General features: G+C 39.6%; 1 protein-coding gene across 3 annotated transcripts; it reads left to right on the forward strand.

Annotated features, from left to right (window-relative positions):
• The first annotated feature begins 2,124 nt into the window (after positions 1-2,124).
• On the forward strand, positions 2,125-51,292 carry TRANK1 (tetratricopeptide repeat and ankyrin repeat containing 1). Of its 3 annotated transcripts, none has more exons than XM_071561444.1 (24): positions 2,125-2,196; positions 10,564-10,698; positions 12,266-12,389; positions 13,774-13,924; positions 15,442-15,560; positions 16,789-16,872; positions 20,641-20,779; positions 21,214-21,345; positions 22,894-23,061; positions 24,845-25,000; positions 25,376-25,627; positions 26,457-26,633; positions 28,093-30,963; positions 31,555-31,754; positions 32,207-32,344; positions 36,024-36,164; positions 36,777-36,933; positions 38,047-38,135; positions 40,855-40,958; positions 42,509-42,641; positions 43,443-43,588; positions 45,007-48,083; positions 49,127-49,228; positions 50,431-51,292. In XM_071561444.1, the coding sequence occupies exons 2-24, from the start codon at positions 10,565-10,567 to the stop codon at positions 50,541-50,543; spliced, it is 8,907 nt and encodes a 2,968-aa protein (XP_071417545.1). In that variant the 5' UTR covers positions 2,125-2,196; position 10,564; the 3' UTR covers positions 50,544-51,292. The 3 variants fall into 3 exon arrangements, with proteins under 3 accessions (XP_071417545.1, XP_071417546.1, XP_071417547.1); XM_071561445.1 differs by lacking the exon at positions 2,125-2,196 and adding an exon at positions 3,871-3,911; XM_071561446.1 differs by lacking the exons at positions 2,125-2,196; positions 10,564-10,698 and adding an exon at positions 11,995-12,073.
• Positions 51,293-72,089: the final 20,797 nt, after the last annotated feature.

Consider the following 72,089-nt stretch of genomic DNA (forward strand, 5'->3'; position numbering starts at 1 on the left):
CTAGCTGTTGGGCTTTCTTACCTTTCAACTGCTAATGGTTGGCCCCATTATCTCAGCATTGGAAACAGGCAGGCAGAAATCGATTCACCTGCCGGGCTGCTGTAATATTTCTGCATATCTTGAAGTCCTGATGACATCAGGAACCAGGTAGTTTCTGTTTCCTTTCTGAATTCTCTCACTCGTTTTTCCAGTCCGGTTTCTTGATTAGACCTTCACTCTTCTTTCTCCTTCCCCCTTACTAATTGACAATATGGATCCATTGTTTTCTTGGTCACTATTTTTATTTGGTACTGGAAGAATTGCTGTAGTTGTTGTTGTTTGGGTGCCTGTCTCAACCACAGTCCTCTGAGAGTACTGGATTGTGGCTTCATAGGCACAGGCCAGGCCCCAGTTCAGTGCTAGAAGCTGCTGGTTTCCACTGGGGTAGGCAAGGCACCCTTCTATCAGTGTGTGGTACATCGGTTTGCCAGAGTCACTTGCCTCTTCAGGTGTGAATTACCAGGCTATGGGAGGTGATAACCACCCTAGGAACCTGTCCAAATCCTTCCACACACTCTGCCACCCTGGGATCAGCTGCCTCAGGACACATTTCAGTATCACCTCATCCAGAAGTTTTCTTCTCTTACACCAGCATGACAATGGACTCCACAAACCACATAATATGCTAACAGTGTTAATTAGTAGTATTAAACAGCTCATGTAAGGATCAACAAGGAGCTCAGGAGCCTGCATAATAAAACCATTCACATTATCCTTGAGTACAGAGAGGGATATCTATTACCTCATGCTCTCCACAAGATACCTCCCCTTGCCAGGGCAAAGCACAGCACCATTATTTTTAGTAACATGTTCTCAAGCTCAATAAAGTAAAGAGATAAGCAGTGTTGCCAACAACCTCTGTGACCCGTACAGGAGCACGACACTTAATAACCACTGTTGCTATAGCACGCTTAATACGAAACTGTTGTTATCTCATGCCCCATCCTACGTGTCAAAAGGACTGTGGTGGGTTGACCTTGGCTGGAAATCAAGTGCCCACCAAGCTCCTCTGTCACTCCCCTCCTCAACAGGATGGAGGGGGAAGGAACCAAGATGAAAAGAAACCTCATGGGTCAAGATAAAGGCAGTTTAATGAAGCCAAAATGGTGCATGCTCAAGCAAAGATAAAAACTCCAAAATTATTCTCTGCTTCCCATCAGCAAGGGATGTCCAGCCATGTCCTGGGCAGCAGGGCTTCAGTGTGTGTAGCAGTTGCTCTGGAAGGCAAACACTGTAAATCACGAATGCCCCCTACCCCCTTTCCTACTCCTTTCTCTTAACTTTTATATCCGAGTAGGCATCATACAGTCTGGAATACCCCTTTAGTCAGCTTGGACCAGCTGTCCTGGCTGTGTCCCCTCCCAAGATCTTGCCCACTCCCAGCCCACTTGTGAGGGAAGAATATGGGAGAGAGGAGCAGCGAAAGCGCTAGTGTGTTATCAGCACCTTTCCAGCATAGCACGGTGGGTGCTGCTTTTGGGGAAACTAACTCCATTCCAGCCAGCCCCGACAAAGAGGTAGACAATAATACTTAATGACAAAAACCCGATTAGAAACCTGGTTCACAGAAAAATGAGTTACTGAATGCTCTCCTGTGAAATATTCATCTTCGGCTTATTGATCTCTCTTCCCAGTGTGAAAAGACCATGAGAAACGACGACTTAGGGAACAATTGCATTTACAGGAGAAGCCTTCGCTCCCCAGGTGATCCTTACACCGCGGAAGAACAAAGCAGCAGCATCAGCATCTGTCTCTGGCCGGGGGCTGTCATGAGAAACTAGGGGGACAGTACGGCGCCTGGGGACGCAGCGTTGACTTTCCACGTATCCTAAAGACACCGCTACTTCATTTTTAAAAATGGCATTTCCTACACTCCCGCTGCGGCGGGAGCCCAGAGCCATCCCGCCGCTCCCTGAACGCGCTGGCAGGAGACGGATGCTTGGGTACCACCCACACCCTCCGCGCTGCGGGACACGGGTGAGGGCGCGGGGAAAGGCGCCTCGGAGGCGGGACAGCCCCGGTTTCGATTCCCCGAGTGCGCCCCCCGCTCCGCCGTGACGCGACGCTGGGGGCGGGACGCGGGGCGGAGTATTAAGGGGCGAGGGCCGGAGCGTGTCCTGGGGTCTTCGGCGCACGGCGGCGGCGGAAGGCAGGCAGGTACGCACGCAGATACATGGATAGATGGATGCGCGCCCGCAGCGACTCCTGGTACCCTCCCCGATAGCGGGGAATCGGCCGCCCTGCGCCTGCCGCTCCGTGCGGGATGCGGGACTGCGGCGGGTCTAGGCGCCGCTGGGGTGCCCGCGCTGCTCCATCCCGCACCCATCGGTGCCGCGGGGCTTCCTACTCCGCAGGGCTCGGCCTGCCCCGCGGGGCGAGCAGCGGCCCCCGGGGGTGGCTCCCCACCTCGGCGGAGCTGGTGTGAGCTTCCTGTGTGCTGGAGCAGTTCCGGAGAGGGTGGTGCTGCCCTGATGGGGAGCGCGGGTGCGGGTTTGGCTTGCGGGCAGCGAGGGGGCTGTGGTGTTTGGGAAGCTTGCCAGGGAATGTGTGGGGTGGTTGGAGGAAAAGGAGAAGAGTGCATTCCTGCTCCTGCCAGGCATCTGGGAGGGTGTGTTGACCTAGTACCGTTTGCGCGGAGGAGCTGGGGGAGTTGTGTCTCTGTTCCCGAGCTTGAACAGGGACAAAACCTTGGCATAGGCCGGAGCGAAGCATTGTCTGCACTGGGTTTGGATCCTTTCCTTTAAAAGCGAAACTATTGTACGAGGTCGTCACTTCGTTCAGTCGTGACTTAACAGACTGTTTTCAGCCGGAAAGGAGTTTAGGCACGGTGTGTGATCCAGAAGAGCACAGCAAAAAGATCTCACAGGTTTTTGTATTCCCCCTCCACCCTCCAGTTTGCAGATATTTAACTTCAGGTTGATAAGTGTGTTTACTGAGAATGAGAAGAGGCTTTGATTTCCCACGGAAACATGCAAGAGGGAGTGTTTCCTGCCGGTGTGTTTACCAACATGCAATTAAACTTGTCAAGCACTGGCTGTGAACTGTATAAGCTTGAAAACCTTGATGTTAGGGCAATCTTGGTGTATTTTGTTTGTTGTTGTTGCGGTTTTGCCCCGTCATTAGGATGTCGAAGACTGCAATTAGTTGTCCCCTCAGTCTTCTGCAGGCTGAATAGACCAGGTGACCTCAGTGGCTCCTCATCATAAGGCTTCCCCTCCAGACCCTTCAACATCCTCGTGGCCCTCCTTTGGATGGTCTCTAATAGCTCAATATCTTTTTTATATTGTGGTGCCCGAAACTGCCCAGTATTCAAGGTGAGGCTGCACCAGTGCAGAGTAGAGCAGCACAATCATGACAGGAACATTGCTAGGCTGAGCAAACAACTGCAGCAGTGTAAACATCTCCCTCTTGGGCGAAGTTAAGTCTTGTGTGGCTGAGCAAGACTAGGGATTTCAAGATCATTTTTGCTTCAGAGAGAAACTGGAGGGTTAACTTTTCCCACTGTTGTGAGGTTTTGAGGGTTTTTTTTGTCTTATAAAACAGTAATGAACATGCTTCTGCATCAGTTTTTTTGTATATAAAATGGGAGATGCAAGTCGCTGTTATGGGCTCACCTAGGTGGGCCTAAATTTGGGCTCTGAAGTTTGGATTAGGCTGAAGCTGTCAGCTGACTTGAGCTGGGCTGAGCTAACACCTGACCTCTTCTAGCCAGTAATTTTGTATTCCATACCACATTAGGACATCATCTCCAGGGAAGCAGGAACCAGTGTGGGAGTGGTTAAGGCAGTCGCTTCTCAGCCCTCCTCTTGGGAGGATGCACGATGCTGTCCCAGGGGGGATGGAGAGGACCAGGCCCACCACTGGCTCACAGGGTACCTCAGGAAAGTAAATTGTGTTGTTCTGGGTCTCTCCTTTCTGCTTGAGTTTGTCTCCCTGGGAAATAAGTATTTTCTTAAGTAATGTGTAGTTAGGACAGTAGAATTTGTTTGTTCGTTAAGAAGTTGAGGTGGGGAACTTGTTGTTGCAGACTTGTGTGAGTGTATATTTGTACTTTCTTCTAATTGTCTCTTTCTTTCTGTGAAAAATATATGTAGTTTTAGCATAAATGCCATTTGAAGTGGTTTTTTTCTTTCCCCTCTCTTTTCCTCCGTTTCCCTGGTGTTAGGAGGGAGGCTTTTCTCTCTGTGCTTGGGGGGGGTTGGCAGTTGCTTATCTCAAACCAAGACAGTCGTTTATTAGTTTACTGGAAATCATAGATATTTATATGTATAAACAGATGTATTTCTTAAAAATACAGCTCCAAACATGGCTCAACTGTATGTTCTCTTAGGTATAGCTTGTTACTGTTAGGCTACACAAAGGGAAGAATCATTTGAAGCTGAAAGTAAAGAATTCTGTTTTGTTTCACTTAGCAAAACAAGATGTGCTGGGGAGCAAGGCCAGACCTGCCACTCTGGAAGCTGTGAAGCAGTCTTCAAGGAAAGCTAGTCATGTGCTTGGCCTGAGTTCAGCTTGCCAGGAAACGAGGAAGGATGTTCCAGGATGCCACCTGTTCTGGTTTTGGCTGGGATAGAGTTAGTTTTCTTCCTACTAGGTGGTACGGTGCTATACTTTAGATTTAGGATGAGCATAATGTTGATAAAACACTGCTGTTTTAGTTGTCGCTAAGCAGTGCTTACCCTTAGTCAAGCATTTTCCACCAGTGGGGAGTCTGTGGGAGGGCACAGGAAACTGAAAGGGAGCACAGGTGGGACAGCTGAGCTGAACTGGCCAAAGAAATATTCCATACCAATGACTTTGTGATCCGTGTATAAATTAGGGGGAAAGCTGGCCAGCAGCTACTGATCAGGAACTGGCTGGGCATTGGTTGGTGGATGGTGGGCATTTGCATTGTGCATCGCTTGTTTTGAATATTCTAATTTTGGTTTTGTTCTTGTTGTCATTATTTTCCCCTTCCATTTTTTTGTCCTATTAAACTGTCTTTACCTCAACCCATAAATTTTACTTTTTTTTTTTCCTGACTTTCTCCCCCATCCTGCATGAGGTGAGAGGAAGGGTGGGGAATAAGCGAACAGCTGTGTGGTGTTTAGCTACCTGTCAGGTGAAACCATGACACCACTTTAAATCCAGGATGATGTGTCATGGCCTTATGTGAAGACCTTTGTCACCAAATTAGTCAGCAATGCATTGAGGTCTTGCCTATGAACAGAGAGGCATCTGAGATTTTTTTTATCCTTTGGTAGTATTGTTTTTCCTTGTAATTTTTCTAAGGACCTTGCTAAGATAGATGTCATTTCAGTGATGGTGAAAACGCCTTATGGACAGGCCCCTGACATACCAAGTGGTCTGTTGGAGGTGGTCTGACAGGCTTGTCCTGTTCTTGGGTATACAACTCTGCTTTCCCAGAAAGCACACAGGTTCTAAAGCAGGTACAGAGCTGATGTCCTGGGGTGTTTGCACCTTATCTCTTTTTTTTGGAAGGGGTTGTCCCGTTCCTGGCAATGTGCTTCTGATTTTCATTTCCTTGCTATAGTGCTTCCTTGTCTAGTACTTTTTTTGTATGCAAGTCAAACATAAATCCCTGCTCTAAAGATTTGTAACATTTCAGTGTCCATCCTGTTTCTGTGGCTTTGTTTCCTGGCCATACATCTGAAGAAGAACTGAGCCTCCAAGCTTCTCATTTATCGGGTCTGCCCTGACATTTACATAGGACTTTGTCAGGTCATAATGAAAGTGCTGTTTGGAAGATCTATATGCAATATCCTTTTGCTGGGTGACTCCAGGAGTGCCTGGACAGATGGTGCCAGTTGTGGGCATGTGGCTGTGGAGGGGTCCCTCTGATGTAGCAGGCAGGGTGACGAGGCAATTTCTTCTTGGTGCCACCACCTCTCAAAGCCAGCTTGCTGTTGTTGAGCAAGAGCTGAGAGCCCTGAGGTTTCCTGTTGAGAAAACATGAATTATTCGAGTGCTGGTGGAATGTATTTAGTGGTCATTCAACCACAGTTCAGATGCATTGTTGGGTTTTTTCTCTCCTCTACCTATTGCCAGTTTCTAATGCCTGCCTTTTAGGTTAAGGAGGAAGGAGTGATTGCTCTGCTTAATAGGATTGAGGAAAGCAGTCTTTAAAAATGAAATTTACTGAATATAGGCGATTCTCATTTGTAATACTGTTTTAATGCAGATGCAGAGCTCCTTAAGTTGTTGTACTTCATTTGTTGCTTGCATTATGGAAATCTGCTGTACCTTGAGAATAAAAACATTATTCTACTACTGAGTAGTGCCAAAGGGTTGAATCCTTAAAGCTTAACTTTCAGGATCAACAATAATTAAAAGTATGGTTGTGTAGACCTTCTGCTTTATCTCTGTAAATGAAACAGTATCACACAGTTTCTCTTTTATGCAGACAGAAAAAGCAACTGCTTACATTCGCTCTCAGATTTATAAAGTTTTTAGTCTTGCCAGTGTCAGATGTTCAGAAAGCACAAGCTGGCCTCTCGAGGCTGATAGCTGGCGTAAGGAACACAACATTTTTCAATAATGAGAAATGAGTTTTCTGGGCGGTCTCTGTGTTTTCAGGCTTGTCTTCTGAAGTGAGAGGAATCAAAACTTTGGCTTGTAACCCCCCTAAAGCTGCCCTGCTTCTGACAGCAGACTGACTGAAGCAGTGCAGTGGGACAATGACCATCACAACAACATAGGAGTTGGTGACATGTGAAGTAAATGGAAGTTTTGACCACTGGCAACAGTAGGGTTTGAAGCCTTTTGTTTCTGACTAAACTGTATAATCTTTCATTTTAATGGTTTGAGTAAAAACTGATGTGATTCTTGTTGCTGTCGTGGGTGGTCTCAGAAGCCATAAAAGAAGTAAATAGAGTAGACCATGTTGTCTGTTTGGTTGTTTGTTTTGGGTTTGTTTTATTTCTGTGAATGATAAGGTCTCAAGAATGCACTGAGCAGGGTCTCCCAGACCTTAGGGTGTTTCATGGAGTCCATGGTTTAGGAGAAATCCCTGCTTTATGAGGGGAACCTGCATCTGACTGGGGTGGAGTTAATTTTCTTTGTAATAGGTGGTATGGTGCTGATAAACAATAACAGTGCTGATAAAACAATAACGTTTCAGCTGTCACTGAGTAGTGTTTGCACAGCATTGAGGCCATCCCTGTTCCTCAGTCTGCCTGCAATGAATAGATTAGGGACGCACAAGTGGTTGGGAAGGGACACAGCTGGACAGGTGACTCAAACTGACTGAAGGGATAGTCCGTGCCATGTAGCATCATGGTCTGCAGTGAAAAGGGAGAGAGGAGGGAGCTTAGGGAGTTTAACCATCTCTAGGTTGGAAACTGGGTGGGCACTGGTCTGTGTGTGGGAGGTAGTAAATGCCTGCCTTTGCATCACTTGTTTTGTTATCATTCTCTCTTCTTCCACGTCTCTTTTGCTTACGGAACAATTTTTATCTTGACCACTACTTTTTTTGGTTTTACTCTTCCTTTCCGCATTCCCCATCCCACTGGGGACTTAGTTGCCTGCTGGGGTTGACCCACAGCACTTACCCCAACAAACTCACTCTTTAGTTCTGCTCAGATACATCTGTGACCTTTACCTGTGCCAGTTAAGGCAGAGGAATAGACAACATTTTTGTTTAATGCTCCTCACACTCAATAGACTTTACATAACAGATCTTCAGTTAGTCCATTGGTTTGCTTTAAAGTTGTTTATGCTTCAGGAGGATGTTAGGCAATAGCAAGACATGCGGTGCTAGTCAGCATGGCGATTATTTTGGATCATTAACTTAGATGTCAGATTTGCATGCCAGTGTATCCCTTGGGTCTGCAAACTTGAGTGTAGTTGCAAAAGCCCATAGCAGACATCCCAGTTATTTAAATGATCTACAGTCTGAAGTTTTGGCTGGGAAACACCAGTGCTGGAAAAGGATGAGAATTTGTGTTCTGCTGGAAATCCTACTTGCCTGGATAGGGAGGGGGGATGACATTCTGCCTCCTGGTCTGAAATAGGGAGTTTGGTTCCAAAATTTCTCAGCACAGGACACATTTGAAAGTCCTTTTAAAATACATGTTGCAATTGATGTCTTTTGTACTTTGGGAAAGATAATCCTTTAAACATCTTGTAAATAACCTTATTTATACTTGTACTTTTAATAGATTCTAAGGAAAAATAAGACAAAAATGTAATTCTGGGAAAGAAAATCACCTCAGTAGAAGCATAGCTTTCTTAGAAAAAAAAAGGAAAAAACTTGAAACTCACCTGTAAATTAGAAAACCATTGGTTCATGTGTACTCCTACATGAAGAAAATCCTGTGTAGTTGAACTATTTTAGTATTCTTGAGGAAAATAATTTTGCAAATCTTCCAATGCCAAAAAGTTGAAATGTGATACTCTTACAAAAAAATGTGAGGTAGAACCATCTTTTAGCACTTGATTTTTATTCTTTGTTCTGTTGCTCTATTTTTTTCATTTTTACCTTAATAGTGTTCATATTGTGCAGTGAAAAAGAAGTCCTACTTATGGTATGAGTACACTTGATTTACTGTCTAGATAACAGTATTTTTAAACTATATACTGTATTCACATTGCTCAATGAACTGATGATTTCATTTTCTTGGGATAAATGTCAAAATTATTCCTCTTGCATGACGGGTTGCTGTACCTCCCCCTTGTAGATAGGGCCTCTTTTTCTGCAGTTTAGTTTCTATCCAGGATTTCATCTGTTCTTGATGCTTCCCTGGAATTATGGAGGTGATGTTTGGATTGCAGACATCATCACAGAGTGTTTATTTGTGTAATTTAATGACACATAACTTCCAACAGGGCTTATCCCAGTCAGTCTGAAGCAGTTTGAATCTGAGCTTTGCGTTTGCACTTGGTTCTTCTGCTGTTTTCTCTTCAGAGCTGTGGGCTGTTCTCCTCTGTAATTGCCAGCCTGCTGACATGCTTTTTGTGCATGGCTAAATGTGAATGCACAGTGCCACCCGAATCTCATCACACCTCTGTTCACAGTACAGTACTGATTCTCGATGTCTCAGGGTCATAGAGAGAGCACCCTGGAGAAAATATGTTGGTAGTGTTTCTTGGTTTGTCTGTAAATGTTATACCTAAAAATACTTAGTTTGCTTTGTTGTGAAGATACCTTGAAGATGTCTCAGTCCTGCTTTCAGCTGGGATAATTTTTTTCTCAGTAGCTGGTGCAGTGCTGTGTTTTGAGTTTAGTATGAAGACAATGTTGATAACACACTGATGTTACAGCTGTTGCTAAGATGTTTACCCTAAGTGAAGGAATTTTCAGCTTCTTATACTGCCTCTCATACTTGTTTTGTATATTCTAATTTTATTAATAGTGGTAGAATTAGTATTTTCCTTTTCTGTCCTGTTCAGTTGTCTTTATCTCAGCACAAATTTTACTCTCTTCCTCGATTATCTCCCCTACCCCACTCAGGGAGGTGGGGAGCAAGCAAGGTCTGTGTGTGTTTAGCTGCTTGCCAGGTTAAACCATGACATTATGTTAGCAGGTTGTGAAAGGTTACACATTTTATGGGCTTTGTTTCAGGCCTGCTAATATCTGGATAATAAGTAAGTATGTGCATTCCCATTTGTTGAATTTGTTATTTAACAGCAGTGAGATTTGTGAGAGTCATACAGGTTTTTGCAGGTAGTGGAAACAGCTTTTAATCATAAAATCAGTCTGTGAAGAATGATTCTATACAAGGCTTTAACACTGGATATTTCTCATCTGTTTTTAATGTGCTGTTTCTCAGCATACACAGAACTGTTTTTCCTCTTGTGTTTGTTTCTTTTGTCTAGCTTCTTGACTGTGTGATTAGCTTTATGTAATGAGCTTGATTTTAGAATTTTAATGATGAAGTATTTTTTCAATAAGTTGCAGTTGATGCTAGTTTCAACCTTCGTTTTCTTGACCACTTTCTATATTCATTTTAATAACTGTTTTGAGTCTGAATCAAGGTCCTCATGCATTATTAATATGCTATGTTAATGTCCTTTCACACAGTAATTAAGTTTCTAAGTATACATTGGATTATTGAATGTCCTAATGGAGAAGCTGGACAAAAAAGTCAAAAAGAAAGAGCAAGTCAATCACTTTTGTGTTTAATTAATTGAAATGTCTAGTTTCATGAATCTCTTAAGCATATGAGTGATGTTTGTTCTCTGATGTTTCCTTCTGCATTTAGTGTGTGCACATACATTGAAATAATTTTGAATCCATTTAAAGGTAGTATAAGACCTGAGAAGAAACACTGAAAAAAATGCATACCAATGGTAGATCTGGTAAGCTGAGACTGATTAAAAAGCAGATGGGAAGTTGAGGAGGCATCAAGAGTCTATCACCTGAGCTATATTTTACTATTCTAACTGCAGCAAACAAAGATGTGCTCTTTGTCCCGCTTTTCAAATATGCAAAAGCTAAGATGAAAATTTAAGTTGATTTTAGGGACAAAAGTGTCCCATAAGTCAATGCTTTGGTTTGATTAATTTTTTTTTACCCTTCATTAGCATGGATCCCATGGAATATGTGCAGAATATGAAGAAAGCTGGGAACCATGATTTTAAAAATGGAAATTACTCTTTGGCCATCATAAAGTATGATCAAGCTCTACGTACTCTTCATTATTTAGGTCAATGGGTCCTGTAAGTATTCTTGAATTATGAGATGTAAACCATAAGACAAACCTGAAATATCTAGTTGTACAATTAATTCAAAACTGTATTTCTTGGCCTGACACCTGATTTTTTTGTATCTTTTGTCACTGTTTAGTGTACCAGTTTTACAGTTAAAGAAGAATTGCTGTTCCTTACATATATGTGAGAGATTAATTAGTGACTTTAATCTGAATACTTTTATGTAAACATCAGTTATAAATAAGTGTAATTAAAGCTCAAATTGATTTTCCATAAACTGCTTTGATTTCTGTTAAATTACTTCTGTTTCTTGGATGACATATTGTGGATTAATCTTGCTATGATTTTGCCATGACCTGGTTGTGTTTATGACCTCTTGTTATGTGGGGTCATCTGATTATCTGTAAAATGATTCATGCAGGTTACTTTATTCTTGTTATTTGGTCTTTCTTAGTACTCTCAGTTTTTTTAAAAGATAATTTTTCAGAAGATTTCTTTGGGTATTTCTTTCCAGATGTTAAATGCTGTTCATCAGTTAACATCAATTGCTAATGTTACCAATGATTAAATAGTTGAGTAATATGTTAACTATTAAATATTCCTTGCTACCATATATTAACACTGCTGTTAACCTAATTGAATACCAGCCATTCATTTACTGTGAACCAGACTAGTAAAGTAAGCCTGGAGCATATGCAGGGAGTAGGATGGAGCAAGAACAGAGCTGAGCAGGCTCCCTTCAGCACTTGCCCCTCACTGTCATCAGTGTGGCTTCATCACATCATAGGGATCTGTCCCAGGCATCTCTGTTCCCCTTGCCGCAGGAGTGCATCAGGATTTGCTTGCATGCAAGTGTGTGCTGTGAACACATTCAGTGTAGTTAAACAACTTACTTGAGTGTAAATTAGTAGACAGTAAGAAGGTGAAGGATGTTCTGTGGCATGTGCTGTTTGAGTGCAGGCAAGACAGGCATTCCTGGCTCACGAGTACCCTGTGCCCTGTAGTTTGTGTGCCTCTTTTTCCAAAAACACTCTTGTATCCAGCAGATGCTTTATATACTTTAGTTTATCCTCTTCTGTTAAATATATTTCTTTATTTCTGAGCTGATATAAATGTGGATTCTTCTGTTGTCTTACTCAATTGGTGATAAAGTAGAACGCTTTGAGGGTTTTTTTGTGACCAAAATGTGTTTAGCTTTCTTTCCATCTTGCAGCTTCCATTCATATGTCTGTTTTCTCCCATTCTTAGCTGCTGGCTTTCACTGAACCGTATGGAGGTGTATTGAGATGTTCTGAACTCTTTCTAATTCCCTATACTGTGTTATTTTAATGGATTGGCTTTCTGCTTCAGAAGAGTCCAGGTTATCACTAAGGGTACCACTAAGGTATAATTTAGAATGTCTCTAAGAGATTTTATAGCTGATGTTCAAATGATCTTTTATTTTCTACAACTGCCTTTTTTACCTCTAATTCTTTTAAGTGGGTGATACTTTTTTTTATTTTTTTTCATATGACTAGCTATATAGTGCAATCCTTTTTCAAGCAAATAAACAGTAATGCTAAAAATATATTTTTAGGTGTGCCCGAGACACAGCTGTGTTGTTGTGCAACAAATCAACTGCCTTGTACTGTCTGGGTAAATGGAATGAAGCAGCGTTTATAGCCTGCCAGAGCTTACATTTGGATCCACATTATGTTAAGGTATTCAGATGTTTAAGCTGACAGTGTTTGCATGCCTTCCTTACGTTTTTAATTTAAACAAATGTCATTATCTTCTTTTTATTGTCTTTTGGCTTTGAAGTATGATGGGCAAATACAGCATAAAATTCCAGAATTGATGTTTGAAACTATACATAAGCATCAGATTTACTGCTGTGATGGGACTTCTAATATAGTGAAGCAGATCTCTTTTGCACCGGGAGTTGCTGGTTCTCCCAACGACTGAAGCACCAATGCTATTCAAGAAATAGAACTGTTTCATTAGTATCCCAAACAAGGTGATAGGGAGTGATAAAAGATAGAAATCTTACATGGTGCTGTGATGCTTGAAACCTGGGGATGGCACAGCACAAACTGTGTCTCTGGTCAGGCCGTGGCACACTGTGCATGTTCTGTCTGTGGTGAGGTTTGCCAGCTTTGTGTTCACCTGTAGTCTAACAAAGCCTGGCTCAGAGTACAGATGCATCAGTCACTGAGAGCACTCAGCTCTGGGATGGGCACTTAGTTTGGAAGGCTCCCTTGGGTGCTGTGTGCTAATATTCTTTATGTGTTAATAAGTCTCAGTTCCTGGGAACAGTACATGGTGATCAAGGTCATGTTGTATTTCCAGTGGACAGAACAATACACTGTTTTAGCTTGTGATTAAGTACATGCTGATTAAGTACACATTGACTCAAATAGTCATCTGTTAGGAATAAGTAGCAGTTGGACAGTATTTATGATATGGAGGCGTACTCTTGGATTGGCTTTTATGTACAATAAATAGCCTTTGGGTCTAACCCCTACAGACTCCAAGAGACTTTAGTAGAAGGTATTTGATTTAGATACAATAAAATTCCTCAAATACCTATTTAATTTGGGCTGTGTTGCAGCATGCCAGTTATCTAATTTGAACAAATTAACTCCACTGTGACTGAGCTGGTACAGCCTAATTCAGTGGTGAATATAAATATTTTCAAGTGCTATTGGCTGAAAATATATGCATTCTGGTAAATACTGTAAAATGCAGTGATGTGGAGACATAAATACACATTCTGGACCTTGTGACAAAAAAAAAAGTCTTATCCGGAGCAGGTTAAAATATAGTTGCTGAAAATGTATGTTTCATCTTGTAGTTGTTTTCCAAGTTTTGTATTTCAGGATTTTTTGCTCTTAGTATCTGTCATGACATCTGTAGCATATTGTGAACTTCAAGGGATTAGAATATTTTATTGCACTTTTTTTTTGGACTTGTGTGCTACATAACATTTTTATAACATAATTAGAGAATTTAGAAAAAAATTACAATATTGTTACAAAATTGTTTTGTAATGAGTATCTCTGTGTATTTTCCCAACAACTGTCTTTTTGTTCTCCTTTTTTTCAGGCTTATTATAGAGCTGGCCACTCATTCATCATGTTATCACAGTCTCATGAGGCAGTTTCTATGTTTCATAGAGGTTTGGTTCTCCTGAGTTCTTCTGGAGATCAAACTCAAATTGCTGATTTTATAGCAGGAATCTTCATAAGTGTCAATGGTAAGTTCAAATTAAGAGCTTAAGTTTTCTAAGAGCATTTCACAAGAGATGACAACACAAGTCCTTGGTAGGATGTCCTTCATGAGATCATTCCTTTGGTCCTTCAGTGCCTCAGGTCTGTTTGAGGATTATGAATACATTGAGGATGTGGTTGAGTTGGCCCAGTTTGTGTACAGCAGATGCCAACAATCACAAAACTGTGCAGAGTGTCATGTTCTCTCACAGGTGTTGCCTAAAATCAGCTCTTAAAAGAAACTTCTAAGACTCATTTGGTGAGTTCTAGAAGCCAGGCATTCTCATTGCATGATCACAGCATGCTGGGTGCCCTGAGAATCCATTTGCCAAAGTACACACAGAGGTATCTTTTCTACAGCTTATATGTTAGCATTATATGATTATTCACTTCTTGTTCCCCTGCATTCCTGTTACATATGCATGACATACCCCAGCACTTATTGGTATATTTACATATCCCCATAAAAGGTCTCTGAGGGGCGTCTCTGATGGTCTCTAGTGGTTGTCTGTGTCTTGAGCCCTGAGCCCCCAGAGTTCTTAGTGACTGCCTTATGACCTTCTTTAAGACAATACCCCTAGTTATACATCAACCCTGCATTGCCTGTTTGGCTGCTTTAGTTCTCTTCATTGTTTCCTCACCTTGCTTGGTTGGTCCTTCTAAATCACTTGGCTCAGCTATATGTAGTTTATATGGTACATTCTACCACAAGAACTATTAGTTCTTGTTACATCTCAAAACTCAGATATCACTGGAACATGTAAATTGTGGATTAGTAAGAAAATGACAAAATTCAGAATGAGGGAGACAAAGCTGGAGATTTGGAGCTCCAGAGCCCAGAGGCTGTAGTGGTTTTGTCCAGACCACTCTGCTTTTATTTTAGGTGTATTCGAAAATAGAAGATACGCAGTTTAAACTTGAGTTTACAGAGCAGTGTAATCCAGTGTGGGGGACTTTCCCTCAGCTAGTAAAGGACAGCAATGAAAAGAGGGAGTGTGGCCTTCCTGTGGCATTGTGTGGGTTTTTTGAGCTCTGTCCATCCCTGCCCTCTCCTCAGTCTCTCTTCCTCTGCTGGCTCTTTCATCTATTTAACAGGCTTTGTCTAATGGGCCTGCAAGCATGCCAGGAGATTTTGGTTGTGCCTCCACTGCCTTTTCTTGAGCCGTAGCCATGTGTAAACGTTGTTGATAAGTTTTAGCAACATGAGTAGCTCATCTACCCCCAAGTAGAAGAACTGCCATGAGTTTGACATTGTCTTGGGGCTTCAAGGTGTTTCTTGAGCATAGGGATTAATTTTTTCCCTCTTGTTTAATGAAATCTGGCCACTTATAACAGGATACTATTTCAGTTGGGTGATCAGGGTCATTTAATCTCCCATTTGGCATTCCCTTGGGTATTAATCAGTGCTAAAATCATCACTGTGCAATGACATAATTTGGTAGGAAACTCCCACTTTTGAAGTTCTCTGTATACCAAGTAGTTTTCTAATTGCTTATTCTTGCAGATGAACGAACCTTTCCACAAACTTTTCACCCTGCGCATGAGTATATTTTCAGTGCAAGGTTCAATGCACTGATTTGGCAACTGGTGATAGAAAAGCTGGCCCAGAAGGGGAAGTGGCGGGTAAGTGTCACTGTGTCGCCTCCTGCTGCGTGGTGGGCAATCCTCTCTTACCTGTTCAGCATAACCTTGTGTTACCTTTGAAAGCCAAGACAATGAATATATGTTGCTGACTGGTTCATATATCTTGATTTTTAAGACTTGAAAAATGCTTGTAGTGATAAATAATTTCTGATATCCATTTCTGGAAGGCTTACAATGGGCTTGAAGTCTGGCTGTTGTCTCTCATATAGTTATGGTGCCATCTAGAGTCATTATTCTTGAAAGATGTTAGAGGGGGAAAAAAACAAGTTTATTTGTGGTCCCCTTTACTTTTCCTTCTGTATGACAAGCTGGATTTTGGAAACTGTCTGTGACAGACCCACAATTAAAGGAACATCTCTATGGAAGTACATGGTTGTTAAACATACCTAGATAATTTAGAAAACTTATAAGGTAAATCACCTGAAATTGTTTTAATCCTCTTTTCTCAAGTGGCACTGGAGAAAGTTGATCCTTGTCACAACTGACCTGTATTGGATGGTGGTGGTGAGGTGCTGGCAGCAGGGGCTGCAGAGTCCCTGTGTGGAGTGACCAGGGCTGCCCCACTTCCATCTGCCTCAGAAGCCCTACTCCAGGTCATGGCTGAGCCCTGTAGCCAAGATGGTGATGCCTTGGGGAAAGTGTGTTTTAAAAAGGGCAAATACCTGACTGGAAGAGTGAGGGCGAAGAGTGAGAGAAACAGCCCTGTGAGCACCAGGGGTGGAGAGAGTCAGGAGGTGCTCCAAACCCAGAGTAGGGGCTCCTTTGCAGCCTGTCCCAGGCAGAATGGAAGCCTCAGTTGAGGTCTATCAGGGAAATCCTTCCGTGGAGTCATGATGTTCAGAAAGGACCTACTTGCTTTCTAAACTCCTCAGAGAGGTATCTAGATGCAGCTGGATCCAATCCTAGTCCCAGACTTGGTGAATGTTTTATATCTGAAGGATTATATAGGTGTAATTGAGCCTTTATACAACTTTATCCTTCAGGATTAAGGATGGCAAACCCAACATATTTATATGAATAAAATAAATAGCTTATTTAAATTGATAATGATCAGGCTAAAAGACTTCAATCAGAATTATTTACCAGACAGTAGAGATAGTTAGAACAATTAGTATAGTGTACTACTTATTGAAGCAGTATTGAAACAATGGCATTAAGTTTCTAAGTGTGCTTGTAAGATCACTAATGTGTGGGGTTTTTTTTTCAGTCTTGTCTATTGTTGCTGTCTGAGAAGAAACAGTTGCCTAGTAATCTCAGAGTCAACCAGATATCTCTGAAGAATCTCTTTGAGGTAAAGTAATATTCTTTCTTTTTTCCTTGTGTCTGTATCTGTTCTTCCTGTTCGCTTTAGTGAGAGAATTTCCATCTTGTGTACAAGAAAAATAAAATGAAAAATAATATATGGATGTTGTATTATTATGATAAATCATCTATTTTATTCCTTTTCATTTGAAAATTTTAAAAGTCTCTAATTTTGTATTTCCTTTAATCTGATCAAAAGAAGACATTTTTCGCTTGAGTACAGTAAGCTATCTGTGTCACACTTGTTACCTGACAATTTAATCCTGAAAGATGTTTGATACCATTGAAGTTGTGTATGCTTTCCAAATAGAGGAACTTAGGCTATACATGGGATAGGTTATACTTTGCCAGCCTGTCTGTGGACTGCTTCATGGTGTGATCACACGGAGCTGAACTGGGTACAGTGTTGGAGTTTTCCTTTCCTTCAACACACAGTATTTTTGGTTGGATGCTTTATACCTAGGCAGTAACTGCTAAACTTTCTCCCTTAAAGGTTTGGCACTTTTCAAATTAGAGAATTTTGGCAAGATGGGAGCATATAGTCATAGACCAAGTAGCCACAATTCCTAATACCTCTCACAAAGATGATGGCATCTGTGGACAGCAGAACTTGATCTTGGCTTTGCTGAAACTCTCTTTTCTCGTGATTCCTCATGTTCTGCAGCATTTGAAAACCTTCCTTCAATGCTGACAGAACAAAATAAAATCTTCCAGCTGTCACAAACTGCCATGCTTACACAAACTTGCGTTGGATGCCTGTAACTGCATGGTGTCTGCCCACTGATACACCCCAGGGACTCTGCCCACCATGCTGTGTGATGAGGTGGCCTTGGAGGGCTTGCTGCTGCTCACCCCTGCCTTTGTGCAAAACCAAAACGCTTGGAATGCACTAAGGGGTGTGCAGCCATGCTTCTGGTGCCTTGGGAGGCAAGGTGTAGCTGGAGGCTGACTGAGCCAGGAGCTGCTGGAAATTCACCAGCTCTGCAACTCAGGAAGAGCCAGTGTCCATAGCAGTGACTTACCATCTTTCTAAAGGCATCTCACAATGTTTGTGTCTCTTACCACACAGTGGTAAAATAGGCCACCCTGGTTCAGTTCTAGTTTATTAAAGCATTTTTTATGGACTACTAAAAAATTCGTCTCTGTATCATTTCTGGAGTTTATTCTTTCATTTCTATGTGTGTGTTAATTATCGTTCTGCTGTGGGTAACCTACTTTTATTTACGGTATGGTTGGACATTTATTGAGAAATTCCATTAGGCTTTATCATGGAATCAGAATGATTTGGGTTGGAAGGGACATTAAAGATCATCTAGTTCCAACCCCCTGCCATGGTCAGGGTCACCTTCCGCTAGACCAGTTTGCTCAAAGCCCTGTACAGTCTGGCTTTGAACACTGCAAGGAATGGGACATCCACAGTTTCACTGGGCAACCTATACCAGTGCCTCACCACCCCCACAGTAAAGAATTTCTAGATTTCTTACAGCACTGTGATTTTCTTAAAGAAATTTTGGAGGATCTTAGCTGTGGGCTACACAGTACCTTTGCTTGACATTTACTGGATGACAAATTAAGGTTTAAGGCATATGGATGGAATATGCTAGAATTTGCTGTTAGACTGTTACAGTGCTTGTGGTCATTTTGTCATAATATCAAGTTGGGTTTTTTTTCCCATAAATATATTTCAGTTAGGTGCCTGACAGAGTGAGCAGAAGTCATTCTGAACAATAAGGGTAATGCAAAGGATATGAGTCAACATCTCTTCATAGGCTTGTTTTTAGTGATAGCAGAAGAATTAGTGGATGGATATGTGCAAACATGCCATGTTTAGGTATCATTAGGCAGAGGTGTCTGCTGTGTTAGTGTCAGCAGAGTAACTCCTCACACTGGCAAGAAAGCATGGCAGCACAATAGAGGAGCCGTGTACAGTGTCTTAGCAAAATATCTTCCTTCCTAGGAAAGGAAAGCAAAATACCTCATTGAGAGAGGAAGAAAAACATGAGTTCCCTTTCCGCAATAGTGTGTCCGTAGTTGTTGAATTGTCCCCACCAATGTTAGCTATTCTAACAAGTTTGTTGTACATGTGGCAAGCTGAAAGAATGAAGATGAAAAATCCCTAAGCAGTGCTTCTCTTTTGCAAAAATTAGAAAATGTGGCTTTCTGACAATTCATCTTCCCCTGCTGCTACTACATTCACCCTGTAATTTGTTATATTTTGATTTTGTAACTGCACAAACAGTAATTCTTGCCAGTCAGAATTTGGCATGAGGTATTAGAAAAAAAGATTTATTTGTGGATGTTGGAAGCATGTGTGAAGACTGCTATTTAAAAAGATGACTGGCACAAATAAAAAAGTTATATCTGAACAGTTTCTGACAACCTCTTCATGTCCTGATCCTTCTGGCATATTGTGTTGATTTCCATCTGAGCTTCCTCTGCACACCTCCAGAGTACCCTGTATTGCTGTATCCCTTGTAAGACTGTGCTTCATGTTCATTAAGTCTCGCTACAACATCTGTTTTAAGTTCAGCTGTCTTCTGTTCAGGCTGTGTGCTTTCACAGAATCCCAGAATCACCAAGGTTGGAAGAGACCTTCAAGATCCACTCAGCACAACTATACTCACCCCTAACCATTTCCCAAGTGTCACATCCAGGTGCCTCTTGAACACTTTCAGAGATGGTGACTCTACAGCCTTCCTGGGCAACTTATTTCGATGCCTGACTACTCTTTCAGTGACATTTTTTTCTTATCTAGTGTAAACCTTCCCTGGTGCAACTTAAGGCTGTTTTCTCTCCTTCTTTCACGTGGGTCATGGCAGAAGAGACCAACCCCCACCTCAGTACAACCTCTTTTGAGGTAGTTGTAGAGAGCAGTGAGGTCCCTCCTAAGCCTCCCTTTCTCCAGGCTAAACAGCCTCAACTCCCTTAGCTGCTCCTCATTGCACTTGTGCTCCAGACCCTGCCTCAGCTTCATTGCCTTTCTCCGGATGCACTCCAGCACCTCAGGGTCCTTTTTGTAGTTAGGTGTCCACAACTGAACACAGGATTCAAGGTGCAGCCTCACCAGTGCCAGGTAAAGGGGGTCAATCACTTCCCTAGTCTTTCTGGCTACACTATTCCTGACATCAGCTGAGTGGACATGAACATCTAGAGCAAGTCCAGAGGAAGGGCACTAAGATGATTAGCGGGATGGAGCACCTCTCCTGTGAGGAAAGGCTGAGAGAATTGGGATTGTTCAGCCTGGAAAAAAGAAGGCTTTGGGTTTACCTAATTGTGGCCTTCCAATACCTGAAGTGAGCGCACAAGAGAGAGGGAGAGAGACTTTTTCCAAAAGCATGTAGTGGCAGGGCAAGGGTGAATGGCTTCAAACTGAAAAACAATAGGTTTAGATTAGGTATCGGAAAGAAATTCTTTACTCAGTTGGTGGTCAAGCACTGGAATAGGTTGCTCGGAGAAGTTGTGGATGCCCCAGCCCTGGAAGCATTCAAGGTAAAGTTGAATAAAGCTCTGGACAACCTGGTCTAGTGGAAGGTGGCCCTGCCTATAGCGGGGGGTTGGAATTAGATGGTCTCAATTGTTCCTTCCAACCTAAGCCATTCTATGAAAGGCTGTGAAATAAATAGTTTCATTTTACAGTGGTTATAGCTTGTTATTTTTCCACTGATTCTTGTCACAAAAACATGGAAGTAGAAATGAAACAGAAATGCCTTTTATGTACATAAAAATAATGTGTTGTAATTGTTCTCTTTGTTATCAGACTTCTGAGTTGTATGGTCGTGGCGAGAAGGTTCAAGAAATACCAGAGTTAGTCAAGTGGCTCATTTCCATTGGGGCAAAAGCTAAATCCATTGGAGCGTATCCACTGCATGCTGTTATCAGACTGTGTGTCAAAGCAAGTGAGTGACATCTGCAGCTAAAATAAAACAACTGTGGCTTTCATCAGAGAACTGACACCTAGAGCTTTTTTTAAATTAAAAAAAAATCCCAACAACTCAGATCATTAGGTATGACCTCACATGTGCCAATAAAGCATTATTTTAGAATTGTTGTAAACATTCTCTTCGATCATCTGTGCCTGATAGTGGTGGAAACCTAATAGTTGTTTTTGTGTGATTTGAAGAAAAATTGTGATTGATACAGGTCTTTCATAACACAGATACATCAGCTTTGACAAAAGTATGGTATTTCTTCCTGCCGCCTCAGTGTGGAGCAACCGTTTCTATGTGTGTGAAAGGGTCATGAGCCAACCTTAGATTTGCATCTTGCCACTCTATTGGAGAAAAAAAACCTGCAGATCTATTTCTGTAAGTGTACTTTTTTATCATTTCAGCAAAGAACCATCTCTTCAGGTGGTTACTGGCCCAGAGTCCTGACTTGAAGGATAGGATCAACCAGCAAGACGGAGATGGGAGCACCCTCCTGCATATTGTGGCCTCTTCCAGTGAATATTCCCAGAAGCGCAGTAAATACAATTTTTTTGGTTTTGTGTGTTTTTTGTTTTGCTTTCATATGGAACAATCAATAATGGAAGGAAGTTTCAGACCTTGGAGTCCACTGTTTCATCCTAAGGAAGAAACTGAGGAAGTATCTGAATGTAGACTTTGTAATGGCAACTAATGTTTAAACATTTGACCAATTCCCTTTCAAAATTGTATGCCTGACGTATGGCCAGTTGCTTCTCTCTTCGGGTTGACTGGTTAGGATTTTCCTACAAGTGTGCTGCAGTTTTTAGAATCACAGAAAGTGATTCTAAAGTGATTATTTTTAAAGTTTGCTGTGTCCTTAAATTCATATTAGACCACCTGGAGACCTCTCCTGTTCTTTTAAATAGATGAAAATTTAAGACCTAGGTAGCAGCATACCTTGTTAGAGCAGGAAACTAGGAAGGATGCTTTCCTTCACTTTTTCAGTGGGGTTTCTTTTTTCCTCCCTGTATTTTTCACTCTGCTCACTAGGTGGCAACACTAAACAAACATCAGTGCCAAGATAACACCAAACTTGTAGGTCAGTGCATGGAGTGACATTCTGGTGGTTTGTTTTAATAGCATGAATGAAATGTGCACAACCTATATCTAAATCATTTTCTGGAAAGGTGTAACACATCTTCTGCAGCAGTTCCATCTGCTGCTAAATGACTTACACATTTCTAGAAGAGACTGTATATGTGTATATATTTATTTTTCCTTAAATTAAAGTTTAATAATATTTATTATATAGAGATTGTCTATTTCAATATGTATTTAAGTTTACATATTTATATATTATGAGTATTAAATATCATTGGATCATTAAGGTTGGAAAAGATCTCCAAGATCTTCAGATCTTTTGGTGATATGTCAAGGATGGTGGTCTAACACTTACTTGCTCACCATCGTTCAGTTTTCTCCTGCATGACTTGGTGACTTGGGGCTCCTGTGCTGTTCTGAGGGCATGTCTTGTAGCAGGTGTGCCTCTTTTGAGGCAAGAGGAGTACAGGCAGCTGCCTGCAGGGCTGTAAAGTTTTCCCTGGGAGTGCAGTGTGACATACATACGAAAAAGTAAGCATATCATCTTCCAGAATATTAGATACAGGATCAAGGCTTTAAATCAGCGTCATATTTATTGTTCTTATGTGTAATCTGTAATACTTGTGGTGAAATGCTACAGAGATTAGTAGTTTCTGTTGAAAGCAATGGAACCTACTGTTAGTCAAACTAGACATCTTTGTTATAAGGCTTATTTCCAAGAAAATCATGTGCTTTTTGTTGCACAGGAAAGAAACTCAGTGCCTGCCTGTGTATATTTATGCCTGAATATGTGAATTGTTCTGGTTTATCAAGTCACCTTCCAAACCTTGTGAAAAAATACCTAACAATACCTCGTTCTGGAGATGCTGGAAAAGTTTAAAATTTTTCAATTAAAATTATGCTCAAAATTGTGCCAGGAAATTAAAAATAACAGAAAAACAGAACAAAACCCCTGAACAATGTGAATTATTCTTCCTCTAATTTTTATTCATGTATTGTTTTAGGCCAAACAGAAGATGTGATCATGCTCCTGAATTTTGGAGTTGATCCCACGGTTCCAGATGCACGGTCAAGATACGTCATAGATATCTTGAAAAAGAACAAAAACTTTGATGCTGTAAAAGAAGTCAGCAAGTACATTGAGAAACACACTTCCTCTGAGAAACAGACAGGTACTACAGGCACTGTGTGCTTTTCCTGTTTTAAAATTATATCCTTCAGGTACAAAATTATTTTAATTTGAAGTGGTAACTGTGGGTGGGTTTTATGTAACTTTTCCTCTGAGTTGTCACTGTGATTTCCTCAGTCAATAGTGAACATTTTGTCCTTGTCTGAAGGTGACTGCTGTCCTACTGTTCAGATCAAACTTGGTTTCATCTCCGTTTTCACATGTGTATTGCATATAAGTTTATTGGAAAATACTGGGTTTCATTGTGCTTGCATCTTAGGGCTGCTTGGAAACAAATTCCCACAGCTTCTTTTTCTTTACTGCAGAGATTTCTGCTCTGGAGAAGGTTTTAGCACAGTGTTTCTCAGTTAGGAGGGTAACACCATGACACCCATGGTGGTTGTCACCTTGGCTGGTGTTTCAGGTAGCTCAACCTGTCTTTTGTGGCCAGGTTTTGCCCTTTTTCTTTTTTTTTTTTTTTTTGGCAATGCCAAACCTGCACGAGTGTTCTAGACTTAGTGGAAGTGGGAGGCTGAAGAGTAAGCCCCAGCTTTACAGATAACAGCCTGAGGTTAGTCCTTTTTGCTAAAATGGTGACCAGCTTTGTCTGGCTCTTTATCCTATGGGGTAAAACTATTTTATTTGGTCTTTGATATACCTGAATTCCTCAAAGCTTTTAGGAAATTCAGGCCAAATCTTTCAATGTTTATTTAAGAGCATTTATTGGGACATCATTTAGAATTTACTTTTGCCTATTATATCTCTTAAACCTGTGGATATTGTTTTGGTGTAGTGGATTTTTTGGGGGTTTGGTTTTTTTTTCTTTTAAGAAAACAAATTATTTTATGGCTATGTTTTTTAAATGGCCCCAAGGAATCAGACAAGCTCAGGTCATCTGATTAAAACTGTATGCTGTAAACATCACTGGGCTTAGTCATCTACTCTAAAAATTCTGAACAAGGACATAATTGCGAGACAGCATTTTCCTGCTTGCATACAGATGAACTTTGAAACTATTACAATTGTCAGCCTACTGTATTATAGTAAAGAGTGTCATGGGTTTACCTCAGCTGGCAACTAAGAACCATTCAGCTGCTCACTCTCTTCCCCCTTGCTCCCATGGAGCATTGAGATAAGAGCAGTTCGATAATTGAAAGTAAATTAGTAGTAGTAGTAGTATTAAAAATGATGAAAAGAAAAAAAGAGAGAGGAATAAAACTCCAGAAACACCAATGCTGCACAGTACAGTTGCTCCCACCTCACTGACTAATGCTCAGCCTAAGCAGTGATGGGCCCCTCATGGCCAATTCCCCTCAGTTTATATACTGAACATGACTTTATGTGGTATGCAATATCCCTTTGACCAGTTTGGGTCAGGTGTCATGGCTGTGCTCCCTCCCAACTTGTGCATCTGCTCCCTGGCAGAGCATGGGACACTGAGGAGGCCTTGTCTCAAGGTAAGCACTTCTCAGAAACAAAAAATCAGTGTTTTATCAACATTATCCTCATCCTATATCCAAAGCATGGCACTGTACTCGCTACTAAGAAGAAAAATAACAGTATCACAGGCAAAAGCAGGAGGACAAGAGTGTATTTGATGAAAGTATCAAATGTCCTTTGAGATCAGAAATCCATCACAGGACTGGCATTGCAGTAAGAGTTTCAGCCATCTGATTTTAATCTGCTACTATGCATTTCTTAGAACCCTGGAGTGTAATGCACTGCAATCTTGCCCTGAAAACATGCTGGCAAGAAAATGGATATTCAATTTCTGTAATGTTTTGCAGGGGATAATGGAAGTGCCATAGCTGATACGGATTCTCTACGGAATGTTCTCGAACAGTTTGTGCAGTTCTATAGGTTTGAAAATGGAGCACTTAATAAAAATGTATTGAAGGAAGATCCTGTTAAGAGATTTCTGAAACTGCTGTCTTCTTTGGAAGGTGCAGTGAGTTCCCATTTCTCTCTTTCACAAAACTTAATTGCTGTGAAAAATGTTTGATGCTAACATACGCATATTGCCCTTCTACCCATCCTTCTCTTTTCTGTTTCTGCAACTGTTATTACTGGAATGATGTGCTTTTAGTTATATTTACTGTTGTGTTTTTCACTTAGAACCACTGGATTATGAAAAAATTCAGCATGATGTATCAAAATACTCACTTGGCTGACAGCATAAGGATGGAAAGATGCATTTTGCTGTTCTTTGCTTTGAATTTAATGACTTCATTAAATGAAATTAAGTGAGATTAGTTTACATTGAGATGATTGTCATCATAGGGTTTTGAGTGGGTTATGTTGTCTTGAATATCTTGCAGAAATCCCTGAAGAAATCCCATGCAACATCTCCCAGGCCTGTGCTAACAGCTTCATAAAACAGTTGCTGGAGAAGCAAATGTGGCATAAAGTTTTGCTGCTGCTAACAGGGAAAGCCAATGGGGAAAAGCCATCCGGTGGAGGCCTCTTCAAAAGCTGCAGCCTTTCAGATGTTGACATTGGCAACATTATCCAGCAGTGTGAAAGATCAGATATGCAAGTGCACCTCGTAAGATGCTTGCTGGAACAAGGAGGTGAAAAACTGTGTAATGTTAATGTGCTGTAAAAGATCCAGTGTGTTATTTGACATGTTGAGAGTATCAGAAATACCAACACATGGGTTTTTCTGTCTCTGTGTAAGTTCAGCAGTTGGTTGGAGTGCAGTCCATTGGCTGCATCTACTGTGTGCTACATGGGAAGGTATAAGGCTACATGGGCAGAAGATGTTTATCAAATGAAATTGGTCTGTTAGGGTTGGTAAAAGGACAAAGATTATTGTTGCTCCTTGTAGTTTCTTTTGCTTTCTTGATTTCTCTGTCTTCAGCCACAATATGGTCCTGATAGAAGCTTTAAACCACAATCTCTGGGTTGAGCCTGCTGTTACAAGTAACTATTTCATTGGTTTCAAAGGCATGACCAGATATCTTTCTTTATTTGATCTAGTGTAGATGTCATTGTTCTTCATATTTTGCATAAGGTTTTTCCTAGGCATCTTTCATTTAATCTTAAAACCTGGTGCTAGCTTTAAGTTATGGACAGGATCCTGATGAAGCCTGTGAATGCCAGAGGTGCAAGGAGGTTTCATGTTTCAGTCAGTAACTGAGTGACTTGAAGAAGATATGTACTGGCCTGTGTCTTCCTATCACAACAGGAAAACTGGTTGCTCAGTTTAATGGGAGATAAGCAGACAGTCAAAAAGTGTTTAACAGATACTTTCAAAGAACTGACAAAAATATCCTCAAAACACCCGTCACCTGCCTGGCAATTAGCACATGCATGGCTTCATCTGTTTAGTACTTTTTGTAGTTAGCAGATCTGGCAGACCAGATTTAACCCCTGATATTTTCCTGTCCTTCACACCAGCTCTGCCAGATGGAATTGGAACCAACTCTGAAATACCACTTCGAATATGCCTCAAAAAGAATTACTTTGAACTGGTGTATTTGCTGCTGACCAAAGGTGCAGATCCTCAAAACCTCTCTGTTACACCGGGAGATACTCCTTTGCATGCTGCAGTTTCCATCTGTTTAAATAATAGAGGTAAGGGTTTTGCTGTTGAAAATATCCCCATTTATTACCTGTCCAGCCCACTGCCCCTTCTGCTGCTGTGCACTGATGTGCTGGCAGAGGCAGCAGATTTGATGTCTGACTGTCTGACGCAGGCCAAAGGATACACACCAGTCTTTGTCAGGCTGATGTGTTCTGCTCTCTGGTTGCAGTGTCTGGAGCTATGAGGAGGTAATGGCAGCTCAGGTGACAGTGGGAAATCAAGCATCTGCAATGTCTCCATCAGTTACTGTTTTGTGAATATACTAAACTGATTTAGAAAGGAAGATTTCAAGTTGATTTAGAAAGGAAGGCTCCTCTTTGAAACCATGTATAATGTGGACTAGGTGGGAATGAAGTAAACTGGAAGTATCTAAGAAGAAACAAAGGTAAAAGCAGAGCAATGGCAGCAGACTTTGAAGGAAATCCTGCACTGGCATCTGAAACCTCTTTCAGTTTTTGTTCAGGCATAAATCAAGCAAAGTTTTATTGAGGGGAGAAGTGAATGAGAAAACTGTAGGGCTTACATAAAAATACAAGAAGAAATTAAGATAAACTATCAAACTGAGTCCTGAAGTCAGGTGTGATTTTAAATTAAGAAAAAAATGCATTTTTGATTTGAAGAATTAAAATAATTAAAAATACTGAATTTATTAATTTTTAAAGCACAAACATTTAATTGAATGGCTTTAGAGATATCAAAGGCATAGGTACTGCCAGTTGGAAATTTTAAATCAAAAGATAAAGGAATCCAATGTGTAAAGTTTTTGAGGTGGAATTTCTTTACAGTGATTTTCATGTGTCACTATTTTACAGCTAGAAAGGAAATGTTTCACATAAATTGTCTTATTTAAATCGTATATATTATTTGAATGAAATCTAGAAAGCTGTGGAATAGATATGTGTATATATTTTTTTCTCCCCAGGGAGGTAAGTAGCCTTATTTTGTAGGAAGTTGCTCTAGAGACCTCAAATACCAGGAAATAATTGGGATTCCCTGCAGGTTATTTTAGTAGAACAAAGTTACTTCTGGGTGCCATATTAAAGTGAACAAAACAACTCCAGAGCACTACCTAGAGCTGTTACTTGTCCAGGTGACCAGTCACCAGCATCCCTTGGGTAGCAGTCAGGGCTGATACAGAAGATGAACAAATCTGCCTGTACCTGGAGTCTAAAAAAAAGAATGAAATTGATGGATGCTACAGGAACAATTCCAACACCATGGATTTCTAAAGCTTTTAGTGGTTTCCCTGAATCTTAGGAGACCTCTAGTTTTGAGCCATTTTAAATAAGCATGTTTTACAAACATGAATGGTGGTTTTTGGTTTTTTTTGAAAGCAAATGTATTTTAATTTACTAGTTGCAGGGGAAAAAAGCCATTAAAAATTGTTGGCATGCAATGCAGCCTTGCAAAGCTAGTGATTTCTTTTTGTATTTGTTTTCCTGCTTTCAGATGGCATTGGTTTTAACATCCTGAACTATCTACTTGATCTCTTTGCTTCAAGACCCTCTGACTTCCCATACCTTAATCCAAACATGCAAGATGAGAATGGAAATACTGTGATGCATATTGTTTTTCAGAGAGGATTTTCAAAGCAGACTAAGAGAATAACGGAGACATTAGCAAAATTCGACATTAACTTTAATATAAAAAACAAATCAGGAAAAGATGTGATGCACAGAATTAAAAAAAGAGACCCACTGCTACTTGCCTGGAATAATGCTGCACAGGAGAAAAAGAAGCACCGACAAGACAGTGTAGGGCAGTTGTTTAAAACATCTAAGCCCATTCCACCCTCTGAGATTTCACACTCAAAGAGCACAGGGCGTTCTTCATCTGGGTCTTCATTAAAGACACCATCTGGCAACGCAGTGCAAAATGATTCTAAACCCCCATGTTCCATAAAAACAAAAAAAGGTCAGTTGGCAAAGCAGGAACCAGAAGGAATAAATAGCCCCTTAACACTGCAGGAAAGTCTAGTGCAGGCAATCACAGTTTTAATTCAGCAATTGCAAGTGGGTGACACCCTGAGAAAGGATCATCCTGCGGTACTAAAGCCAGCTTCAGCCCAGACTAGTTTGGAAGAAGGAAGAAGCTCCTTGCAACCTTGTGGAAGCATAGCTTGTCCTGAAGGAAAAGGGCAAGATGGGGAGAAAAAGAAGGGAGCACGGGAATTTAATATGGCCATGCCTGATGGAGAGAAGGAAGAACCAGAGGAAGAGAACAGTCTGAATATTGCGGCACACGAGCAGGAGTTTGATAACATGACCTGGGAAGTAGAGTGCACCCCTGAAATGCTGAAGACTTTGAGCAGCAATGCTGTACCTCATGATCTGAAAACTAAAACCGTAAGGACAATTAAGCAGCTTGGCAATGGGGAATGGCTTAGGAGCCTTCAGAAGCCACTGAAACACTTGAAAGCTGATATCCAGCTGTATGAAGCCAAACTGAACAAAGGTGCAAGAATGTTATGGGAACTTGCAATTGACTTTTCTCCTCGTTGCAGTGAGAGTCCAGAAAAGATCATGGAGACAGAACAGACAAAAAGTCTTCCAGAAAAGTCAGGTAGAGTTTACACAGAAATCATTAGAATTTGGGCCATTGTTCTTGACCATGGCAAGCTGAACCGTGTCTTAGAAAATATATGTATTTCCTACAATCGTGGTTTATCCTGCATCTTGAGGAAGAAGCTGAAGGGTATAAATGAAGGACATCAGAACCACAGTGACACAACAAAGAAGCGTGTTCCACGTTGTTATGTTGAAGACAGCAAGGCAGAAAAATCAAAAGAACGTATCATGGCTGAGTATTTCCCTCCAGCCAGTGCAGCAGAATTGGAGTACAATATAATGAAATTTCACAGTTTCAGTACTAACATGGCGCTTAACATTATAAATGATGTACAGACTTCTGTTGAATACCCTTTCCGAGTTGGGGAGTTGGAGTATGCAGTAATTGATCTCAACCCAAAGCCCATGGAACCAATCATTTTAATTGGGCGAAGTGGGACAGGGAAGACAACTTGCTGCTTGTATAGACTTTGGAAGAAGTTCTATTCATACTGGGAAAAATCCACCCTGGCTAATGGACCTCTGCTGGAGAGGCAGACGTGGCAGCAAAGACAGTGCAGTGAGGTTGAAAAAGCAAGTTTAGGCAAGGAAGAGAGTGAACTAAAACATGTCAGTGATGATTCGAGTGAGGAGCAGGTGAACGACGAGCAAGACCAGGACAGTGAGGATGAAAAGGTTCCTGTGGGCACAGCTGGTACAGAAAGGAATTCATGTGATGACCATGAGGAAGACCAAATGCTTAGTGCAGAAGCATCGAACAGTCTGGAGCACCTGCACCAGATCTTTGTAACAAAAAATCCTGTCTTATGCCAAGAAGTTCAGAAGAATTTCATTGAACTTAGCAAGTCTTCCAAGGTAACCAGTCACTTCAAGCCTCTGGAGCCAAATATTCACAAGCTACAAGACATTAAAGATGAAAATTTTCCACTGTTTGTCACCTCCAAGCAGTTGTTGTTGTTACTAGATGCATCCATGCCTGACCCATTTTTCCCAAGAAATGAAGATGGAAGTCTTAAAAGAATCATTGTTGGTTGGAGTCCTCAGGAAGACTTTGTTATACCAAATTGGCAGGATGAGGATGAAGAAGGAAATCTTGAAGCAGAACATAGTGCTGAAGGAGGACCTGCAGATGCATACTCTAGAGAAAGTGATCCTTTGACTTTTGTGACTTATGATGTATTTGCAAAGGAAATATGGCCAAAAGTGATAAAAGGTAAAAGCTTATACAATCCAGCATTGGTTTGGAAAGAAATAAAATCATTTCTGAAAGGCTCTTTTGAAGCACTGAGTTGCGCTGGAGGCAAGCTTACTGAGGAGCAGTACAAAAAGCTAGGCCGAAAGAGGTCACCAAACTTCACAGAAGATAGGAGTGAAATCTACCACCTCTTTTGTCTTTATCAGCAGATACTATCGCAGAGAGGTTACTTTGATGAAGAAGATTTGCTGTATAATTTATCCCAAAGACTTTCAAAGCTCAAGGAGCTGCCATGGTCCATTCATGAGTTTTATGGTGACGAGATACAGGATTTCACACAAGCTGAGCTAGCACTGTTGATGAAATGCATCAATGACCCTAATGCCATGTTTCTAACTGGTGACACTGCCCAAAGCATAATGAAAGGAGTTGCTTTTCGTTTTAGTGACCTGAGGTCACTGTTTCATTACGCAAGCAAGAGCTCTGTGAACAAGAAGCAGCGTGTTAGAAAACCAAAAAGGATATATCAACTGTACCAGAACTACAGGTCCCATTCAGGTAGAGTAACAACGTTCTTTATGATCTGATCCTGTGCTCTTCAGATGTCACTGAGTATTGAAGTTTTCCACCAGCCAATTCAAAGCATCCCTATGTGGCCTGTTTTCTTAAGACATCAGATGGGCAGCTTTTTCTGATACGTCAGTTCTGTATTTTGACACCTTCACTGGAAAAGCAAGAATGAACGTTTGTAAAATTATCATTTTTGACCACTCATGCTTACTGCATGTGTTGGCTGTATTTGTTTGAAAGAAAATTCAATAAATGTTCATACCTACTTCTGTTGTCCATCCCCAAAGCACTAGACTTTATAGCATTGGTGTGCTTCTTCTGCTTTTCTTAATTGTTTCTCATTTAGGATCTTCGTTTTGTGAGAGTGCTGCCAACTCTTGTAGCATGCTGTCTGATGTTTACAGGCCCAAAAATGAGGTCCACTCAAAATGGCAGAAACATAAAGTGGACATTACAGCTTCTGTCTTCTCTGTTTTTCTTACAAAATTTCTTGATTTCAGAATTCTTACAAAATCTTGTGTGCTTGTGAGAGAGTTTGAGACAGGCTAAAGTTTAAAATCTGTATTCTGCTTTTTACAGGTATTCTCCGTTTAGCATCTGGAGTGGTGGATTTGCTCCAACATTATTTCCCAGAATCTTTTGATCGGCTTCCTCAGGACCGTGGTCTCTTTGATGGACCAAAACCTACAGTCTTGGAGTCCTGCAGTGTTAGTGACCTTGCAATTCTGCTGAGAGGCAACAAAAGGAAAACACAACCCATTGAATTTGGAGCACATCAGGTTTGCTTTTCTTAGGGTTTTTGCAGAGTGTTCCACCTCTGTTGCTAAATAATAATTTTGTATGGACTGCCCACAGCTTTCTTTTTTAAGCCCTTGTCTCACTGATAAATTATGCTTGTTAAACTTAGAAACCTTTCTTGTGTTGGTTTCTGTTTTTTAATACATCTGGCTCTTTCTGTTCTTTTTTTTGCATCAGGTATTGTCTGTCCTGTTCCTTTCTAACTCTAAATTTTCTTACACCAGATCTAAAACTGTCTGCACATACCACATGTTTGTCAGTCTCTAATGGCAGCTTTTTGACCTCTTTAGTGGAGTGTGCTGAAATGCTGTCTAGTCCTGAGAAAGCTCTTTCATTATCATGACATGTTTGCCTGCTTTCTCTATGCAACTGTTACCTTTTTTTTTCTTTTTTGCTTCCTAATACCGTTTTTTTCCCCTGTATTTTGTGGCAGGTTGTATTAGTGGCAAATGAAACTGCAAAGGAGAAGATACCTGAGGAACTTAGTTTGGCACTTGTACTGACAATTTATGAAGCAAAGGGCTTGGAATTTGATGATGTACTCCTTTACAATTTTTTCACAGATTCAGAGGTATTTAATTCTTATCCATTTTCTGCATTTTTTTCTACAGTCAATTTTACATGTATTCTAATTGGCATTGCACCTGGGGAAAGATTCTCTGTTTTCTCTGAAAATGAGTGGTTTCATCATAGTAGAAAACAGGTTTATGAATTGAAAACTTCTTCTCCTAGTGCTGCATTTTCCTTCAGGTTGGCTGTTACAATTTAAGGGAGAACCTTGGGGTACACATAACACTGCACACACACATATGTACTTCTGCTACATACCAAGATTACTCTTCTAGCTTATATCCTGTCTCTCCTGGCTGCTCCCAGTTCAGGTCAGAGCAGTTGACTCTATCATGCTCTCACATTCTTTACTAGAGTTCCAAGTCCCGAAAAAGCACTTTATACCCTGCTGCTTTTTATCACCACAGAATTCTAAACCAATTGTTTAGAATCAAATGGTGTGTGTATGTATTTGGAGAGGTGAGGAGGAGCATGTTCTGTACCCATCCTCAGCTTAGCTCCAGAAAACTCATTGTGGTCTAGCTCAGGAGTTGTCAGGAAACTTGAAAAGGTCTCACAGCCCATACTGGAGATCATTGGCCATTAAGTGGCCTCAGATAAAGAGTTTCTTTCCTGGAGACATTGTGTTTTGTTTTTATGCACTCCTTTTGCCCCCTTTGTGGTTCTCTGGGGAGCTCAAACCCTGTCTCTCCAGGGTTTCTTGTAACTCCAGACCTGTCAAGGAGGGCAGTGGGCTATCAGCCACAGAAGCCTCACTGTTGTGGCTGGAGCATCACAGAGCTCTCCTGCGCTGCCCCTAGCCAGGCAAGTAAGCAGCATTCCGTACTGAACATGCCTGCAGACACTCCAGAGTGCCCATGGCTGAGTTTCTCTGTGATTAAACATTCAGTGTGAACAGCTCTGTTGCAGATGCCCTCTGCCCCTAGCCCTCAAAACTGTCTTAGATGCAGTTTTCAGCAGATAAAAACCACAAGAAAACTGAGGGCAGCTTACTGGTGGTTCTTCACAGAGTTTAGTGAATGTTATGTGATGAGGCCAGAAGGAAGGAGCTTGAGGTAAATGACCTTTACTCTGGCTTACTAAGGTTTGAGGGCAGTACAATACTGGCTGTCATGGTAAATTTCTCAAAGTTGATTCGGTTTTGGTGATGCAAGTTGTACTCAAAAAACAACATGCCATTTATAAGAATTTAGTAGAATCAGTTTAACAGAGTTTTGTTGTGTAGAGCACTTTAGGTTAGACTAGTAATGTATGTCAGACCTGGAGAACTGTTTTCATACAATTCTTCCTTGTTCCTGTGAGTCATGAGTAATTGAGTTGATTTGAGCAGCTAAAAAGCAGGCAAGAAAGCAGCTCACCCTGAGGTTTTCTAATTTGGAAAGGTTGAATCTCTGAACTCTTGTAAACACAGCAGTGTGGCTGTGTGCTCTTTGTAACATGTTGGGTTTTCTTTTTATTTATCTTGAAAATGAGATTTAAGAAGAATCTTGTTTCAGGAAGCAGATTTGAATGAAGAATCTAGAAGGCAAAAAAGACAAACTCCCAAAATGCAGCAAGCTGTTGACCAAACTGATACCATTAGCTGGCTGCCATGTTGCAATCTGTGACAGGCTTAGAAATGTTTTGATTGGTGCTTTATTGCAATCTTAGCTTTAAAATGCATCATCAAAACACATTTTACAGGAAAGGTTTTGCATGGCTTTTCCCCGTAGGAAAACAGCCAACCTGTACTGGGTTGCTCAAAGGTCTGAAGTATATGGATTGTAAAAGCTTTTCAGCCTTACTCAAGTATTTTTCATTTTGTCCCAGAAACTTGTCACTATTTAATAAGATTTCAATTAAATACCAAAAAAGGGAAATTGAACATAATTTAGAATATACTTCAGATTTTTAAGTGCAACTTTTTACAGTTTTAAGGTTTCAATTTTAAGTTTTGTAGGGGTTCAGGAGTGTGCAGAATGGTTGCAGGAGCTGGCATTGGTTGCTTGGCATGGAAGTGGACAACACTGATCTGCTGCCACATTTAACTTAGTTAAGCATGTCTGTGCATTCTCATATGTCCCTATGTTGGAGTCCAATATTTCTAACCATGTTTTTTTAGATTTTCCCCATGAATTTTTTTTTTTTTGCTTATCTTTGAGTGTTTTTCCAAGAGGATGTGTTGGCAGGTGCCATTCCAGCCCTGGTGAGACAAGCATTAGCAATTGGTGGTGTTGCACAGTCAGCTTAATACATTCATTACATGAACGAGCAACCATCTTGCCTGGGAACCGTGAGGGTGAGAGCAACCATCTTGCCTGGGAACCCTGAGGGTGAGAATATATATAGCCTGCACAGAATATGGGTGGGACCACTTTCATGGCTCCAACCCCTTTATTTTGTTGATGGGCTTCACCACATCATGGTTTACCCAAGCACTGTTGATGGCTTGCATACCAAAGCTGATATCCTCAATTTCCCTCTTGTTAATCCACTACCTTTTCTTGCCAAGGTAAGTCATCTGATCTCTGTTCAGACAACTGCTTTATCAGTGCACCGGTAAAAGAACATCAGCCATTTGCCTCTGTTTGTCTGGATCCTTCTTGCTCCAGGTGGAGGAAGGTCTCCTTGGTGCTACAGTATGAGGAGGTTGGTGAGTTGTGGGCCAGCTGATCTGCAACTCACTGAGCTTGTCAGTCTTGTAGATTCAAGGAGACTTAGTTGCTGCCCATCCTAACTTTGCAGGCCTGATCTCTCCAACATGTCTTAGCAGATTTTAAGCATGACAATTTGCAATGCGTGTGTGTGTTACCCTCCCACCATTTACCTTTCACCCTGCCCCAAGCTGGCACAGGTCTGCCTGGCCTAGCAATCAGCACACCTCACCTCTGTGACTTTGCCTGTTGTGGTATTAGAGTTTGTAGTGAAATCCTCACTCCTGGGACTAAAACTTGAGCCTCTCCCATGGTGAGGGTACCAGATTTCCTCTATAGATGGGCCCATCCATTGTAGGCATGTTTATCTGAAAATGTATAGTCCATACAAGGGGTTTTCATATTTAATGTCAGATTTTACTTATTTGATATGTTAAATATTGCTAACGATTTGGATTTATAAGTGATAAAGCAGCATCCTGAAATTCACAGCCAAGGATAATGTCACAGTTGCATTATCCACCAGAATCACAGTACAAATGTGATTCCCTTTAGTGGTCCTATATATATATGTGTATTCCCATTAGCTTTGCCATCACAATGCTGGCCATCCCTAGTTCCTGGGAAGTAATACATAGCTTGAAGCCAGCTCAAGCCAGTTGCACTCTTCCAGGTTTGTTTTGTTTGTTTCTCAGTTTTTACACACTGTGTTAGGCTGAGGCACATCTTCACTTTCGTCTGGGCAGCTCAAGAAAATGTTACTTTCTTCTAGCTATTTTACAAAAAGTTGTTTATACATGTTGATGATCACTTGGTACAGACAACTATCTCAAACAAAGGTTGTGTTGAGTTGAAGTTTAGCTTTCCTGATGAAAATTGGTGAATATTCTTTACATTCTTCCTTGAGATAATTTTTCCCCACGCATCTTCTCTGAGCCTTCTTCAGTTGTAGGGATGGATCGGTCACAACATACAATCTTATCTTTTACATATGTAGGCAATACTGGTAACAGCATACAAGTAAACCTCATTCTCTTGATGTTTTAGGCTAGCAAAGAATGGAAGATAATTTCTTCTTATAGTCCTGATTCAGATGTGCAAGAAGGAAGCAACTTGCTAATTGAAGTGCCGTTAGAGGATGCTACAGGTGTGCAGAAGAGAACTCCTTTTAATGTAGAAATGTACAAGGTAGGTTTTTCATAACATTGGGATTAGCAAGGATAAATGAAATTCTTAAGTCTTTGAAGTAGGGAAATTTCTTAAATACTGTTACCCTTTAGTTTCATGTTTATTGAGGTTGTCTTGGCATTTTTGGTAGTTGTTTATATTTGTACAATATAATATAATTTTAAAAGATAACAGCTTTTTGCAAATGTAACTTGATAAGAGAACAAAACTTGTGTCAGAGACTTCTGGGTATATTTACAGAACAACTGTGATTAAAGCAAACAATAAATACTGACAAGCTGATTTGCTATTACTGTAGTCTGATTTCTGACTGGTGTCACTACCTTGAAATTAAGGAAACTTCTTAGAGTCTAGTGAGTGAGATATTTTCAGGATTGTATGGTCCAGCTGCTAGATTTGTAGCAGTAGTTGCTTGCAAGTTAGCTGGACAATGGCTTATGTAATTGAAAAATTCTATGTGTAATATTTAGACTTCCTTACTTAAAGACTCTTTCTTATTTGTTACTCGATCTGTATAAATTCTCTGTTTTCTGGTAACTGCGAAGTATGTTTCATTCTAACAATTCAGCTGATCTGGTATTTTATTTATTTTATTTTTTTGTTCTGCTTCAGATGTTGAATGGAGAACTCAAGCAATTGTACACTGCCATTACAAGAGCCAGAGTCAACCTTTGGATCTTTGATGAAGACTGTGATAAACGGGCTCCAGCTTTTAAGTATTTCATCAAAAGAAAATTTGTTAAGGTTGTCAAAACAGATGAAAATAAAGGTAAAGTTATCCTAAAACTTTCTTAAAAGACTGTCAAATAGGTCAGCCTACTCATGCTTTCTTGCTTTTAGGCTGTGTAATAAAGAAAGTTAATTCCTTGGTCCTTCTAACAGTATGCATTGATAACTGCCTTGAAAATTTCCACTTAATTTCAGGGGTCTCAATTCTTTTGTCTCTAAAAGTAGCTGCATATATTAAAGCATAAATTCTTTGCTAATTCATCAGTGTAAGGTTTTTTTGCTGTCACAGGAGAAACCTGATCTTGTAGTTAGAGTTCTAATTAGTAAATTCAAATATATAAAATATTCATTAAGTACACATGAGTTGGTGGTCAATACTCTCGTTTATACTACACTTAAAGTTAGTATGGGATACAACAATTGTCACATAAGCTTGCTCTATGTGTCTTAAATCTTAGACACGTGCACAAAAGTCATTTACCAATGCATTGATGTCTCGTGTTGGGTAAGGGATCTCTAAGCCTCGATTGCTTCCCTGCTCAAAGGGAGTGCTGCCACTCAGCCAGCTGCTGTGGAGGGAGAGCTCCATGGACACTAATGGCTGCAGATATTTATAGCTTTATGCTGTTTAAGTGGTTAATTTGTAGTCACATTTTCTGTTGTGGTAATGCAGTTTCAGCCACTTAGCAGCCCAGTCTCCAGCCAAACTGTGTTTCTTGTTTTGATGCTGTGATCTCACACAACACGATTCACTTCAGTTAGGTCTGCCCTTGCTGAGCTTGGACCAAAGTTCAGGTAGTTCGAACAGGAGGAGTGCATCCATCACACCTGCACAGTAACAAAGGCTGTTGTGGGAAAACCTTCCCAAGTGAAAGAGATTCATCAAATAAAAGAATTTATTTTCTATAAAGACAATGGATTTACTCAATTTGTGCAAAAAACAAGCAGGATTTTTAATGGTCTTTCAAAGCCGAATGCAATTTGTTGATTTTCATCGCTGATTGAGAGATAAAACACATTTAACTCATGATTACTATTACTGATGTGAGCACAAAGAACATTATGAGATGTTAATGCTTTGTTTTGGTATATAATAAGTGGTTTCTCTGATTTATCCATTTTAACATAAAATGGTAACCCCTTTCCCTCCTAGACTTGGATGACAGCATGTTTGCTAAAACTTCAACTCCAGAAGAATGGATTGCACAGGGAGACTATTATGCTAAACACCAATTCTGGGAGGTAGGAACATATTTTTATCTGAAATAATGATTCTTGTTTATTTGGAAACCTTTTTTTTTCTCTGTCTGTAAAATCATCAGCAAACCTTCAGTTGCTCTGCAGCTGTGTGTCTTAGTTTGTGATTTGTAGTTGTGTAGGTGTCTACAGACTACTTGTCAATGACTGAGAAGAAATCAGCAAGGAGAAAAAGCCTATTGTTTATAACCTTAAATTCACTACTCAGAAGTTTGCAGTCCAGTGAGGTTAAAACATTTTATTGCACAGAAATGGAAACACAGTTGGAAAAAACCCAAGTATTACCAACAACTGGAATTGACTGAAATCTGTGAATCTAAGCCATGTTCTTGACAGTATCATTGCACATACTGTAGCAGAAGGAAAGCATTTCTTGCAAGTGTATTGATTTGGACAATAAAAATGATGGTTTCATTCCCTTCCTTTTTAAAGAACATGGAGATTTTACATTTTTTTGTTTTCTAAATAGATAATACAGTCTAGATATGGTATGACAGTTAATGGGGTGGAAGCAAAACACAGCCAGGATGACAACACCAGTGAATACAAGGAGATAAGACATAGCTATAGATCAACTGCCCTTATCCTTATGGGTGATTTTAATTTCCCAAGCATAACTGGGAATATCATACAGTGGACACAAACAGGTCCAGGAAATTTCTGGAGCACGTTGAAGAAGATAGTTTCTTAGTGCTGGTATTAAAGGAGCTAACCAGGAAAGGGACCCTCCTCAATTTGCTATTTGTAAACAGAGAGGGACTTGTGAGTGGGGTGGTGATTTCTATCTGTGTTGGTCACGGTGTCCGCAAAAGAACCAAGTTTCAAGTTGTTGGCTATAGAGGAAAACCAGCCAGCAAACCTTTGACCCTGGATATGGGGGGAGCAGACTTGTGGCAGCTGAAGGAGCTCATTATTAAGATTCCCTGGGGATTAGATTTTGAAGATCTTGGGGTCCATGAGCACTAGGCACTCCTAAGAGTGCAAGAGCAGGCAATTGCAGGGAATCAGAAGTCAAGCAAATGAGGCAGTCTGGCCTGGCTGAACAGGAAACTTTTTTCTAGAACTTAGGCAGAAAGGGAAAGGGTATGGACATTGGAAGCAAGGGGAGACAACATGGAAGGTCAAAAGAGATGCTGTTTATCACTGTAAGGAGAAAAGTTTTGTGGCCAAAGCTCAATTAGAGTTCAAGCTGTCCAGCACTTTTTATGATAAGGTCACCCATCTAGTTGACCAAAAGAGGCCAGGAGACATGGTATATTTTGGCTTTAGCAAAGATTTTAATACCGTCTCTCACAGGATCTTCTGAATGAAATGTCCATCTCACAGCTAGGCAAGTCCATAATACATTGGGTGAGAAATTGGCTGGCACGTCAGCCTTAAAGAATTACATCAGATGAGGTTATATCAAGCTGGTGGCCAGTCATTAATTGGTTTCTCCAAGGCTCAGTGTAAGGGTCAGTGCTCTTTAACGTTTTTATAAATGATTTGGACATAGGAATTGAATGTATATTAAGTTTGCCAAGGATACTAAGTGGGGAGGAGCTGTCAACTGCCTCAAGGATGGAGAGGTCCTGCAGAAGGACCTCAGTAGGTTAGAGGGCTGGGCAATTACCAGCTGTGTGGAGTTCAACAAGGGCAAGTGCCAGATTCTGGACCTGGGACAGGGCAAACCTGGTTCTGTACATAGCCTAAGAAACAAGAGGCTGGAGCAATAAATTGGACTGTGTGATCTGATCCTATGAGTCTCTTTCAACTTGAGGTATTCTGTGATTCTTTTAAATAAAATTTTGGTTACTTCTTTTGAAAGAGAGCTGCTGTGTTTTGCTGGTAGCAACATATAAATTTTGAAAGGAAAACAGGAAATTATAACAAGGCAAAAATCAAAATAATTAGCTGTCACTATACAGACAGTCTTAATCTCCCCTTGAAAATAAATGGCTATTCCCTAAATGGACAGAAAAGAGTTGAGATAAAAATATCCCACACAGCTAAAAAAAATTATTCTAAAAATCTGAAATGTATTAGCTATATTATCTGCTATTCTGCTTTCTTTTAAACCTTAATCTTTGCTTATTATTGCTACCTTAAGAATTTATCTGGTGAATTTGGCAGTTCTAAGAGTGCCTTGCAATGTACAATTTCCAAACAGAAGCAAATACTGAATGAGTGGATAGAATAAAGAAATGCATGGTGTTGTAGTACAAGCAGGGTGATAACAAAGCAAACCTTGCTAGGAGCATAGTGACTCCTGATGTTTCTGTTTAGCTTATCATAGAAAGGGTCTGATATGATAAAAGCATGAATAAATGCTCCATGCTTTTCAATTTCACTTTGCACATTCTGGTTTTCCTCACTTTTATTAATATGTGGTAGATGTCTGGTGGCTTACCAGCTAATGGTTTAGGCTATCATTCAAATTGCGTATGCTGTTTGTTCAATCAGCCTACCAGGAATTCTGCTTTCACTACTTCCGTGTAAAACATTGTAATTAATATTCTAATTTTGGTAGTCACATGTGGACTAACTTTAAGCTTTTCTTTTTGTCCTAAAGATATACTACAATGTTTTACCTTTTCCTTCTTCCAGGCACCCTGCCAGTCTTTCTGCTTTCCTTTATCGTGACTGTAAAATTAAGCATTGCTTTTATGTGATAAGCCATGGGCTGGATGCACATCTGTGAATGCTCTGTATGATTTCACCCCAGGTGGCAGCCAAATGTTACCAAAAGGGTGGAGCAGCTGAGAAGTCCAAACTGGCGCTGGCACATGATGCTGTTCTTAAAGTGCATGCAAAGAAAAGCAGCCCCAGGTAAGTGTCAGTGCAGATGGGTGAGAGTCACTCTGTGGTGCCAGACCTTGCTGGAATGTGGGGTGGGAGAGTCGCACTCCAGTTTGTAGGACCTGACTGGACACATCAAAGAATAATGCAGGCAAGGTGTCTTCACATGGGTGTAGGTGGAAAAAGGGATTTAAGAAATGGGAAAGTCTAGCACAACAGCATCTGGGGCACTGCTCCCTTTCAGAAGTAGTGCAAGAGTTTTACTCCATGGGCTGTCCAAGTGAAGTGTGGCCCTGAAAAGGCTTACTGGTCATGTGAGAGAAAAACAACAATGTTTGCATTACCTCAAGAGGCTTTACATTCTTAGATACAGATAGAAGAGCATATGTCATTAGCACTGCTCAGCTTCAGTTGATCCCACTGCATATTCATTTAACAAAGAAAAAGGAATGTTGTATATTGGGGGGAAAAAAGCTGCTAGCAAAAAGTGAATTTTGGGGTAAAATCAGTGTTAGAGTCAAATTAAACAAGCAGAACAAAATCGGAACCAAACGACAGTTTTAAAGGAACAGATTTTGAAAGGACTAATTAGTTCATGGTGTCAGCTGAGTAAAATAGCTCAAGGTTTGACAGGGAAAAGAGTTTGCAGTTTCCTGAAGAGGCTGTGAAACTGGGACTTGTCTCAAAGAAGACAAGAAAAAATTCCTGCTCATGCTGGAGAGGCCAGAAACTACCAGTGATATCAGAGGGGGTAAGCAATGACTAGATCAGAGGAAGCTAGCACAGAAGGGAGAAGAGGAAAGGTCTAGAGAAATGTTATTACTGGAGTTAATCAAGGTTTTACCTTTTGTAATTACCTGCTTTATATTAGTGGCCCAGGTTAGAAGTATAAGAATGCTCACAAAATTTAGTGATCATAGAGAAACTGTTAATGGGACTGATAATACTTTTTTTCAGGTCACTGTATGCGGGGATACTTGTCAGCTGCATAAAATTTGAGGATAAGGAATTTGGTATATTGGAATATGTCAAGTTGACAGAACATATGTAATAATGAAGCTATCAAAGTGGCTTTTTCTTTTTTTAAGAGATATATTAATGCTGGTGTAAAAAGCTTGAGTAAGATTCCTGTGTGCTCTATAATATGAAATGCTCTGTACAGTTGTGATGCTCCAGGCCTGAAATCATGGTATCCATCTAGATCATGTTGCAATGAACCAGAATTGGCTGGGATTGTTTAGCTATACAAAACAAAGGCTGAGGACACATTCGATTTTTGCCTTTAATGACATGGGGTCTCAACAGCAGAAAGGAAGGAACAAGTTAAGCCAGAAAGGAGGAGCCATGCAAAACCACAGTACTATACTTAAGTTAAAAAAGCCACAAAAAGTCTTTTTACTGCCAGAGGAGTGAGATTCTGGCACAGACTTCTGGACAGAGGAGTGTCAGCCCAAACCTGTAAAGTAGTAGCTCATCAAATTATATACACATGATGTCAGTGTTGGTTGAATTCAGTGACACAGCACATGATCCTAAACTTAATTTGGATGTAAGCGATAATTTTCTCTTACTTTCTACAGGGAAAAAAAGATGGAATATATGGCATTGGCTAAAACTTACTTGGAATGCGGAGAGCCAAAACTGTCACTAAAATGTCTGTTTCAATCAAAGGAGTTCCGGCTTTGTGCAGAACTATGTAAAAAGTTAGGAAAGGTATTAAATCTTTTAAGCTATCCTCACCTTACCACTTTCCTTTTCCTACAGTTTTTCCCTCTCATATTACTATAGTGTTTTTCTGTTGCATGGTAGTAGCTGAACTAAACAAACTCTTTAAGGTATGCTGTTCAAAAGGAAGCATTTGTGAGAGAATAGGCAGAAGTGGAATGAAGAGGAGAATGATGTAGGCTAGGTTTATTTCTTTAGCTTTCCTCAAATGTCATCATCAGTCATGTGCAGTCAAAAGTTAGTTGATGACTCATTTCATGAAACTTTTCTTACTTCATTCAATACTGTTGATGATACTGAAACTTCATTGATTACAGACATCCAAATGGAATCTTAAAACTTGCAAAGGTTGAAGTAGTGTGATAACAATATGTACTATTTTATATTTGCTGTGTATTTCCACTAGAAGAATGTAAATTTGAAATCCATAACTGTTTTAATTTAATCCTGTCAATTCTGAGAAATTGGTAAGTCAACAGAGCTGTGTGGTGTTTTCTAACAAGAGGCGGAGCTGGGTGGATAAAAAGTAGTTTGAAAATCCTATATAATACCTGTAAATTTATATTCTAGTTTCTTGGATGCGAATATTCTGAAGTTTTTTAAAACATCTCTTCAGTTTTAATGAAGGTTACTTTAATATGTACTTGATTACATTCTGATACTTTAATTGCATTTTGTTAAAGTGTATTTCTTTATGAGACACTTACATGATAATTACTAGATTTGTTCTATTCATGTAGTTTTAACTGTTTAGAGGACTTCAGTTTCATTACTGACTTTGCATTTCAGATGAAGGATGCTGCAGTTTACTATCAGAAATGCCAGTGCTACAAAGAAGCATCTGAATGTTATGAACAAATTGAGGAGTTTGATCTGGCCATTAAAATGTATTGTCAGGAAGAACTCTATGAAGAAGCAGCAAAAGCAGTTGAAAGGTATGTCTTCCAGGATGGTATTGGAATATAATTCTCTTTTCCATTTTCAAATTCAACATAATATGGCTGGTGCACCAAAAGACTTTAACAAGGGTTTTTGGCTGGTGGCTTTGTTTTATATGAAGTTAAATCAACTTTGTCAGGATTCTTGCTTGGGGGATGGTAACATAGTGAAAACATTCTACTGCATTCACAGCTGGAGCAGTGACTAGCTTCATTTTCCTGGAAATTTTTTCCAGTCAGTAGTATTAGTCATGCAAGTTCTCCTTCAGCCAATCCTCTGAACTATGTTCTTAATGTAAATATGACAAAATAATTCTACAGAGGTATTAAATACTTCTCTTTTAAGACTGAAATAGTGACTTCATTAGCACATTCTTGCATAAATGATTCATTTATTGGCCACACTTTTCATTACACCTAAATCGATTGATGATTTTTAAAGAATATACAAACTAGTTAAAATTCTAGCAAGGCCTGCAGCTACACCTTCACTGAAATCCTTTGTGATGTACCTTTAGTAGTGGTAACTGTTTTCTTGAATGATTAAAGCTTGTTTAATCTATAGAGATAGTTCAGTCAAAAGGTTCAAGCATTAAACTCATCTTACCAACTATAACAAGCTTTTAACTCAGCCTTCCCAAATCATTCATGCAAATTTATCAGTACAAGTACAAAAAATCTGTAGTCCTATATTTATCATAAGAAAGATGATAATAAAAGGCTAATGATAACTTACTCACATAACAGGAAATACTGACTCAGTATGCAGGAGAGAACAGTTTTGCAAAACTGGCTTAAGGGATGCCTTAATAATTTTACATCAGCCAATAATAATAACTTCATATTTTAAAGTGCATGTCATGAAAGATGCAACCGGATACTTTGCTCAGGCACTCAATAAGCAACAAAGTGTATTCAGATGCATATGACAGACTTGAAAGAGTTCTCTGAACTGTCTAGTTTCTGTAGATTTTACAGAATATTGTCTATATGGACATGTGGAGAATTATCTGAAATTCATATTTATTTCATTCTGGCTTCTGTAACGAGACTCACTTTTATAAAAAGAGAATTAACACTAATAAAATGTGATTGAAATACTTTGTATATTGATTTGACAGCATGGAGAATGCTTCACTATTGCTGTAAACCTTGTGAAATTGTTTGTACCATAAGTTTTAATGATCTTGCTTCAGACAGCCTTATGTTGTAATTCATTTCTTTCTGTAGATATTTTATGATGTGATTATTTTTCTCATGATGGATGTATCACATGAAATAATGGGCCTTTTTGAAGGAAGTGTTTCTAGGGGCAGCTATTTGAGTAATGTTTTAGGGCTTTTTTAAAAGTGCAGTGGGGTTTTTTGTCTGAATTAGTCATCTGTGGTAGTAAATTGATGTGTCTATTATTTCAGATATGAAGAGGTGTTGAATACAAAAGGACAAATGGTTTCCAAACTCTCATGTACAGCAAATCAGTTGTATTTGGAAGCAGCTGCAAAGTACCTGAGTATGAGCAGGACTGAGGAAATGATGCAAGTCCTCTCAAAACTTGATATAGATGATCAGCTTGAGTTTCTGAAGTCTCGTGGATGCTTGCACCAAACAGCAGACTTACTGAAAAGGAAAGGTCGAGAGGAGGAAGCTGCAAAGTTAATGAAACAACATGGGTTTGCTCTGGAAGCAGCCAACCTCACAGCTATAAAAGAGTTTCGTGCATCATGTTTGCTTGCTGCAGCACGTGCCATTATCACTCACTGTCCAGAACCAGACCTGGTGCACATGGAGGTGATCCTTAGAGAAGCCCTCGAACTTTGTGAAGAAACTGGACAGAAGTCTGGCATTGCTGAGGCTGTGTTTTTGCAGGGAGCTCTGAAGGGAGACTTCACAAAGCTGAAAGATGCTTTCTGGAAGTTCCTATCTCTGAATCATTCTGCTGGTGCAGTTGAAGCTCTCTTTGCATTATCTCGCTGCAGCTGTCCTAGCCAGAACATCCTCTTCATGGCAACACATGGCTTAGTGTCTCTTCTGGGTCTGGTTAGGGCTTTGAAGAAAGCAGCCACCAATGCAGAGAAAGATATGGTGAAGTTATGCTTTGCCTATTTTGGGATTGTCCCAACAGGTGACAGTTGCCAAGTGTCTCAAAATGAAGCTGAACTCATTCTCAAGTTTCTGTCAGACAAGCCAAGTCTAAAAGAGAGGAAGACAAAAGGGGATTTCTCAGTAAGCACAGAGGAGGTAAAATCAGCTTTGAAGCAACACTTGTTAAGCAGGTTGTGCTCTATCAGCCATGAGTTACTGAACAAGAGTTACCCTGATATTTGTAGGAAGTACATTGCTGGATTGAACTGTGAAAATAAAACCTGTGAGAATTACCATAGGCCTGTGTTGCGCCATGAAGCAAAGACAATATTTCAGTGTAAAATGCATCTGGTGGCAATAAGGGGACTGTTGTTAGAAGCCACATGCACTTTCCCTAAAGAGCTTCAGAATCAGTGCAGCGGCTTTGATGACATTTTGACTTCTGACAAATTTGCATCATGTCAAGACCTTCTGGAAACGTTTTTTCCTGATCATTTTCATTTGAGAATATTGTCTGAGAATCCAAAGGCATGCAAAGAAATACTGCAGTTCAGTAGTCTTATTTCCAAGCCCTGTAGAGTGATGTTGAAGAAGTACATCACATTTAAGTTTAATAATGAAGGCACTGCAGCCAGAAGAGAATCAACTGACCTGTGGCTAAGTGCCATGAAAGTTTTTATCTTATCTTCAGGATATCCTGAAGAATTTGAGAAACTTCTTTTTAAGGAAGAGGATGATTATAACAAAGAGCTAAACATTGCTTTGGCAAAGGCAAAAAGTTCCCCAAAGCGTGAAGGCCAAGGAGGAAAGACCAAGGGAATAGAGGGCAGACATGGTATGTTGCTACCTGACAAAAATGCCGAAAATGCAGGAAGAACACACTTGTGCTTCATTCGACTTCTTGAAAATTCACTTGAGCAATTTTATGTTCATAAGAACCCGGACAACTGTAAAAGATTTTTTTTCCGTTTTATGAATGTCCTGGTCAAAAAATGCACAAGATACCTAATTCCGAGCATAGGAAATACAGTGATGTTATTGGAATTCCAGTATATTCTCTGTTGTGCTGTCCTGATGCATCTCTCCAGGAACATTACTCTCTGCCTTCCTAAGAGTTACATTGCTCTCCTTCATTACTGGGAGTTTCTGTTCAGAAGCAAGGACCATAACAAAGAACTGAAAGACACATTTTCTATTATACAGGAGTACAGACCAAAGGACACATATGTAGCTGTACAGAATTTCAGAAGTCATCTCTGCTATCTAGCGGAAGTTTTGTGTGGTGTACATGAAAGGTTCAATGTCCTTCTGGATGCATTCAAGGATCCTGACTGCATAACTTCAGGGGAGGCTGAGCGGACTGTAGTGCTGTGCTTAGTCATGTTACTTAATGCTGACCAGGTGCAGAGTTCTAAACATAGATTCCTCTTATGCCACCAGTTTCCTGAAATCAAGGTGATGCTGAAATCAATGAGAAAAAACACTCCCTCTAAAGTACCTGAAAGATTGCTGAGGGTTGTTGAACAAGTGAGTGATGCTACACATATAAAAGAAATAGCTGCAGGCCTGCAAGAGCTGCTGACAGAGCGAGATGCAGAGTATTTGGTTGACTGCCGCTGGAAGTGGGACACTGCATACACTCAGGGGCATCCAACCATACGGGGCATCCTGTACGAACACATAAACCTTGACAGGTTTATGACCTCTCTGGATAAAACAGAATATGCTGATGAGCTTGAAGAGGAACTTGAAAGGGTTCATTGCTTAGAGGACCAAAAGGATCCCCTGGAAGTCATTGCACTCAGCAAGCAACAGAAACAGGAGCAGAAAGCATCTGCTCAACGCCAGCTGTATCATGTGTTCCATGTTGTTTCCCTATATGTGAAGTGGAAAAGGAAGGCCTGCTCCAGAGCTCATCCTGTTGCAGTGAAGGAAGATGAATTTTTGTCAGAGATATTCAAAAAAGCAGATATTGACCAAACCCAGTGTGACCTCTGTGGAGTCAGATTTATCCAGAGCTCTGAGAACTATTTCAGCCGGTCAGAAAACATGGAGACAGACACTTCTGAACCTCTGACACCAACTGAGAGCAGTGGGGAAGAAAAGTTGCATGCAGAAGGATATGCAATTTCTGTGGCCGGTGAGGCTTACATAGAGCACAGAAACACAGATGAGCACACAAATAATGCTGCTGCCTACAGATGGTATGCCGAGTTTTTCAGAAGGGAGATAGATCCACTAATACATGATGGACTGGAAGTAGTGGAGTTCATTACAGAAAAGACTTACACCCAAGACTGTTTAGCATATAAAGAAGGTTCCAACTTATGCCAGAGAAAAATCAAAGAGAATATTAAGAAAATTTCGGATGCAGTAGAGGAAATCTATGAGAGAAAAGCCTGGGCTAAAGGTAGGACCTTTCCAGTTTTCTTTAAACACTTTAGTATGTCATTTTTGGCCAAACCTATAGACCTAACAAAGCTTAATTTAAAAATCTTAATGTAGTTAAGAGAAAGGTATTTCAAAGATGTTTCAACTAGCTGAGGAAAAGAAGTGAGACAGGTGCAAATGCTGAAAAATATATTCCAACCTCTTCCAAACACAACTTTAATACATCAGATAGTGCAGGTAAAGTAAGTCATAGTGAATTTTTATAGGTAGGGAAGTGAATTTTAACTGCATGATCAGATGTGCTGTGTTCTCTAAACTTAAAGTTTTACAGCAGCCTGTTATATTAGACAAGGTCATCTTTATGAATTTTTCAGTTGTTTCTACTGTTTCCTGCTTACTTCTGCAGCCATAGTAATTTGGATATGCAGGGGTAGAGTGTTAGGAGTACTTGGGAGTCTGTGCTTAAGGGTATTTCAGACTAGTCTGAGCTTAAGGGTATTTCAGACTAGTCTGCCCTTGAACTTGTAATTTTGCTAGGGCCGAACAAAAGTGGATACTTAATTACAACTCTGTGAGGTGTCGGGTACTCTAAGGCAACCCTGATATTATAAAGTTCAGTAAATTATGGCACTTGATACATATATTTTGATATTAGATTTTCCCTTCCTCATATGCTTTAAGCATTATTCTATGCTGATTTTTACCAACAAAATTGAAGTACTGAATGAGTGACCTAGGAGCAAAACTGTTTGGTTTATTCTTTGGGAAAGTGACAACTGAAATCATAACATTGTTACTGAATTCACTTGTAGAAATCCACCAATGCAGTCAAGTTGTCATTTTGCCTGTGATGTCTGACAGGGAAAATACAGCTCTGATCACTGAAATATGTTAAATTTGTGATGAAATCTTAGGTCGTGGTCGTCATGTGTAAGCTTTATCTTTACTCCTAATGGAAAGCTTTTACATATGGATGAAGTCCATGAAGTTTTGCCTGCATTTTGTGCTTGGCTTTTAGTTGCTGTAGAGTTCTTACGGAATGTTAATTGGGTTCCATTTCAGCTGAAGAACTAATAACCACACTTGCCAACAAATTGTTTGTCACCATTGATGATGGTCGTAAGTGGCTGAAGAAAATGGACTCTCAGAGGATGAAAGAAGAAGGTAAGTTTTCAGATTGCGCAGCTTTCTGTGCCCCACGAGGATGCTGTTTAGGAATGGTCTCTTAGCATCCCTTCAGTGTCCCAGTCAACAGCATTGTGGATATTCACTTACCCTCTAGACAGCAGGAATTGGGAACTTGTACAGGGACACTCTGGAAAACATGAGTTAAACAGGCTTTCCTTAACAGCTCTTTAAAACAGAGCATGAGCCTTGCAGATGGTTACAGGGTGGCCAGAATGGAGCAAGGCTCCTCCCTTGCCCTGGGTGGATCCCAGACACAAGCTGTCTTCGTCTTCGCCAGTAAACTGTGACAAAGTTTATTGGTGCTATTTCTCTGATGCAGCAGTGCCTTAACGGGCAGTGTGGATCCCAGCTCTTGGAAGCCAGCTTCCTAACAAAATTAATCCTTAGTTTGCTTTGAAGAATTCTGTGTAAAAAAATATATGCAGTTGGTTTTCTTTTGCTCTCCCTTCCATTTCTCTTGGTTTCATACCAAAAGTAACATACATTGATGCAGTCTTTTGCATCACAGACCTCTGAGGGCAAGTTTAAGACTTCATTGTGCCTGCCTGAATATTAAGGTTTAAACATGTATTTAGGTGGTGGGATTGCAACAATTGCATGAATAGGCAGAATGAAGTGATCAGGTTTACAAATTGCACTGTCTGTAAAGCATTAGAGTAGCTCTGTTTTAGAAAATTTGGTTTTAATAAAGCCTTGTGTTAGATCTTCCTATTCCAGAAAAGATAAAGGTAATAAGACTACCTGGGAGTACTCTCATAATCTCTACAGCAACATTATAGTCTGTCTTTGAAGTCAGTAAGTGAATGTATTGTCTGCTGAAACTGAACCTTGAGAGAGGTGAGACAGACTTCTTAAAAAAAGTCAAAGGCAGTAACAATAGAAACAGATTTTCAAGGTGAAAAGTAATTACTAGTGCAGCAAGTGGCTTAGCAATCCCTATGAAACATTTTCAGGGTGAAAAGTAATTACTAGTGCAGCAAGTGGCTTAGCAGTCCCTACTTCTTGCAGAGCTCTTAAGGACATTGTCATTTTAAGCTAAATACTTCTTAAACATGATTATACACATATGAAGGTATATTGCTGACATATAAAGTAGCAATGATACAGCTTGTCATACTATTAAGAGGAAAATATCTCAGATTTTTCCCTTCTGCATTAACTTACTGTTTTTAATCTAGGCCTTGTGCATGACAAAGACATGGAAAATGAAGTGGAAGATGAAAGCATGGCTTTTGAAGAACTTGTCTATAAAAAACTCGGCAGAAAAAAAGGAAGATGTGGGAAATTGTGATTGGAAAAATTATTCCAGATGGCCATTTTATTCTCTTAATCTAATTTAAGAATGAAAAAAATGTTAAAAAGACTAGAGTGATGGGATCAGAAATGGGAAAAGTGAAGAAGAGCAACTTACGCTATGTTTTGGATTTTTTTTTTTATTGCTTGTGTTGTGTCAGAATAATTACCTGTGTTGTGATAATGTAATTGTTCAAACCTAAGACAGGACCAATTTCCTTTCAAATCTATATTGTACTTTAAAAGTAACAAAAACCCAAAGAAACAAGCAAGTAGAAAAAATAATTAGTGTTTCTGACTTGTCTCAGGGGTATTTTTCCACTCAGTCTTCTTTTTCTTTTTCCTTGCTAATTTGCATTGTCATTTTTCTGAGCTGGAATACTCAGAAAAATAGAGGCATAGTTTCTCTGATTTTAAGAGTCTTACTATGATTAGAACTTTGTAAATCTTCATGTGAGATACTTGAATATCTCCTTTCTGTTTTTATAGACAAGAACAGTAATCTCTAAACACATTCGTATTTCTGACAGTGTACCTACTTCTGATTAGATAGGTATGAAAGTTAGGGATTGTCTTTTATTTGATAAAGTTTTGATATAAACTTTTACTTGTACCTATTGAAAAATAGATAATCTTACTTTAAAAAAAGTATTACAAATTTTAAGTGTTTTGTAAGGTTTAATAGATAAAAGGCTTTTTGTAATGTATAGTAATGTTTTTATAAAACCTGTAAGATTTTTCAACTCACTTGGTCTTGTCTTATTTTTTGAATGCTTTGACAGCTGTATGTGAGTGACTGCGCGAGTGGGATTTGGGAAATGGGTCCAGAGTATCAGTTCATGCTGACGCTGGTTTTGATTTCAGTGTGTCCAGCATACTGTAGTGTCCTGGTTTTGTCTGGGAAAGAGTTAATTTTCTTTTTAGTAGCTAGTACAGGGTTGTATATTTACATATGGGATGAGAGTAATGTTGATAACACAGTGATGTCTTGGTTGTTGCTGAGCAGTGCTTACCCTAAGTCAAGGACTTCTCAGTGTCACATGCTCTGCCAGACAGCAGATGCACAAGAAGCTGGGAGGGAGCATGGCCAGGACAGCTGAACTAACCAAAGGAATATTCCATAGCATAAAATATCTGCTCAGTAAACTGGGAGGAGTTGACCAGGAGGGGCGAGTCCTGGCTGGGGAATGGAATGGGCATTGGTCGTGGGAGGTGAGCAATTGTGTTGTGCATCATTGCTTTTTCTTGGATTTTATTCCACCCTCTCTTTGCTATCTCCCTTTTCATTAATATTATTATTATTGCTGTTACTATATTTTGCCTAATTTCAAGTATTAAACTATTCTTATCTCAACACACAGGTTTTACCTTTTTCTGTGATTCTCTTACCCATTCCACTGAGATGGTGGAGGTGTGAGGAGGCAGGTGTGTGGTACTTAGTTACTGGCTGGGCTTAAACCACATGTAGTCTTCTTTAGCAACATTTTTAATTATGTATTTGCATGTTAAATATGATTAGAATATTATTTAGTTGTTGAAATATTTTGTCTTGAAAAGTGTTCCTCTTTGTATACATAACAAATTGTTTCAATAATTACCTTTTGTCAGAAATTTAATCGCTTATTATTATGCCAAATTTTGAGGAAATGGGACATTTTACATGGGTAAAAATGAAATGCAGCTGTAGAATGGAGCAACATGGGCAGCTGTATACTTATCTATTGCACTGTGATTGCTGTTGTCTGCCAGAAGAGTCTTTACCAAGTGTTTCTTCCCAAAGAAGCTTTATTACTTAAACAAGTGTCTAGAAGATAGTTTAGAAACATACATTGATGAAATGTAATGCAAGTCATTTGCACTGTAGAGAAGTTAAGAACTGAGGAAGCTGGATCATTAATGTAACTTATTTGGCTTTGTTTTCTCTAATGATTGGTATTTTGCCGAAACTCTCATGATTAGTTTTTCAGTCTCACTATTTATATTTGCAGCAGTAACTGCTACCTAAACCTTTTAAGGACAATTACAGTTTCAGAAATGTTGCTGGCCACATTTTAAGGATCTAGTGATTATACTTTCTCTTTATGGAAAAAAGAGGCTTAAACATTATTGCAAAACACCAAGCAAAGAGAAAACAAAGAAGAAGAAAGAAGAACAGAAGTTACGTTGCAGCAAGAACATAATCTGAGGTACCTTTCCCGGTTGCAGAGACCTATAATTCTTGGTGTGCAATCCACTGGTTATTCTCTGACTTTGTCAGCACTCCCAGATGGAACTTACTTCAGTAACAGATGAAATACTTACTGCTAGACAAAACTAATGGCAGTTCAATTTTCAGAGCTTATGGTTTCAGAGATACATTAGGCCAAGAGTTCAGTAATGTTCAAGCAGAGATGGAAAATCTAGTTGCATCTCCAGTCCGATGTCTGTGCTTTAAGAGTTTTTTCCCTTATGCTGGTATGCTTAAATAAACTTAAGCCTTTTTTTTCCATGGCCATGTCTTCTGATAATAGTGATTTCAGTGCACGAATCCTATTTGCATGTTTAATTAGCAAAATGAACTTGTCCAGATAAACCCTTGCAGTGTGGGGGGTTTTTGTTGTGCTTTTTCTTTTCTTTTTTAATCTTTCACACCTCTGGTGGAAGCTCCAGTGTTCTGGCACCAGCTGACATCTATGACTCAAAGGGCTTAAGACCCATGACAGGTGTCTTGGTATGTGAGAGATGCATATTGCACTGAAACCTTGGAACTGAGCAGTGGATGCAGGCTGTCGAGCTAATCCACCCACTTCTGCCTGTCTAAGCCATGTTGAAAAGAATTTAGAAAAGGCTTCAAAAGCTCAGAAACTGGTGACTTAAAATCTTTCTCTCTGGTGATACAAAAGTGACACCTAGATGAAAGAGAGGAGCAAACTATTTGCTGTAGTTGGAAGACAGAAATGTGGTTTTAAAGATGACAAGTCTTCAAATTTCAAACTCCTCAAGAGAAATATTTCTTCCTTGCTTGAACCTCACATTAATACAAAGGACTGTGTAAGTGATGTGTACTTTCCTCCTTTTTCCTTTATTTCTCTTAAAAGCTTTGTTTCATAATACTGTCCACAATTTTATTCCAAAATACTTTCCTAACAGTTGGCTGTTGCAAACTCTAGCTCATCAAATCATTTAAACACTTGTCATTCTTTATGCACTTGCTGTCATTCCTAAAGGGAAGCTCTTTGCCTTTGTGATCACTGAAAACACAGGAGGAACGAAATTCTCATATCTGTAAATAAAATAAAAGGTTTTCCTGCCAGCAATACCTGTGACAGTATTTGCCAAAAACCAATTAGGAAGCACCCTTCCTGATACAAAAGGGGGCCACAGCCTTTGCTACTGAGCTTCTATCTTTGTTGTTGTAGTATTTAGTGTTGGTGGTGCCTGGTTTCCAGGGCAAGGTTGAGGCCTCTTTCTTTGATAAATGACTGCTGAATTCATTGTGCAGTGCAACAGCTTCAGCAGGAGAGGTGGAAATGCCAACAGCCTGGAGACCAGGCTCATCTTCTGCTAAGTCATGGGTGGATGTGGAGTTGCACCGGGATTTCCTGTTCTCTTGGAGGATGCTCTGATTCAGAAGGTAGTCAATAATGACAATTTTATAGGGATGCCCATGGTGTGCAAGAACTTTGGGGAGTACTTTACTGAACTAAAGTAGATGATGAGAAAGAGCCGCCTATTTTCTGAATCCTGGTTGGACTTACAAGTAGATAACATGCTGAGCTGCTCAACCTTGTCAAAATAGACAGTTCTGGCTGTATAATAGAGGTACAGGTTCAGAACAAGTGTGGTGCAGAGCAATATCTTGGCTTTGATATTGGCCAGTTGCTCATCCCACCCATTTTCTTCTGAAGCCCTTTGGCTTCCCCCAGTCAGTCTTCTGCCTTATAGGGTCAAGTTCAAAGTGACATCACCTTCAAGGTAAGTGATGCTACTTCACAGGCCGTCCCTGTACTGGTGAAGCTACTCCTGCCCTTGGGTCCATTAAGTGCAGATATTAATATTCCTTACATAACTCCATCAATTTTAGAATTGTGACATTTTAGTACAACTGGTGCTTTGCAATCTCACATGATAATTTTTCACTGAAATAAGTTAGCAATGCTATTGGGTTTGTTTGAACTGTGATTATTGGGGAGGTATAAAGCATTAAAATACTTTGTTTTAACAAATCGTGCAGAACCACATTTTCTACAGCTCTTAGATGAAACAAGGTCAAGCTTCCTTGAAAGATGCACTTTGAGCAATTAACAAAGAACTCTTGGCTAGAGACCTTCATGGAACACAGAAGGATCAAGCTGAAATGAATAAGTAAGTGACAAAAAAACTTGTCAGGTTTCCAAGTTGCTCTGCTTGTCTCAGTAAATAACATGCCTGGGCAACTACCACTTTTTCTTTACCCTATCACTTTGAATGTCTCTGCTGTTCAAGCCAATGTTATTCAGACAAGATTAAACACCAGCTAATAGGAAGGAATTTCCTGATGTTACATTCACAGTTTCTCACCATTCTTCACTTTTGATGGAGGAGTCTGATGTTTAAAAAAGGAATAAACTCGTAGTACAATGAACTGTACCTGTGAGCAGAGGTATTTATAGCTCTATCCTCTGCAACAGTCTGGTTGTAGGGGTGAAGAAAAGACTTTAGTTGTTGTGTGGAGTATTTTTTGCTTTGTGAATTAGAGTGCTGTTTTTCACTGAGCAGCGAATATGGATGTGGAGAGGAGATTTTTACCCATTTCCACCACCAACCTAAGGACATAAGTCCTTTATCCCCTCACCTTGCCTACTTTGTGTTAGCTCTCTTGAACAGCTGTCAGGATTGGCTGAGGCTTGCCCAAGGCTGGGATCAGCATTTGGGACTGGTCACTTTCCCAACAGGAAAACATTTCCTTTTAGGTGTAATGAGCTTTTAGTAGGAACTGTAGTTACCTAGTAATACAGCCTGGGCCTTTAATTGCTAACAGTGATGCATCTCCTTTTGTGATTGAAGCCTTTTGATTGGAAATACTAAAGCACAATCTGAAATTGTGTCCCTGTGGAAAGACACCATCTTTCCAGGTTCAAAGTTGTAGTGTGGACCTCCATCTCCATATTCCTTCTAACTAAATTTGAGGTGAGAAAGAAGATGCACTTCTTGTTTTACACTCATCTTCCAAGTGTTGTCCCAAAATAGGACTCTCACCTCGTGTGCGTGAGACCAACCCCCACACAGAGTTGAGTTATTTGATTTATTTACATTCTGCACAAAAAGGGCTGCTGGTTGGCAAATCCACAAAGCCAGCATGATGACTGTCGGAACTTTTCACTATTAGCAAACAAAGACATTAATGTTCATTGGCTACAAGTTACACAGTTTGCTTTTTAATTGGTATTCTACCTCCTCCTGGTGAAATGATTCTTATGCTGATTGATTTACATGCTCTATTTTTCCCTTAGTCAGTGGGTTTCTTGGGTTGGTGGTTTGTGAGTTGGTGGTCACAAACTCCTCCTGCTGGAATTACCTTTTCCTTGTCAGAGCTGATTTCAGCACTGTTGCTGAGTTGGCTTTGCTAGTTTCTTCCTTGTCTTGGGAGTTCTGCCAAATGTCCAGTGGCCCATTAATTCTGTGTTCTTTGTGTCCACTATTAGTAGTAAGTCCTTCTCCCCAATTTGTTAAGCTCCCTTTAGATCAGAGATCATTGAAACATGTCAAACCCTAAACCTTAAAAAGGCAATTTTCCACCAAAAGGTAATTCACCTTTCTGACACCTAGACATCAGAGCCATCCCTATTTTGTAACTCATTCTGCAAAGATTACTAAAAATTACCTTAAAATGTACCTGAAGTTTCCTGTGTACCTAGTTTGATTGATAGATAGACCATTAGAGATATTTTCCTTATGAAAGCTGCAATATTCAGAGTAAAAATGAAGTTGGGAGGTTTCACCTCAGTGATAAATGAGTATCTCCCTTATTGATCTAATTATTTTTGTGCTTTCTCTTTCAGCAGCATCTCAAGCTCAGATCTTGAGATCTGGACTTGAATACTGTCTGAATATAGGTTTTGATGTTCTGTTTAGTTACACGTGATGGACAGTTTTGTATTCATGGCTGCAAACTTTCCTCCACTCCTCATAGTGCTAGATCTGCCAATTGACAATTGTTGCACATGGCCTTAAAACCATACGGTTGCCTTGTGTGTTTAATGGACTTTGATGTTTTCTTATATACCTTTATTTCCTAAATCTTATAGACTGTCTTCAGCCAAACCTAATTTTCCTCCCCAGCCAGGAGTGCTTGAGATCACTTTCTTTCAAAGAAGCAGAAAATCTGAAGTGAGCACTTCCTTCCAGGAGCCAGATATTAAAGAGAAATACCAGTTGGTCATGAGACTCAAAATTAAACGTCAAAATTTGGAAATAATGAGGCATATGACTGAATTGGACTGTTTGTGACAGGGAAAAGAGAAGGGAAAATAGTCTTTGTGGTTGGATATCCTCTGATTCTTTCCATTCCTAATAGGTAGGGTGGAGATGATCAGGAGTGAACACCATGTGGGATTTTACAGCAGCTTTTTAGTCATCACCTAATAAAATGTACTGTAGAAGCCTCTTCTTACACAGGGGATTAGCTAAGAGGCAATGTCATATTTCAAAATGAAGCACTTGGGCAGTGGGTGTGTGTGGAGGAGAGAGTGGGATCATGCTGTAAAAAGTGCTCACATTTTTAGCCAGACAGCACTTCTGCAGCAAATAAAATCTTTCTCTCCAACAGATGGAGGAGAGGTGAGTGGGAGGGAAGTTTGGAAGCGCACTTTGTCATTTCTGTTCGCTCACTGCTTCGTCTGCAAGGGAGAGTGCATGATAAACCACTTGATAAAAGGGTGTATTAAAAAGCATAGTGGCATCAAGGAGGTAGAGGCAGCTCTCCATGGAGTGGCTTCCATCAGGGATTGTCAAAATGCTTTACAAACAGTAGACAGCTGAGCTTTTTGATATCCCAATGGACATGTATTGATCATTCCTATTTAGTGATGAAGAAATTCAGGAATAGAGAGTGCATGACAAAATTGAGGTGCACAAGGATGGTGATTTGCATGTTACCGTAATCTGCTCCCAGTATAGGAGCTCCCTATATGTTGTTCAAACTTTGACTACTGCCTGACATTAACATGAACAATTCTGTCTGTCCCAGTCTCCCCCTGGAATACACCATCATTTGCTTTCCTTGATCAGGCTTAATTTACCTGCCATTTTCATTAGAACTGATGACTTTAAAGCTGTCCTGGAAAGCAAATGTTCTCATCTGGCAGGGAGAAGTGAGAGTATCTGTAGTGTTTCCACCTGCAAAATCTTACTTTTCCCCCTTTGACATTTGTTTTTAAGTGTGTGTGTGTGTGTGTGTGTGTGTGAAAAAGTACCTCTGATAATTTGTTGCTGTACAAATTAATTAGCTTTCCACATTTCCTCAAAAAAAGGGCTGCTGTCTTAGAACAAGGTCAAAACCACAGTTATGTGAAAATATATGTACTTGGGTGAAATGTTTAAATATGGGCTCAGGAAGCTGTAAGATGTGTTGTCCCTGCACTGGAAGTAACTGTGGGGGGATATTTGCACCCGGCCTAAAAATTTCCAGACACATCTTAATCTTAGTCATACTTACGGAAAAATGGAGTAAATCTGGTAAAAGTCAGATTACTTTAATTGTTGTAAAGGGAAAAGAAGCAAAACCAGAACCAGATTCTTCAGGTCTCACTGCAGTGCAGTCAGGTCTCAGGGTACAAGCTGAACTGTACCTTCTGAACTACTCTGACCTGTTCATCTAGTCAGAAATTAAAGCAGGGATGTTCTCCTGCCAGTTGGGCTGGATGTCATGGCACTGAACTGAAGGCTGCAGGGCAATGAACCTTGTTTGCTGTGTCAGGTGCTGGAAAGTGTTTATTCCTGTGACTGGGAGAGTGTGTGTCTGTGTGTATGAGGATTGCCTGAGCTAACCTTCTTAAATATTAGACTGCTGGGCTATTTTCCTTTGTCAAGTGCTTCTGCCTGTGTCTCACAAGGCCCTGGTGTTCTGGCTGTTTGATTAGGTAACCAAAACAGATTCATCCCCTGGGTTTATGCCTTTTAACTGTGATATCTCAGACCAATCAGTCCTGTTTGTTCCTGCCTTACTAAACTGAGGGAGCAAAACACATTCTGCAAATGTCTGGCATTCATCATCTTACTATAGTTATAATTGCAAACTATTTATATAATTGCAAACTATTTATGTCTTCAGTGCTGACTCATAAAGCAAGGTATTTCACTGAAGCTGAAAGGGAAATGACCCTGCATCTTTTTCAGCTTGTCATTTTGGTTTTTTGTCCCTTCTTTGGGGATCTCTGTCCTACTTTCTGTCACACATATTAGTCTTGGCTGATTGATATGAAGAGATAAAGAGCCTTGAGCAAAACCGGCTTTATAAACAGTACTAGAGAATTATTTTGCTTCATGTGTAAAAAAAATATCTTAAGCAGAATGAAAGAGCATAAACTGACCCTTTTCCAGACTAAGTTAGGAGCAGGTTAACAAACTGAAATGTGTTTGTTGGTTTACTTTTCTGCCTTGGCATGAAATAGCAGAATAAAAGAAAAGGTGGCTTCAAAAGTCATGCAAGTGGGCCCATTATCATGAATATTTTCTACTAAGTTGTACTTACTGCTTATGACCTGAATACTGCTATGAAAATGTAAATTGCAGATTAGAGTTATTTGTGAAATCACTGTAAATTAAGCCTAGGAAAAAGTCTATATTTCCTGTCAGTCACAGAAGTCCAGTCAATGTAATAGGTGAAATCACCTCTAGTGATCTGGTGCGTAGGATTTGCTGAAGTAATAAATTATATACTTTTTTGCTGCATGAAAAGCTAAATTCAATACAAGTACCATTAGAACTTGACAAGTTGATTGGGTGTTGAAACCTGGGTGAAGAAAATTTACAGCCTAATGACAGCCTTGAAGAGGAGGAGTTTTAACCTCCTCTGCTTCTAGATATCTTGAAGGACATATGACCACAAAAAATTCCTTATTCAAATAGTTTTAACTCCAAAATATAATTAAATAAATGTTTTGATTTTATTCATAGTATCCCATGTAATTATATTAACTTGCTTAAAGCAGTCAAGTTTTTGCCATGTATATGAAATTGAAATTTCCATCCAAATGAACTTAAATCATGACTGGAAAGGAATCCCCTTAGAAACAAGAAGCATTATCTGCCTTTTTCTAATAGAATACAGTCTAACAATTAAGTTACCTAATACACATTCTTCTACTTACCAAAGTACCAGATTTAGTACAAACGCCTTACTTACTTGCAAAACAGCATGCCTTAATAATTGCTAAAAGTGAGAATCAATCTTCAGAAAAATAACTAAGTATAACCAATGTGAGATAAGAATAAAGCTACATTTTGATTCAGGATGTGTTCTTTGCTGAACTAAATCATGTTAAAATTAGCCTTTTCAGCCTTACCCATATGTTACCTTTCTCTTTGAGCTCTTGTAGGCTTTGTGTGCATTTGATAGCTGCATTTGTGAGTTGTTTTGGGGTTTTTTTAGGTTTTCTTTCTGGTGTCAGTTGAGTAATGAACAATTAATAGATGACCTTAAATGATGTGGAGATCTCAACTGTATATCTTTCTCCTTCTTTTCTATTTAGTGAAAGCACATTAGAGCAAATGTGTTCAGTGACTGTGTTAGACACTCAAACGCTTAGTACTTGGCTCCACAATGAAATTCAAAATCTTCTGTTCAGAAATATATACAGTTCATGCAGAGCATAAAGCTCTTCAGTATGCAATCCAGTGCCACGATTAGACTTATTTATGAGATCAGCTAAAATGTCCAGCTGCCTCAAGCTCCATATGTGGAAATAATGGAGAAAAGAATGAATCTCTGCCTGAGGTGCCCTGGTGTCTAAATGGGATTCACCTCCCTAAGACATCTCCTAGAGCTCCATCTTGAAGACAACAGTGAAATGGTGGGAGCATTTGTGCACAAAATGGTATCACAGACAGCCTTTTATCACCCAGAATATTCAGACCACCAGTGCCTCCCACTTTGAGACCATAACACAAAGCCAAACTAGAGGCAAGGGTCTGTCTTAGACCTAGTCCTTTCATGCAAACAATCATTAAGAGACTTACTGGGTGAGAAAGGAAGGAAGTACAGGGACCAAGATCTTGCAGTGCTGGGACCAAGATCTTGCAGTGCAGGGACCAAAATAGTGCTGGGGTCACTCAGTGATGAAGCCTGCTCACCTCTCTCTGGTTATGCATTCTATACTAAACATCTGGATAATACAACAGGGCTGAGAGAACTTAGACATGGCTAAGGGGAAAGGGAGATTCTTAAGAATGTGGTTTTAGTTTGGTGAACTTAAGTCTCATTTCTATGACTTTCAGCTCTTTCTTAAATCTAGTCCTTGGTCACTCCTCAGAGAGTTTAGAAGTAAAAGAAGCAGCACGGTTTTGTTTATCAGCACATGAATACTAATTGTTTCCCTTTGGATTTATGCCATGTCATCCAAGAAAATATGCAGTGAATAAACAAAGCTGTAAGTCATGTGAAATCATCCCCAACCTACTGGAATTATTAACAGCACCCACTCATGGACTTTATAACAGAGAGATTCAGCTTTCCTTTAAATTTTGCTTGGAAAAGTGGCCATAAAAAATCCAAGGCTCAGATGGAGTGTGTTCTGCAAGAACTCTTATTGAAAACTTTCAGTTATTTATCACAGCATGATTCTCTCTAAATTGTCTTCCTCTGGAGCATTCACTGAACATTCAAAACTGATAAGCTGACAATATTGCCTCCAGATATCTTCTATGCCCTTGCAATATAGGTGCATTTATTACTGCAACACAGAAATTTGATTGAAATGTTTATTTTTTACCATGTCTAAAATAAATTAATTCCCATCACTGCCTTAAAAAAAAAAGTCTAAGATATAAAGCAAGAATTTGTTCACATGGTGCTGCTCTTTCCCTTATCAACTTCCTGGGGAGGTAATTTTTTGTTACAATCTTGATTTTTTAAGTGCAGTTCACACTCACCACAGGACATGAAAAACTGAGTAGAGTGAAATAATGGGTGTAGCTTCCTTAAGTCTTCCAGTGGAAAGATCAAGGGAACAGCTAACCTGCACCCTTTTCAAAACATTATGTTAAAAATGGTTCTGCATAGACTGAATTTAGTTCTTCATCTCTGATTTTTGGAAGTTCATCACACACTGGACCATATTGACCATGACCAAAATGGGCATTGATTGGCACTGAAGCTCCAGATATCCTCAACCAGTTACTTGAAGTAGGTAAAATTTATATGTCGAATGGCCATTTTCCCTTTAAAGAGTAGTGTCTCTATGTTTGCCCCTAGTATGAGAAAAGTTATCCATAAAAGCTTCTCATCTGCTTGCCTTTGGCAGACAAAGAATTTTTACATTACTCTTAGATGAAAAGATGGTATATTGATTTGCATCTGCAGTCTCACACAAATGACTAGTGTATGCCACATTCAGTACCAGCTTCTCATAAGAGAAATGCATCCTCAGAGTGTGTTTCACAGTCTCTTGGTGATCTTCAGCACAGGCACAGGAGAATAAAGCACTGGCTAAGAACTCTGATCAAGTTTTCATTTGTAAACTTCACTCCTTTCTCTACAAAAACTGTAAGACAGATGCCGTATTTGTATCTCATTAAGTAGATAAAAGACATAGCTGGTGAGATGTAGGATTTTTCATTCAGATTGGCTGGCAGATACTATCCACAGGGCTTTACTAGTGATTTGAGTAAGTTGCCTGGGTAGCAGAATACTGTCCCCAGGCTACCAGGCTGAGAGCAAGTACAACACCACAGGCCTGTTTCTAATAAATATAGAGGGATTAGAAAGCATTTGCTTACTTTGGGCTCTTCAGTTTTGCTTCCTTATTTGAGAGAAATTTATGAATCATTTAAGTGAGGAATAATTGCTGTTTGCAGAGGACAAGGTTCACTTTTTTGAAGTGAACTTAAATTTTTGGGTGTCTTTACGCATTTTTTTAGAGAGACTAGATGAAGTGATGCAGGCAACTGGCTCTTACTGGATTGTGGTGCCTTTATTTGAAGTGAGGTGCCACTTGGGGTTTTGCGAAGTGATCTGCATTAGAGCTGAGATGGCTTTTGAGAGACTGAATGTTCTCAGAGGGATGGAAATTGCAAACTGTTTTTCTTTTGTCACCTTTTCACCATTGAAATGTCATGTCTAATTTTCCTGGGTTTAGACAGAGACTGTCAGGAGTACTGGCAAATGAGAAAAGCATCAATTAAAGGCTGTAGCCATCTGTAACCATAACAATAAATATTGTCTGTAAAGTTAATACTTCATCCATGTCTTCTGCCTGAGGAGACTGAAAAAGCATTCATGTCAATGCACTATTCCTCATTATTCTGCATGTACAGAAAAATTTTTCAGGAGTAAAATTGGTCCAGTCTCAGGTTTTCTAGTTCAAAGCAGTTTAAAATCTTAGTATAGCTGTTTAGGAAGGAAATTTGAGTGGAAATCTAGTTAGAAAGGTGGTGTTCACATCTTGCAGAATGGCTAATTTTACACTGTAACAGGTCATTTCTCCAGAAGTGCATTTACATTAACTGTTTCAGTTTGAATCTCCCACCAAAGCAAGATATTACAAATAGCATTGGATAGAGCAGTAGGGAATGAGCTGGAATCACAAATATGTGCCAAGGAAGAAGAGGCAGAAAACTTTTTAACCAGAGCATCTTATGCCAAGTTCTATTCCAACAAAACGTCTCTGAGACAGAGGCAGCTCTGATTTGACTGAGCTGGGAGGTGGAATGACATCATTTGATGTGTAACACACATGGATAGATTGTTTCCCTCTCCAAGTGAGGTTATTACTGTGTCTGAAGGACATATGGCAGAGGAAAGGCTATACTAGGGCAGAGTCTTCTTGGCTGAGTTGCTGTGTGTGGTTTGGGATGCGACTCAAGTTTTTTCTCCATTTTTTTTACTGCATTAGGAGAAGGAAAAAACCAGAAAAAAATTGTCTTGCTGCCATGTGGCTGTGTGCCAAAGCACTGTATCCATCAAAAGTCCTAATAAAGCATTTAGCTGCCTGCTCTTGCCTTTTACATTTCTCTCCTTTACTTGGGTACGAGTACATTGGCAGCTTTATAGAAGTAATTTTAGTACTTCAGCTTCCCCTGTGTTCTCTGGGGTTGAGCAAAGTTCATTAGGACTGGTAGGAAAACACACACTTTCTCATGATTTTTCACCTTGTCCAGGTATGTGCATCTCTTGCACTCTTGTTTTGCAAGACTAAGTCAGGAAAGCAATGAAATTAATAGCTCAAAAGCTATAAATAATGTATTACTGAATATTGGCACAGGAAGCAAAGTACTATGAAAAAAAGGTGACAAGGCTTTTAAAGTGCTTTTCTGAAGACTCATAATTAATGCCGTGGGCTCATTTTACTGTATTATCTTCAAATGGACAGTGTGTCTGTGCTGTGGTCCCTATCAGAAAACCAGTGAGATTAAGCAAGTTTTTCTGGGAGCAGTGAGAGTAAGCAATCCTGGTTTTCTTTCCTACAGTCTTTTATCTCCCTCCTTATGCTTTTCTCCAATTCGAGCGATGTCAGCTCTCCACCATGTGCTGTTGATGCAGCAGCTGTTGATGCCAGCCCTGAAAAACAGGGCCAGAACTAACGTGAAGCTGACCATGGATGGTTACATGTTTGACTGCCAGTTGGTTGTCAGCAGTTGCATATGTGAAGAGCAGCTACGTCCTGGCTGCTTTGCTGTCCTGAGGGAAAATGATTTGACTTGCTGTGTACTAGCCAGCTTTAAGTTTTCACAAAATGTATACAAGACAGTCATATTTCAAATATCTACTCTCCTGTCAGTTTTGGTAGAAATTAGTCAAAATTATCCTCAAAATTAGCCTCAAAATTATTGGGCAAGAAGAGGGAAAGAGACAAATGAGAAATTGGAGAGAAAATCAGAGTCTCAAAAGTCTTTCTTCCTTGGGAATTCAGGCCAGAAACAGTTAATGCCAGTATTGCACATTTGCCTGCTGGTTCTTCAACCTGGAATGCTGGTATTTTCAAGATGGTCTTTCTCAATCAGAACGGCTGAGCATTTTTTGCAGTAATGCAAATTCTCTTAAAACTGTAGCTGAGGCTTCAAAAAATAGCTGTTAGATTGTGAGATTAATTAAATATAAAATGTTGCCAGAACAGCTTCTCCTGTTTTGGTTCTCTTGCTGGTTTGGCATCTAGTTCATCAAAGTTCAGAATAAATAGCTAATTCTAACTGTGGATCCCAAAAGTTATGGAATGGCACCAGTCATCCTAAGCATGCAGAAAAGGAGCAGCTGGTGACTGTTTTTAGGCACAATATTCCTCTAAATATGAGGGGATGCTTTGTAATGTAATATTATTATTTATACCTCAGTAATACCAAGAAATCCTCACTGAAAGTGGAGCCTAAAGGTACTATTTTTTGTATCTACAGTGCTGTAGGATACAGTCTTGTCCTCAGTTTCCCTCTATCCCTTTCCACCAAAATATCATAGCTGATTAGGCAAAGGCTGGAAAAGGAAAGACAGACGCCATGAAATGAGGGGACTTGTGCCAGGCTCCAGAGCAGATTGGTGTTGTCTGTGCTGAGAACAGCTCAGTCTCCTGCCTCTCAAAGGGAATCTCTCATCCCAAAGAAAATGTTACATTTCTAATCTAGTGTTACAAAACTCAAAGTTTTAAGAAAACATAAAAACAATAAACACAGAAACTCTTCAACTTGAAATATTCTGTGTTTGGATACAGCCAAGCAGTATTCATTCACTCTTATGCAAAAGTTGTTAAAAATCTTTATTGAGACAAGGGGAAAAAGAAGGGGAAAAGTAATTTCAGATTCACAGAATATTCTGAGTTGGAAGGGACCCACAAGATCATTGAGTTGACCTCTTAACTGAATGGCTCATACAGGGATCGAACCCGCAAGCTTGGTGTTATTTGATTTCAAGGATTCTGCTTCATCACATGCTTTTCAGACACTCATGAATTGTCATTTGGTTTTGACCTCTCATAGGAATTGCATTCCTATTAGGTATATTTGTGTTTACATTATCATTAGCATAAATGTGTGAACACTCCATGAATTTACCATGCACAGGCTTGTCCCGTCTCTTGGCCTTGTCAAAGTGATACAGCTTTTCCCCCCACCACATTCTGTTCTTTAATATACTTTTGTTTTTCTGCGGATCATTTCTTTCTTTGTTACTGACTTGTATCACAAATGGTCTTTATTTCCCATTTTTCTGAACTAATGGCTAAATTCGGGATCCTGGGGTTATGAAAGGGGTTATGAGTCACACAAACAAAAATATGTTAGCTTCTCCTTGTGGGGGTTGTAATCTATTAGAAACATTCTTATTCCACGTGGCTAACCTTGTCCTTTCTTCCTATTATAACAGAAAATCACTAATTAATTGAAGTGTAAATTTGGACCAAGGTCATCAGACTGTCAGACCTGTGTGTTACAATGCAGTCATGTAATTCCAGGTGCACTTTACATCCACCTAATGTCATCACCTCTTAGTATGACTGTGCTATGACAATAACAGATTGTTTAACCAGGATTACAAGGCAATCGTTTGAGGGTTAGTGTAGTAAAAGTGAAGGTAAGTTACATGCTCTAAATTCTCCTCCCTATTGAGTACAATTGGCTTTCTTCAACTCTCAGTAAGAGGAGGATGGTCCTGTTTTTCCAGGTGGTTTGACCTGCCTGATGTGATTGCTGAGGGCTCCCACTGAGGTCTGTGTCTGCATGATCACCACCTGTGTAGGTTTTCCCCATGAATTCTCCTTGGGGATAAGGGGCAAAATGATGCATCCCTGTGTGCCTGAGTTCCTTCCATGCCATGCCTGCTTCTTATGGTCAGACAGAGAAAGCCACTGGGAATGCTGCTGTGGCTGACACTGTAAAAGCATGGGGAAGCAACAAGTTCTGTCCTGGATAAGAAATGGAAAAGCGATACTGCAAGCAGGCAGAAAGTAATGGTGATAGTGCCCTGTTTGCCACCTGAATTTTAAGTAAATTGGAATGTATTCAAGAGTTTACTTATCTATGTTTCCTAAGAATCACAAGTATTATTAATTACACTGAACCTTGCACAAAAGACTGTTTTCAAGTATTCGTAATGAAGGCACAGAAGAAGAGACGTTTCTTAAGGTGATGCCAAAGCCTACATTTTGTATTATTTGATAGGTTTCTCAGATCAAGTCTGCAGTTTTCCAATTCTTGCTTTGTTTAGGCATTGTTTGTGTGACATGACCTTATTTGAAAAGGTAAATGAAAATGAATTTAAGAAAGATCCACAGCTATATTATACAGAACACTAACTGCAGTTTCTTGGTGAGTTCCTCCCTTTTGCATGTATGAACATGACAGGCTGTGACCACATTTTCCAAAGATGCAGCTGAGGCTGGGCAATTTGAGTCCTGTTCACCCACTCCTAGAAGCAGAAACACTTTCCTGGTTCCAGGCTTTTCATTCAGTGCAAAAGTGAGGATTTGAATTTACTTGTTAAGCCCAACTTCTGAACATGAGGAGAGAAACATATATTGCCCATCAAGTTACCTGTGGAGGCACCCAGAAAATCAGTGATGTCTCTCTTGCCTTCCCAGTAGCAGCGGCTTTGATCTGGTGTCAGAAGTCTGGCATGTTCATCAGTACTGACATATGTTCAATTAAATGACTTCGGGGTAAAAGAGGGTGTCAGACTGGCATTGTTATTTCTGGTCTCCTGGTTTGTTTTTATCATTCATCTTTATTTTTCTGGTGGTGTTCCATTTCTACAGTATGAGTATAGACATGATTAGTAAGTATAAACTGCCTGCTTCCAAACACTATGAATTGTGTCATTTAAAAATATATCTGTACAAACAGTCTTACACTGTTTGCAGCTAAATTGTCTGTTGCCTGAGCCATTGGCAGTGGCAGTGAAAAATCAGTGTCTCCAAGAAGCTAAGGTTCCTCTTCACTTTACATGAGGCAAGAAAAAAGCTGATATATACCGAATAGATGTAGTCACAACAGGGAGAATGTTCAAAACTTCCAAGCAAGGAAGGGCGAGTAACTTCTAAGCAAAGAAAGGAGTGTATTTTTAAAGCTATATTGTCAGCCAGGGGATTTGGCTTCTTAAAAATCCACAAAGAGCTTATGTAGGTGTCTAAATATCTAGGGTACTTTAAAAAGCACATCCAGCATCAAATGTAACAGTAAGTATTGAGGCACATGAAGTCAGGGGGTTTGGATACTATTTCTGTGACTTGCTCTGTGACCCTCATTGAGTGTCTGTGTGTTTCAATCTTCTTACTTCTAGTATTCATCTAAGATATTGAAATAAAGTTCATGTATTTTATTTGTTTTTCTCCAGCTCTAGGTTTCGATCAGGTCATCTATTATTGAAGTTCCTACATGCCTCATGTCATTGTGTGATTTCACTGAATGCTGATGATCTTTGCAATACTTGAATAAAAATCATTAAATATAAAATATAAATATAATAAATAAAATATAAAATATGTCCTTTAAGAAGTCTGTTAATGATAAACATGCCATTCTGTGAATCTTCCTAAAAGGCAAAAGTCATAATCCTATATGTATTTGTTTAGCACAGGTAAAGCAGATTTCTGGAGTGTCAGGGGATGTCAGGTCTTCACAATGTCTACTCATTTAATACTAATCAGTGTATCTTTAATACATTAACACTTTCTAAAGCAAGTCATTGAGAATTATCCCACATCATCAAAACATTGCCATTTATAAAACATCTATTATCAATGCCCTTTTCCATTGCAGTTTCTAATTATCTGAATTTGACACTGATTAAGTATTTTCATGACTTAGAAACTGAAATGAGGCAGCATGTTAGAGGAAGATAACATAACTTACTTTGGTGAAACTACAATGCCCTTTTCTAAATATGCCCTTTAAACAAAAAGTTAATTCTGGAAAGAAGTAGAAAATTACGTTTGTTATCATATTTCTTGGTTAGGTAATAAGTTCCTGAAGTCTACTTTTTGCTTTAAGTATCTACTGGTCTGCTGACTGAGGCTGAGGAAGTTTTGGATCCTGATCTTTTTTTTTCTTTTTGATCTTGAGTTTGTTCAGTTGTTATGTAAATGCCTGTAATGTCACTGTTCTGGCAAAATTATGCAATATCTTGGCTCCACTACAGTATTAGGATTTGGTTTCTATTAGGAACTATTTTCTTCATTACATTTAGCATACATCTAAGGAGTAGCATGAATGTAAATTCATTCTTTCTTTTTTATTTATTTTTAGGTGGAAGACACAATCTATGTTGTTCACATATGGCTTGGCTTTTTTTATTATTATTTTTTTAATAATGCCTGTAATTTTTGGTATTTCATTGGTGACTTTTGATTTCTCATTGAAGAGGTCTGAAATATTTGTGTCTGGAGTTCTAACAGCCTCTCATTGTCAGCTTCCGTCACCTACATTCAGATTAATTCCTTCATCTTTTGCCCCTTGCATTTCATATATTCAAGCCACAGAACATGAGATAGAAATGTGGTTTAGAGACAAATCAGTCTTATTTTTAGTCCTCTGTAAAGGTCAGGAGTTTTTTGTCCTTATTTTTACATTAAATGCACTGGGTTTTTTTTTTTTTTTTTGTTAAAGGGACCCATGTTAATTGCTGTCTTATTAACCATACAGATATTTTTGCAAATAAATCATCCCTGATAGTTCCACCAGCAGCACTGGTGCCTGTCACACATGTCTGTATTTCAGCCTCTGTGTCCTTTGTAGCTACTCTACACGACATGTTGTGACAAAGTTTAATGTGCCCCAAGTAACTGTTGGCTCCTGTGTGTTTGGAATATCCCAGCTACATGAGATATTCAGATCAGTCTGAAAATAATACACGTTTTTCTTTATAGAATAAAGACAAATTGCATTTTAGCTCTGGGCTTCAAGACTTCAAGCTTAATTTGCCTCCTCAAGGACTATTAGCAAGCTGGAAAACCACCGTGTATGAATGACTTTTGCATACGAATGACAATTTTTATTATTGAAACCACATTATGAAAATGTTAGTTTTATGCTGATTTATTCAGTATCATAGATTAGATTTCTGGAATTAGGAAGACAGCTCTCATCAGACATTGTGAATAAACTGATTCAGTTTAAAGTAGCTGGTTTTTTCTTGTCAAAAAGCAATTACAATTTCTTTTTAACTTAAAGAAAACAGAGGCAAATAAACATATATAGTAGATCTTGCTACTTCTTCCTCACTTGATATGGTAAATGTGTAAGGTGATTTATCACTTTCCAAACAATGTGTTGAGATAGTGGAAGGGATGATTGTATCTGGGATACAACTTAATAGTCCACCATGAAAAGATATGGATTTTATTTTAATAATAGTTTCTTGAGAATGTGACAGAAAACCACCCAAAATGCAATCTCTGAGCATGACCATCTAGGAAGAGTAATTCCTCAAGAGGACCAGTAGAATCTTGTTTTACATATCTCCTTGAAGTACAGCCCTTGAAACAGAACAGGTGCCAGCAGAATCCTGAATCTCAAGGGAGGGGGAAAGGGAGAGGTGATTTCTAAGACAGAAAGAACTTGCTGGGTTTAGGACAAGGTCACAGGAAATCAGGATTTGGTGCTAAAAGAGGCTGAACATCCATTTTCAAGGGTGTGCCAACATACCTGTTGTCAGTCATAGTCGTATGCCAACACTATGTGTGAGGTGGGAATACAACATATGGAGATGTGGATTTGACAACTTTCTGCTAGTTAGTCATTGGTCTGTAATTTCTGTCTGTGAAATTAAACATTCTTACAGGTTAAAAGGCTATTATTGAGAAGCAGATGTTGTGGTTCTTGTGTATGCTTGTTAAGAAATGGTAAGGAAATTGTAGATGGTTTGGTTTAGCAGAGGAACGAAGAGGTTGAGATCACTGGCTGGCTAAAAAGTGGATTAAAGAAAAATCAGCTTCACTAACTGATGAAGACAGTGGTGACAAATTTCAAGAGGAAAGTAGGAACAAAGTATCTTCTGAAGTCTATATTGACTCCTCATCTATTTTTCATTCTACAATAAGAAATGTGAGTACTACAGATTTAGAATTGATTTTTGGATTGTGGTACATTCTTATTTTGAAAACAAAATACTAGATAATTAGGAATACCAGATAATAGCTCTTCTAAAGATTTTGCCTCTATAGGCAGCAAATCCCTTTAACTTGTGTCATTACTGACATTTTCAAGGTGGAAAAGGTCAGACAGAGAAATGTGGAATAACCTGGTGGAGGAGTTCCAGAGACAGGAACTGAACACAGTGCCTGATTTCTTAAGATAGGGTTAAGTCATTGAGATGCCAACAGCAGCAGAAATTAGTTGTAGCATTGTTTAAAGAAGCACATGAAAGATGGGGAATAGCAGAAGACACCCCCTATCGACTTCTGTGAAGCCAAGATTTCATATGGACATTGAGTGTGTCAGAAAAGGTGGCCTCTTGTACTGTATAAACCACACATGTAAAAATGAGTGAAAGGCAACACTTTAGTTATGCTCCTCCAGGCAGTTCTAATCCCAAAGAACAATTATTTGAAAATAACTTTGATACACAAGGCAAACAGGTAATGATGACTGCAAGATTAAAAAACCCTAGACCAAGAAGTAAGGCAAAAATGAGAAAATAAATATGGAATTGGAGAGGTTTTGCTATTTTAAACAAATATGAAGATTTCAAATGAAAGAAAAATTATGATACAATTTCAGATAGAAATTTGGTATTATAATATGCTGCATATTTTGACAACCTGAGTTTTGACTAGTTTACAAGACAGTTTTTGTCCATGCTTTTATTTCACATGGTTTCATTCACCATGTAGTCTAGCAAAATACAAATGCTCCATGTCAAAAAGTGAGAAAAGGTATTTGAGCTTTATACCTCTGTCTTTATACTCAGCTTTTAAAGACCACAGTGAAGTACATTTCAGTATAAATATTGATCAAGATCTACTTTTACAGAGGTGTGTGTGTCAGACCGTGTTGCCTCAAAAATGATGAAATACTCCAGAAGCAAAATCACAGAAAACAAGCTAGTAAACAAGGCAGCTGGACAAAACTTTCAGTAAATGACAGAAATCAGAGTATAAGATATATGTTTAGCATGTTCTGCTTTGTTCTGTTCATACAGTTTGAGGCCAGAGTAATGGAACACCAAACCTTTTAGTCTGACCTACTGGATATCCCTGACCACTAAATTTTACTTGTGGTAAGTCCAACTATTTTATTGGGATACTGGGTATTTTTCACAGAGACATTTTGTTTTATTAGGAGATTTTTGGAGAATAAAACACAGCTTACCGCCACAATTTGTGCTAATGATTACCCACTCCCATTGATGAGATTTCTAATTTGAAATTGGTCAACTTCAGCTTCCAGA

Source organism: Pithys albifrons, chromosome 7, assembly GCF_047495875.1.
Source record: "Pithys albifrons albifrons isolate INPA30051 chromosome 7, PitAlb_v1, whole genome shotgun sequence".
Classification (NCBI taxonomy): domain Eukaryota; kingdom Metazoa; phylum Chordata; class Aves; order Passeriformes; family Thamnophilidae; genus Pithys; species Pithys albifrons.

What these genes read in the sequence shown, in the direction of transcription:
- TRANK1 (XM_071561444.1), top strand. Translation starts at nt 10,565, where the DNA reads ATGGATCCCATGGAATATGTGCAGAATATGAAGAAAGCTGGGAACCAT. An exon ending in TGAATATTCCCAGAAGCGCA is followed by an intron (nt 21,346 to 22,893) that starts GTAAATACAATT and finishes GTATTGTTTTAG; the next exon opens with GCCAAACAGAAGATGTGATC. An exon ending in TATGTAAAAAGTTAGGAAAG is followed by an intron (nt 42,642 to 43,442) that starts GTATTAAATCTT and finishes TTTGCATTTCAG; the next exon opens with ATGAAGGATGCTGCAGTTTA.